At 41.0% G+C, this 60,948-nt stretch overlaps 4 protein-coding genes across 7 annotated transcripts; 3 read left to right on the plus strand and 1 right to left on the minus strand.

The window, feature by feature from the left end:
- Nucleotides 1–24,635: 24,635 nt before the first annotated feature.
- On the minus strand, nt 24,636–26,323 carry avd (avidin). The gene is made up of 4 exons (XM_053645856.1): nt 25,962–26,323; nt 25,662–25,872; nt 24,757–24,877; nt 24,636–24,684 (listed from the first exon to the last, which is right to left on the minus strand). Exons 1-4 carry the CDS (start codon nt 26,061–26,063, stop codon nt 24,636–24,638), a joined length of 483 nt encoding a protein of 160 aa, XP_053501831.1. The 5' UTR covers nt 26,064–26,323.
- Nucleotides 26,324–30,920: 4,597 nt separating this feature from the next.
- trpc7a (transient receptor potential cation channel, subfamily C, member 7a) lies at nt 30,921–38,337 on the plus strand. The gene is made up of 11 exons (XM_053646132.1): nt 30,921–31,838; nt 34,681–34,863; nt 34,942–35,106; nt 35,436–35,652; nt 35,739–35,972; nt 36,060–36,324; nt 36,523–36,718; nt 36,795–37,013; nt 37,191–37,268; nt 37,366–37,441; nt 37,551–38,337. The coding sequence occupies exons 1-11, from the start codon at nt 31,092–31,094 to the stop codon at nt 37,688–37,690; spliced, it is 2,520 nt and encodes an 839-aa protein (XP_053502107.1). The 5' UTR covers nt 30,921–31,091; the 3' UTR covers nt 37,691–38,337.
- Nucleotides 38,338–38,735: 398 nt separating this feature from the next.
- etf1b (eukaryotic translation termination factor 1b) lies at nt 38,736–44,640 on the plus strand. Its single transcript, XM_053644815.1, has 11 exons — nt 38,736–38,957; nt 39,476–39,587; nt 40,147–40,322; nt 40,656–40,795; nt 40,973–41,111; nt 41,210–41,400; nt 41,502–41,631; nt 41,954–42,127; nt 42,322–42,386; nt 42,784–42,931; nt 43,607–44,640. The coding sequence occupies exons 2-11, from the start codon at nt 39,502–39,504 to the stop codon at nt 43,687–43,689; spliced, it is 1,332 nt and encodes a 443-aa protein (XP_053500790.1). The 5' UTR covers nt 38,736–38,957; nt 39,476–39,501; the 3' UTR covers nt 43,690–44,640.
- A 904-nt stretch (nt 44,641–45,544) lies between these two features.
- Nucleotides 45,545–60,143, plus strand: fbxw11b (F-box and WD repeat domain containing 11b). 4 transcript variants are annotated; one of them, XM_053644814.1, is made up of 14 exons: nt 46,060–46,119; nt 48,230–49,897; nt 50,559–50,621; nt 51,413–51,632; nt 52,765–52,951; nt 53,607–53,697; nt 54,799–54,936; nt 55,601–55,719; nt 55,890–56,139; nt 57,391–57,509; nt 57,722–57,832; nt 58,564–58,642; nt 58,831–58,995; nt 59,099–60,143. In XM_053644814.1, exons 3-13 carry the CDS (start codon nt 50,571–50,573, stop codon nt 58,990–58,992), a joined length of 1,527 nt encoding a protein of 508 aa, XP_053500789.1. In that variant the 5' UTR covers nt 46,060–46,119; nt 48,230–49,897; nt 50,559–50,570; the 3' UTR covers nt 58,993–58,995; nt 59,099–60,143. The 4 variants fall into 4 exon arrangements, with proteins under 4 accessions (XP_053500786.1, XP_053500789.1, XP_053500787.1 ...); XM_053644811.1 differs by lacking the exon at nt 48,230–49,897 and having other exon boundaries at nt 45,545–46,119; XM_053644812.1 differs by lacking the exon at nt 46,060–46,119 and having other exon boundaries at nt 46,130–49,897.
- Nucleotides 60,144–60,948: the final 805 nt, after the last annotated feature.

Below are 60,948 nucleotides of genomic sequence, written 5' to 3' on the forward strand. Positions count from 1 at the left end.
ACAGCGCATGAATGTCTGCTAGCAAAAAAATTAATAAATAAATAAATAAATAAATAAATAAAACAGCAGTTCAAAGGCCGAACATCAAGAGAGACTAAACTGACTAAACAGCCTCAGGGTCCAAGTCATTAGAGCCAGACTTTAGTGCTGGAGAGAGAGAGAGAGAGAGAGAGAGAGAGAAGGAGAGATACAGAGAGAGAGAGAGAGAGAGAGATACAGAGAGGTTGAATTTTCTCCTTTCGCTAAAGATTTGTGGAGTGAATTATATTTTCTTAACGCCGTTGCTAGTTTATTGCATCAGGCACAGCTAATTTTTGAAAACAATAACACGAACGGGCATGGGGTTACGGGCCGATGTCATCAGGCTTCAGTTACTGAGGCGTGTCATCAGAATTATTCTTGCATCCTGCAATACCTCAGCCATCCTGCAGGGGCCAGTGTGTCTGAGTTTGGAGATAATAAAAAATAAATAATAAATAAAGCATCTACTATGAAAGAGATGAGAGGAGGGGATAAAAAAAACGTCATTAATTCTCTGTGATGTTTCTCAAGGAGCTGCTGATTCGCAGGGGCACGTGGATTCGATGAGGCCTACTGTTTGAGATATTGGCGTTACAAACAGGATTCGATATTTTACACAAGCAGAGATGTTTGGCGCGCTTAGGCAGAGCCACAAATCGATCGCCACATACGTGTGGAGTGCTCTTGTTTAGAAAAGGAGCTCAGTGGGAAACAGACAGTGTGGAGATTAGGCCTGGAGCTGAAGGAGCATCTGCTGCGTAGGAATATTTGATAGAGAGCACGGATAGAAACACAAATCTCCCATCGATTGATGTTAAAAACGGTTCTTACAGCAATTTAGCAGACGCCCCCTGGACGTGAAATTGCGAGCCGGTGGAGCGTAACTGTTGTGAAGGTGATCGATAGGTGTTGTGTTTGGTTATTGTATTGGAAATCTTGTGGATGTTAATCTATAAGTGGATATTTAGTTGTTGGGAGTGAATATAGTTGTGATGTTGTGAGAAAGCGGGGAAAATAAACGCGCGTACATTTCACAGTGCAATCAAATAGACTGCGATGGGTTGGTACCCCATCCAGGGTGTCCCCTGCCTAGTGTCCCGAGCTCTCTGGGATTGGCCCCCACCCTGTGTAGGATAAGCAGTATGGAAAATGGATGGATGGATGGATGGATTGATCATTGTATAAAAGAGAAGAGAAGAGAGGAGAAGAGAACAGAGGAGAAGAGCCGGGGCAATTTGGCAGCCTGTCAATCAAGTACGATAATAATGTGTGTATCTGAAGTGGGTTCAGTCCGATGTCAGAAGTTTCGATTCTATTTTATACGCATCACTAATAACCCTCCTACTTCAATTACGCCCAGATCCTCCCTTCATTTTTTGCACCCCCCCCCCCTTTCTGATAAGAGAGAAGTGCTGCAGTGCTCCCATCTGGCCTTATATAGTAATGCATATACAAAGAAATATAGCCCCACCACTCATAACACACAAACACACACACACACACACACACACACACACACATATATATATATAAACACACTACATTTGCACACTCATTTCAGTGCAGTACCCGAGTGCATGCCTCATATATATCAGATTGCTTCTGTGAGTCTGTGCTTTTAAACTAGAAGTCAGAGTCCATATCTTACGGCTGTCTCAAACTCAGTACACACACACACACACACACACACACACACATATGCTTTCTAGCATCACTAGCTACAGAGCTCTAGCACAAAGGTACAACCATAAATCACCTGGGAATGAAGTTTTAACTCTGCACAATCTTTTTTTTTTTTGTATATTTTAATTGGCTCCATCGCTTCTGGTTTAGTTTATCATTTTTCTTTACGTTGTAGTCATCCATCACGCTGACGCACTCACTGCACGCATTATTATTTCAGCTTCTTCTTCTTTTTTTTTTTAAATGGCAAAAAAAAAAAAAAAAATGATCAGAAATGAAACAACCAGCTGCATTCATTCTCCCTTCCTGAAAAGTCTGCACATGTGTCTGGTCTTAAGTTTTGTTGAAGCCTGCACATACAGAGGGATCGGAGAAGAATTTGCATTTTCAGCGTCTCATTATTATTATTATTAAAGTAAGAGCACTGTGTTATTCATGAGCATGCCTATAATGTTTGAATATGTCAAAAAAAGAGAGAGAGAATAGAAATCACAGGAGGTTAGGAGTTATTCGTAATAACCTGTTGTGTGCCGTGCTCACGTTCTGGGCTCGCTGCATAATTCAGGCCGAATTGCTGGCGGAATATGACACAGATTTCAGTATCACATAAAAAAACACACACATTTCAGTGCTCTGGATATTTGGTGCAGAAAGTAAAAACCTGAAGGGAACGAAATAAATACTAACACATTTTGAAGGCATTTATTATACTGATCAATAACAAAGGAAGTGAGTTTTTATTCGTTTTGAAAGCAAAAACGTATACAGGGTCCAAAAGGTCAAATGTAAAGCACACAAAGAATCATGAGATCAATAATAAGGTGGATGATGGATGGATGGCTGGATGGAGGGTTGAATAGTCAAACATGGATAGTTAAGTGCATGATGGATGGATGGATCAATGGGTGGATGGATATATGGGTGGATGGATGGATAGAAAAACAAATGGATGGATGGATGGATGGATGGATGGAATTCAGGCATAGAATTACTCAAATTGAGGTAGGAATGGATGGATGGATGGATGGATAGATAAAAGAACAAGCGGATGTATGAATGGATGGATGGATGGATGGATAGAAGAATAAGTTGATGGATGGAGTATGGGTTGATGGATGATAGAACAAAAGATGGATGGGAGGATAGATGGGTGAAGGGATGGATGGAAAAACAAGTGGGTGGGTGGATGGAATTGAGACATAAAATTACTCATATTGAGGTATGGATGGATGGATGGATGGATAAAAGAACAAGCATATGGATGGATGGAAGGATGGATGATGGATACAAGAATAAGTTGATGGGTGGATCATGGATTGATGGATGGATAGAACAAAAGATGGATGGATGGGTGAATGGATGGATAAAAAAACAAGTGTATGGTTGGATGGATGGATGGATGGATGGATGGATGGATGGATAAAAGAACAAGCAGATGGATGGATGGAAGGATGGATGATGCATAGAAGAACAAATGGATGAATGGCTCATGGGTGGATGGATGGATAGAAAAACAAGTGGATTGATGGATGGATGGAATTGAGGCATAGAATTACTCAAATTGAGGTATGGATGGATGGATGGATGGTGGGATGGATGATGGATAGAAGAACAATTGGATGAATGGATCATGGGTTAATGGATGGATAGAAGAACAGGTGGATGGATGAATGGATGGATGGATGGATGGGTGGGTGAAAGGAAGAACAAGTGGGTGGATGGATGGATGGATGGATGGATGGAAAGCCAGGTGAATGTGCAGATGAGTGGATTGATGGAAGAATAGTCAAATAGAGGCCTGGATCATTGGATGGATAGATGGATGAACTGTTATATAGTTAAATAGTCAAATAGATGACTGTATAGTTTGACCAATAGAGGGATGGATAGACAAACAGAGGCATGGATAGATAAGTGGATGGATGGATGAACTGATGACGCTTACTTGTTGGAGGTCAACTCTGCACTTGTCAGACACCCATACTGTGTGTGTTGGCGGTGGGGGGAAGGGGGGGGGTCTGCTGTCAGCTCATTCCCCTGCTGCTGTATTAAACGCTGATGAAAGACAGTAAAAAAATTGTGTTAACATCTGGGATTGTGTGCGTGCGTGGAATAATTGATGGTTTGTCACATTGGTTCTGTGGCAGAAATGATTGTGTAGAAGAGAGGCGTGCAGCAGAGACGGATGGAAAAACACTCCCGCAGCACCACAATGCCACAGCGCTGAGTGTTAACAAAACATGGCACACTGGCAGGACTCGGAGTGATAACCCAGCACGAAACAGTGGCACAACATTCGAACAAAGCCCGGCACCATGGCTGGGCAATATGCTGAAAACTCAGCACGACTCATAAACATGACTTTAGCCTGAACAGAGAAGAATAAAGAGAAGAATAGAGAGAAGAAGAGCGCTTCCATTTGGCTTTATCTCTAATTCAGACTGGAGCACAGCTTACTGAGAGAATATATTAAAATGTGCAGCCAAACTCTGAATGGATGGATGGACAGATATCTAAATGGACTGATAAATAAGCAGATGCTTAAATACATGGACAGAATGTTGAATAGTGAAATGGAGGCATGGATATGTAAGTGGCTGGATGGATTTTTGGATGAATAGTTAAATAGTGAAATAGAAGCATGGATAGTTAAGTGCAATGATGGATGGTTGGATGGATGGTTGGATGGATATGTAAATGGACAGCTAGCCGCATAACATGGATAAATTAACTGATGGTTACATGGATATTTAAGTACCAAAACAGAGGTTTAGATAGGTAAGTAGATAGATGGATGTATGGATTCATAGTGGAAAAGAGGCATGGATAGTTAAGTGGCTGTTGGATGGTTGGATGCATATTTAAATTAAAAGATAGCTGCATAATAGCGCACAGATGGATAAATAGACTGATGGTTAAATACATGGATGAATGGATGGATGGATGGATGGCCAAATTGTTAGATTGGTTAAATAGTCAAATAGAGGCATGGAGAGTTAAGTGGATTGATAAATGGATGGATGGATGGATGGATGGATGGAATGAAGAATGGATGGATATACAGTGGCAAGAAAAAGTATGTGAACCTTTTGAAATTTCATGGTTTTCTGAATAAATTTGTCATAAAATGTGATCTGATCTTCATCTAAGTCAAGGGTATTGACAAATATAATGTGTCTAAAATAAAAACACAAAATAAATTCTGATCTTTCATGTCTTTATTGAGAGCAACCAAAAAAAACCTCATAGTGCTTGAGGAAAAAGTATGTGAATCCTTGAGTTAATGACCTCAAAAAAGCTAATTGGTGTCAGGTTTTAGCAAACCTGGAGTCTCGTTAAGAAAATGAGTTTGGAGGTGTGGACTACAGCTACTTTGACTGATAAAAACCCCTCAAACTTTTGATGTTTGCTCTGCACAAGAAGCACACGCTTATGTGAGCCATGCCTCACCAAAAAGAGCTTTCAGAGGATCTACGATCAAGAATTTTTGATTTACATAAAGCTGGCAAGGGTTACAAAGTGATTTCAAAGACTTTAGAAATTCACCAGTCTACAGCAAACATTCTACAACTGGAGACACGTTGGGACTGGTGCTACTCTACCAAGAAGTGGGCGCCCAGTCAAAGTCACACCAAGAGCACAATGAAGACTCATCAATGAGGTAAAGAAACAACCGTGAATGACAGCCAAAGATTTGAAGGCATCACTGGAACTGGCTAACATCTCTGTTCATGAGTCTACAATATGTAAAACATTGAACAAGCAGGGTATCTATGGCAGGACACCACGAAGGAAGCCACTGCTTACTAAAAAGAACATTACTGCATGCCTGAAGTTTGCAGAAGAGCACATTGACACTCCACAGCGGTATTGGCAAAATGTTTTGTGGACTGATGAAACTAAGATTGAACTATTCAGAAAAACCACACAGCACTACATCTGGTGTAGCAAGAGCACGGCATATCATCATGAAAACATCATCCCAACCGTAAAGTATGGTGGAGGAAACATCATGATCTGGGCCTGCTTTGCTGCATCAGGGCCTGGCCAGCTTGCAATCATTGAGGGGAAGATGAATTCCCAGGTGTATCAGACAATTCTTCAGGATAATGTGAGAATGTCTGTACGTCAGCTGAAACTTTGTAGAAGTTGGGTGATGCAACAAGACAACGACCCAAAACACCGGAGCAAGTCCACAACAGAATGGCTTCAGAAAAACACAATCCGCCTTTTGGAGTGGCCGAGTCAGAGCCCAGACCTCAACCCAATAGAGATGCTATGGAATGACTTGAAGAAAGCCACACACATGAGACGTCCAAAGAATATGACCGAGCTAAAGCAGTTCTGCCAGGAAGAATGGGCTAAAATTCCTCCTGAACGATGTGCAGGTCTGATCCACAGCTACAGGAAACGCCTGGTTGAGGTTATTGCTGCCAAGGTGGGGTCAACCGGTTATTAATTCTAAGGGTTCACGTACTTTTTCCACTGCCATTTTGAATGTTGAATGAGTGTGTTCAATAAAGACATGAGGGATCAGAATTTATTCTGTTATTATTTTAGACACATTATATTTGTCAATACTCCTGACTTAGATGAAGATCAGATCACATTTTATGACAAATTTATGCAGAAAACCATGAAATTCCAAAAGGTTCACATACTTTTTCTTGCCACTGTATGGCCAAATTGTTAGATTGGTTAAATAGTCAAATAGAGAGTCATGGAGAGTTATGTAGATTGATAAATGGATGGATGGATGGATGGCTATTTAAATGGAGAGGTAGTTGCATGATAGTGCATGAATAAATAAACTGGTGGTTAAATACATGGATAGATGGATAGATGAATAGTCAAATAGAGTGGTGGATAGTATGGATGGATGCATTAATTAACTGTTGTACCGGTTTGAAATACTACATGGTAGAAATGCTAGATGTTCTTTACGGTGCACAGATGGATGGATTAATGAGTATGAGGAAGGATGAATGGATGGATAGATAGATAGTCGATTAGATAGACGTGGTCTTGATTCGCCATTATTTCAAAGAAAGGGACCACAAACAGCCATCACATTAACTCTAACTCTCACTTTCTCTCTCTCTCTCTCTCTCTCTCTCTATCGCTCTCTCGCTCTCATTCTTTTTTTTCCTGAATCCCATAACCTCCGTGAGCTCCTTTGTGTTTTAAATTGCCGGTTCGATATTAAACTATTAATTTGCCATAATAATGTACTCCTCAGAAAAGACAGTCTCATCAGGAAACGTGGTGGTTTTGATGAATTACTAATGCATTAATAATATCAAAGCATGAATTATTGATGCACATCTGACCTGCCATGAAAGAGATTTAGTAGCACCAGTGAAATGAGATTAGTACAGGACCTTCTGGCCTGCACGTGTGTGTGTGTGTGTGTGTGTGTGTGTGTGTGTGTGTGTGTGTGTGTGAGACAGACAGGAGAAGAGAGAGACTCCAGGCATGGTGTGAACAGGTGTGCATATATATAAGCATGTGTGTGTGTGTGTGTGTGTGTTTGTGCTCCTATTGAGGATTCAGTGACGCTGAATACATTGATTTTGCACATGAGCACCTTTTCAACGCTGAAGAAATATTGAGCTGAATTGAGCAATGTGCATTACTGATGCTCTTTTGTGAAGGCACGCATCATCATAAACGGAGTACATAAATGATTCGACACACACACATACACATACACACACACAGAGAGAGAGAGAGAGAAACCTAGTACACTTCTCTTGAACCAGAATACACCATCCTGAATATATAAAACGCCTAAAGTAAAAACCCATCCTGAACCACTTGCATATTAATCTTTATAATTAACACATAATTAAACTTCTTTCAACAACCATCTATTTTCACTTCGTTTACCATTTTCCTACATTACCCACAATGCTATTCGACCTCCTGCTTGATAGTGGAACAGTTGGACGTACCCCTGACTTCATCTCTACCTAAAGAGAGTGATGCAGCGGCGCTTTACTGCTTTAATCTGTCCAGCTTTCTCTTGCTCTCTCACCTCCTCATCTTTACACTCTGCTCAAACAGATCAGCTTCTAAAGCTCCGGCTTTCATGCCAACACCGCTATCAGCACCATTGCGCTTGTCGTCTTGTAGATCGCTAACTAGCTGTGTCGTATACAGTACATACCTGCGTTGCATTCGGCGTTTGCACCGAGATCTCCTCTACTTCTCTGCTGGATTTCTCATTAATATGATGTTTGAACTTTGGCGCGGTGTGTTGAAAATGCTGCCTGACGAAAGAGGGTTTGTTTTTCGGCACTGACAGCAAAAGGTCGTTGTTATCACTTGTTCGCAATCGCTGAAATGTGACGTCAGAGCGACACACGACTGGTAACGACTGACGGGAATAACGAAAACGCAGCGGAATCGATGAACACATCATAGATATATCGGTATAAAGGTTTTTTGTGTGTTTCAGAGTGATTTTAACCATGCGTATGCATGAACGAATGATGAACAGAATCAGATGCTGACATAAATGGAGAATTAGGGAAACGTATCAGTTGGAGGCTGACGTTCAGCTCAAGAGCAATGCGGAATCTCGTCACTACTCCTTTAAGAATATTGCTGAAAGCATCAGTTCTACAAAGAATAACATTCACATGGTTCTCCTTCTTCTTTTCATGCTTATAGATACACGTGAATGGCCAACAGTTTGTGTACCCCTATGTACTCCACTCTTCTAGGAAGGCTTTCCACTAGATTTTGGGGTGTCGCTGTGGGGATTTGTGATCATTCTGTAGCTACAAGAGCATTAGTGAGGTTGAGGTCAGGCGCTGATGCTGTGTGAGGAAGCTCCAGTTCCAGTTCATCCCAAAAATGTTCAGTGGGATTGAGGTCAGGGCTCTGTGCAGGACACTTGTGTTCTTCAGCTCCAAATTTAACACCTCAATACACCTCAATGTGTTCATGCTGGAACAGGAAAATTGTAATGCTACAGCATACAAAGACATTCTATAAAGTCGTGTGCTTCGAGCTTTGCGCTAACAGTTTGAGGAAGAACCACATATTGGTGTGATGGGCCGGTGTCCGCATACTTTTGAACATAGTGTATCCTAGAGCGTTAGAGATCACACCAATGTGTCTGCTCTAATGCACCGTGTTAAACTGGAGGATGTAAGCTGGCTTAACTCATACAGTATCTCCACTGCAAATCTGAAGTAAAAAATATAATAATAATAATAATAATAATAATAAAAAATCTTGGTGGATTTGCTACATTTCAGATACTTTTAGAGCAAGCTGGCACCGCCCTGGCCACACCCCTTATTAGTATTTCCACCAGTGTCTTCCACCAGGGGTTTAATGATCGGACAATTCGGATCGATGCGTTACTGTAAATTGATTATTATTTAAAATCATTCATGTTTTCATTCTCACATTTTTAAATTGGTAAATAGTAACTCTGATACTTTTAAAATAGACCCTCTCAAGTCATCATCATTCGTGAATTAATGGTAGGCCTACCCCAGATAGGCTGGTCGTAATTTCTCTGCAATTTATCAACGATTGCAATTTTTTTTTATTATTATTAAAGAACTTCATACTTTTTATCTGTTTATAGATAAAGTTAATGTTGTGAATTGTCCATGAATGAGCTATGAACAGCTATAAACATTTTTTAAGCTGCTCATTATTGGACTTGGCTCACGTGGCACGTCAGTCTTACAATCCAGAATTCAGCAGAGCTTGAGTATCTCAAAATGCAACAGTAACCAATAGCTTCAAATTCTAACACAAGCACTGTAGGACTATAGAGTCAGTCTGTAACAAAATATTAATAATAGACCTAACTAATAATTGATCGCTTTTTTTAAAGAGAATACTTTTTTGAATTTTCTTCACATACAAACTTTTTTAAATTATTGGAAAAAAAAAAAAATTCCATTACGTGACGCTATACCGTTTGCACACACGGTGGAGCTCGTGTCTGTTAGCATCAAACTGAATTATTAGCTGGTGGCAGATTGGAGCGGCGAACGGTGCGACGGTGTCTGACGCTATCAGAGCATGTTAGCGGAGGTTGAACAGAAGGAAATGTGACAGAGTCGTTTCTCTGCGCCGCTCCAGAGCTCATAAATACACTCCTGCACTCTGAGGGAAAGTTGCTCCAAGCATATTTTACTTTATAAATAATTTACCGTTCAGCTATTTCTGTTATCCTATTATTTGGATTTGAAGATTCAAAGCGCAAGTCAATTTGACTGAAATAGAAAAGCCTGACGTTTTGTGACTCGGCTGCATTCAGAGGGAAAACACGCTCGGCGCTCACGTTTATCACGTCACCTGTCAGAGAAACGGGTTCGGAAACACAGCTATATATTTACTGAGGTCACAGAAAGGTCTAAGATCGTTGATGCAGTGGAACCTCCCCTGATAATACTACTGAGGAACAGTGTGACTACAGCGTTTGACATAAATAAATATTTACTCTTTATACCATAGCACCGTCGAATTCTGGATTCTGAATGGTGTTGATTATATATTGATGTGGTTTATATTAAAATACTTATAAACAACTCGTTCACAGGCACTTTGGTGAAAAACGTGTGTAATCGTCAATGCGGTGAGGTTTTCTGTAACGCGATGCTTGTTTAACATTTATGGAAGGAGTCCCCAGTGTCATCAGGACAAAGAAGGTTACACTTTTTTGCAGCTTTTCTCCAACATGACGAGCTAATTAATTTTTTTTTTTTTGTCTTATTAACTTCAAGAGAGAAACTTAGAGAGACAAAAAATGATAGGCTGGATACAAATGTAGGTACTTGGTGTTATTCAGGGCGATCCAAGAGTCATTGCTGTAGTTCATAGCATAGGTCAAAGTGCAACGTCAAAAAAACTAGACGTAAAAAAAGGTTTACAAAAAAAAAGGCAAGCAATGCTGGGAATTTAACAATAATTTAAAAAGAAAGAAAAAACACAGAAACAGGAAACATATATAGACAAACTGATGAAAACACACTGGACAGACACACGAAACAGATGAACGCAATAGGTAAGAGAACGATGACAGGACGGGGTGGAGCCAGGACCGAAATCAAAACAAAGGGACAAATCATAACGAACAAAAGCGCATGGAAAATGATGGACATAAGCAGCATTGAGAGATGGAATTCATGTCACTGGTTTATAGCTGCTATAACATACATCCATCAGTGAGCCTTGAGTGTGCATGTTTACCGGTTGTCCTTCCTTGGACCACTTTTGGTAGGTACACCCAACAAGACCTGGCGTTTTGCACATGCTCTGACCCGGTCGTCTAGCCATCACAATTCAGCTCTTGTCAAAGTCGTTCAGATCCTAACGCTTGCCCATTTTTCCTGCTTCCAACATGTCAACTTCGAGAACTGACTGTTCAATTTCTGCCTAAAAAATATATCCCACCCCTGGACTGGTGTCCTTATAATGAGATTATCAATGTTATTCATGTCACCTGTCAGTGGTTTTAATGTTACGGCTGATTGGTGAATGTTACAAGGAGATAACATGTTTCATGAAACAGTAAATATAACCGTAAATGGATAAAAAGTTCACCACATTCTTTAATGAATGAAAATGGTAAGCGTTGCTAAATCGCCATTGTATAAGAAGACTCAACCAGTTGTTATAGGATAACATGGTGGGAACTCTGCTTCACTCTGTCATTTGATTCGTTTCCTGGAACAGCATGAGACGGAGTGTTATATTCCTTGCATATTAATCCTTATGAATAGATTAAAGACAGCGCAATCAGTTTTACTCCATCAAAAGATTTCCCTTTCAAAGGGTTCCTTCTCGGCCCTGCAGGGAAACGTCCCGTTAACTGTTTGCACACGCTCTAACGAGAACAAATCACTCTAAACGATAATGCAGGGAGACGTGGACAGGAACGTGACTTTATTGCGTCCGAACCAGCGTCTCACGTGAAGCCCGTCAGGCTTCGGCAGATGTTTCTGATGGCACCAGTCAATTACGAGGAGATGTTTCATGCAGAACCACTTGGATGTGAGCAATTACGTCTCAGCCCCTTGTCAAATATGAGCCCCACACACACACGCACACAGATGTTCCTCATGCCTGTTAACTTGAAATGACAGCATCTGGAAAACGTCCCGCTGTCACGCAGGAAGTTGGCGACAGGCATGGAGCCACAATGGCTTCTTTGTCAAAAGAGGCTTTGTGTCAGAGCACTTAGAAACTCATGACATGGTCCAGCAGGAGTCTGGAGTTCAGAGGTTGCCTCGATACAAAGTGGGGTTTTTTTGTTTTTGTTTTTTTTCCCAGAAGTACAAATATGAAGCACTTTTCTACACACCCGGCTATTCATTATGCACAGAGTCTTGCTTCATGGAAACCCAAGCCTGGATTCTGTGAGCTCTTCTGGAAAGAAAACACAGTATTAGTGTTCACCGGAGTGACAGCACCTGGCACCGGAGTTTCCAAAGCATCAAAAACTTGTACGCTGTTTAGCTTGGAGGGTTGACGCGAACCTCCAGAACTCTAGCTAAAAAAAATTATAATAAATAAATAAATACATTTTCTCTTCCAGTGGTCCCTCTCTCTCTGTCTCTCTCCCTCTCTCCCTCTCTCTCTCTCTGTCTCTCTTTCTCCTCTCTCCTCTCCTTCAAACATGCCGCACTGTGACATTTAGCTTCTAATGGAGATTTATGAAGTTATCCGAACGCCTCTGGTGTTTAAAAGTTTGGAATCCCGCAAACGAGATGCTTAGCACCGGCTTTCCATAATGGGCTGTGAAGGCTGGAGCTTGGTGGAGGGAGTCTGAACTCTAATCGCCTTTATGTGTCATCGGTGCTCGTAGACAGCTCCCCATCTGTCAAAGAGAGATACATCAGACACACACACACACACACACACACTGAAAGAGACAGAGATATGAAAACCTTCACAGAAATGTTGCTTAGTCTCACTCTTGCTTGTTTCGATATCAGTGCAGCTCATTTTCAGAAAACAGTGTGTTGTTATGCTCACTGAGCACATTTTATGAGCGATCATGTTTACTCAAGCCTCAGGATACATTATACATGAGATGCCCTCAAATCTACATAACAGCACCAAATAGACCGCGTTTTCACTTTCTGTACCACGGCTATTTACCATCATTAGTGCTGCTCTGCATGTAAACCTGTACAACTCAGCTCATTTGTTATACGTTTACGCATTATTCTGATTCTCATTTACAAAGCCATGCGGTTCTCACGGTTAGTTAAGTGCGCAGCGGTCCTCCTGCACTACTTATGCAGTCCTTATGTCACAGTAAATGCTCAGAAGTGCACAGCCGATAGCGTGCACTAACCCTAACCCTAACCCTAACTCTAACCCTAACCTGAAAGAAAAGCATGTTCAATGTGATGTACCTGGAATGTTGTGTTATGTTATGTCATGTCATGTTATGTTATATCATGTTTTGATATTTTAATATATTGCTTATGAATTCATCTATTTGAAATTCAGGTCTTGGGGTGGAAAAAAAGAAGAAGGCTGAAAAATTCAAGCTGTCAGATATTTTCAGGTTAAAATAACTCAGGTAGCAAAATTTTCAGGTAGAAATCAGACGGTAAAATAAAACAAAATCAGGTTTTAAAAAATTCATGTTGTGAAAAAAAAATATCAAACCTTGGAGTTTCTGAGATCTGGAGAAAAATCTGAGATTCGCCGAAAGAGCAAACAGACCAGGAACTGACTGAACTCAATCCTGGACCTAAACAGATTGAAAAGAAAAGTGTGTAACCAAAGATATAATGCTCTTTTCTATAAGGAGATGTTTATTTAACAATTACGGAAGGAGTCTCCAGTGTCAGTCCTTTGGAACAGAATTTTCGTTTTCCGACATCTTCAGGACAGCGGAGTTTACCCTTTGTGTTTTATCAGTCAGTCCATACAGGCAAAGCAAAAATTCTTGATTTGGCTGCGGCTTTATTTATTTATTTATTTAATTAATTAATTTGCGATGAAACCTTCAGAGTTTTTTTGTGCTTTTTTGAATTGGTGACATCGAAATTGCACAATTTTGCACGACCTATCACAGCGTTGTTTGTTGGTAAATGAGAACTTTTAGTTGTACTCGTGTTCGACGCACGTGGATCAAAGAGTGCTTTGGCTGAATGCGCGTTGTGATGATGTCACATGACGCGTCTCGGGCCAAATCTGCGGTAAATCTGCGGTAATTTTGAAAAATTGCAAGCTCTAGAGAATATTGCGGCGTTTCCTTGATTCTGCGTTCATTTCCACTAGGGACTGATCAGTAACATGACAAGATGCCTTTTTTTTTTTTTTTGGCTTATTAACTTAGAATAAATTGAGGCTGGTGAAGGAAAGACTACCATAACATAATAATAATGCTACTATAACATAAGAGAACAAGAACTAACTTGTTTCCAAAACATTCAATTTAACTATAAACAGAAATTAAGGAATAAAACACATTATAAAAAATGTCATATTTTATATAATAAGCACTCAAACATTTACCCTAATTTAGAAATCCAGAATATATGATTATGCAAATTGGAAATAGCCTCCATTCTTAAAAACTCTGCCCCATTTTCCTTGGTAAGCCAGTGTTTCATGGCTTGTATTTGTATATTTGTATATTAGTTCACTGCCACTTTTTCGGACAAGTCTCCACAATCCAATGAATTCTGAGGAAGAAATTTGGGCAAATGTTTTTTAAAGTTTCAAAATGACTTTAATGACCACTTAGTATTCCTTAGTGGTCTAAGTGTTGGATAAGTGCTTTTATCTCTCCTGTGTTTAGGTTTAGAGAGCATCCCGTTGTGGATAAAGACATTATCCGAGGAAAACGATATCCATGTGTGATTCACGGTCCAGCATCTGGATGGCATGAAGCCGAGCTAGCCACCACTGTGATGTGACAGACGCTTCAAGCCAGGATGCTCGGCTGAGCACCAGAATGGCGAGCGACAGAGAAACACCTTGACGGCATCTCATGCCTCACGCAGTGGCGAGAAGGTGAGGAGGTGAGGAGGTGAGGAGGAGGCACAGATCCAGCAGGCCAGCATGAAAGAGCTGGACAGGAAATCTGGGGAAGATCCAGGCTCAGGCAGACAGCCAGATGAAGCAGCTGTGGATCGCCATTGCAAGTATCGTCACCTGGTTCATCTGCCATGCATTTCCTGCGTTTCGTCCAAAAATATATCATTAATTAATGTAATGTTTGAACAAAACATGTTCACGGTGTTAATGGATTCCTCACACAGAGCTTGCTTTTCAGAGGTTTTACTTTATTTATTTCTTTATCTGTTAATAGCTATAGAATTTACATGGTAAAAATTTTCCACAAGACTTCTACAATCCTTTGAAAGTACACCTACGTATCATTTGTGTGCATGTGTGGCTTTATGCGAATGTTCTTTCTTTCCTCCCTGTCTCTCGGTGTTCTGACTGTGTTCTAATTAAATAGGTGAGGTCGCATTATTGTTTCACTTAATTTCATGCCAATGTCATTTCAGCTGCCGAGGTGAGACTCAATGCCAGCCAGATCCGAGCCAATGAAACGCAGCCGGTGAATACGGGTAAAAGAGAAAAGCAAAGCAATAAAGCCGTGTTCCAATAGAAGATGTTTATTGACCATTTTTAAAGCCCAGGAGATTGCGCTCCAAGGCCTGGAGGCTCGTCTCAAAGCGTGCGAGACAGAGAGAGAGAGAAAGAGAGAATAGTGTGGATGAGCTGAAAAGACAGAATGAAGGGGGTCATAATAGAGAGATGTGTTTTTATGGGTTTTGTTTTAATTCAGTCATACTTTAGATATTTCTCAGTATTTTTCAAAGCACAAAGCGTGGACCCTGAGGTGCTGCTAATAGCTGAAATTTCACAGTGACACAAAAACCAGAATACGCCGATCAGCCATAATAATCAAACAACTGACAGGTGACGTGAATACCATTGATTATCTCGTTACAGTGGCACCTGTCAAAGGGTGGGATATGTTTATCAGGCAGCAAGTGATCAGTCAGCTCTCAAAGTTGATGTGTTGGAAGCAGAAAAAATAGGATCTGAGCGACTTTGATGACGGCCAAATTGTGATGGCTGGACGACTGGGTCAGACCAGCACCAAAACGGCAGGTCTTGCAGGGTGTTGCTGGTATGCAGTGGTTAGTACCTACCAAAAGTGGTCCAAGGAAGGACAACCGGCGAACCGGCATGGAACCAGGACGCACTATGGGAAGCAGGCGAGCCGGTGGAGGCAGCGTGATGCTCTGGGCAATGTTCTGCTGGGAAACCTTGGATTCTGGCATTCATGTGGATGTTACGTTCACATACAACCTACCTAAACATTGTTGCAGACCAAGTACACCCCTTCATGGCAACAGTATTCCCTAACAGCAATGACGCTCTTTCAGCAGGATAATGCACAATGCCACACTGCAGAAATTGTTCAGGAATGGATTGATGCAAATGACAGTGAGTTCAAGGTGATGAATTGGCCTCCAAATTCTGACCAACATCTGATCGAGCATCTGTGTGATGTTCTGGACATGCAAGTCCGATACATGGAGGCCCCACCTCAGAATTTACAGGACTTAAAGGTTCTGCTCCTAACGTATTGGTGCCAGATACCACAGCACACCTTCAGAGGTCTTGTGGAGTCCATGCCTTGACGGGTCAGAGCTCAAGATAGCAGAAGGGGGACCTATACAATATTAGGAAAGTGATTTTAATGTTATGTCTGATCAGTGTATATGACAGTAAAAACAAGTCTCGCATGGGATCCCAGTCCTGATGCACAGCTCTAATCTCAGCCAAATGTGACCTTACAGCTGGACGACTATTGGCCCAGCACTGGATAAGCGTTGGATTGGGTTGGTTGCAATTGGTTGCAAAGTCATGCCTATAAATGGAGATTTAGCTGAAATTTGGGAGAAAGACCACACCTGAGGCTCCACCCACTTCCTAGTTAACCAACCACCAACCACATGTCCTCCAGATTATTCAGTCTGTGCCAAATACGGCCCAAACACAACCAACGTGTGTACACCATTTCAGTTTGGGTCCAGATGATGTGACCCAGCTGTTACGTCTCGTCCAGGCTGATTTTCCGGAAACCAGATTCAGAGGAGTTATTCCATCTATGTTATTCCATGAAAGGTGATAAACGTGGACCATCACTCACTAATCCAAAACACGGTTACAACACTAACATACACGACATTTTAAAAAAAGAAATGTATTTAGCACATTTTTTTTATCGATCACATGTTCCTACAGTCTCTCTAATATAACACGCGAGCACATGACACTCTGGCAGACGAAGCGAGATCTGCTTTGGACGAGCTGGAAAAGTGAGAAATTTTTTTTTTTAATATGTGTGAAACAAAGGCCTATTCTACGAGTAAGAAAGCAGCAGTGATAAAGCATCCACCAGCTTTCTGTTAGCGTTTTTAATAAATCACAATAAATCCGCCTGCAAAGTGGAGGCTTTTTGTGCCAGCAATGGAGCAAAAGTGCAAGCAGCAGGAGCCGAAGGCAGCGGCTGTGGAGAAAGAAACGGTTTTTAAAAGAATCTTAGTTTTTCTGCAGCACAGATGAAAGGAACTCGTCACAGGAGCACTCTCGGGTCCGTGGTGTTCCGGTTCTGGAAACGACAAAAGCCATTCTTGCTTCTTATCTGGGCCGCCACGAGGGTGTCTGCAATCAGCCTCTAAATTTGTACCGTCATGAAAGCTGGATGACTAAAGAAATAGATCTCAGGAAATGTTTGGTACAAACTGTGCATGTGTGTGTGTGTGTGTGTGTGTGTGTGTGTGTGAGGGGTTTTTGTAAGGAGTAGAGCAGGTACCTCAGCTGACGGCACTAAAAGCCTCTGTGGAGGAGCTGAAGCAGAAGAGTGGCGGAGAAAGCACAATAAAAGCCTCTGGCTTCAATTATGTCTCATGGCAACAACGATGGCAGACTGTAACCTGTATTGCTTCCTTATTTCTTATTTCTTTCTCTTTTTTTGTTGTTGTTGCTCCGGCCTTTATTCCTCTTCCTTCACCTTTATTGCTGGAGAGATATTACACACCAGAGCTCCAACCATGCGCTCCTCCACTGCCCTCTAGAGGAACTATGAATATTTTAAATGACATGAAACTTGGGCTGGATCTTGATCAAAGCACCATTCGGGTGAGCCCTGTGAACTAAAGTGCAGCAAATTTCAAGGATAATAAGTATTTCGTGGGGGGTTTTTTTTGGATTAGTTTTTTTTTTTTCAAGTCGATGGCCTCGAGACCTAGACTCAGAGATTAAGTGCAGTGTAGAGGCTGTTGGAGCAGCAGGGGTTTGAGCGTGATGGAGTTGAATGTGCTGAAAGAGTCTACAGGTAACTTCAACCTCGAGTGTGTTAGAAATCTGTCAGACTTATCTTAAATCAACATGATATCAACAAAAAAAGTGAAGGTGTGAGCAGAAGCTCTGATTCTACAATATATTTGTCTATAATCGTAGCCTTAGTGCTTTTTTGAGTAGATTATTTTCTAATAGCAAGTTTTATTCCTCTTATAATACCTCAATTTATCAATTATTACCACTTTTATTTATTAAAGAACAACGTTCATTTATAGTTACACTTTATGTAAGTGAAACGAATCAGTTCCTGCTCCGGCTTACGTTATTGCAGCTAGAAATGGCCGTTCCCTCACCAGCCTTTCTTTTGCTCTCTCTCTCTTGAAGCTAATACGGCAACAAACAAAAAAAACACCACAGCTTGAGTGTGTTAACAAGAAACCATGAAAAGCGTAAACTCCTCGGTCCTGAAGATCTTTAAGAAAAGTTAAAGTTACAGATTTATGTCTGACTGTTCCAAAACTGGAAGCACACTGGCGACTCCTTCCATACGTGTGAAATAAACTCAACCGTATTGTCAACGATGTCAACGAGCAGTTACTATAGCAACGATGACGATACCAGAACGAGGGCATCGATATAGACCTGTGATTTGCAGCTGCGCTACTGTCAGAGCTGCTATTCTAGAAAATGAATCGACACCTTCTGACCAATCAGAAGGTGCTCTTTGCCTTGAATCGTCTGAACTGGTGTCTGGAGATGAGAAGTTTAAGGCAAAACATTGTTTTAAATGGTGGTACTCTTTTTTTCCTACTGATTTTGCATCATCTTTTGTCTGGTTTCAGGATGTTTCTGGAGATTGTTTGTAATGAAACTTGAGGCACATTTTTTTCCCCATTACAAAACCATGGGGGATGCAAACTTTGCACAGAACCTAGAGTGAAATTCAGAGAAAATTGTTTTTCTGCATTGTTCTGATAAACTACTTAAGGCTCACAGCGACACTCCTAATGAGTCTGTTTCAAAAAAAGAAAAAGAAAAAAAAGTTCTAGCAGTTTGTCTAACGGGAGAATTGATCTGTTACTGCAGTGTTATATAACATAACATCTATTTGAAAATGTAAAGCGTTATACTGTTATACTATCATGTATTGTATTAGAATTAATCATCTAACTATCTACTGTTGCCAATTTAAGCTAGGTGGTTCAGTCAGTGGTGCTCCATTACTACTGATGGACCAGGATGGGGGGTGGGGGGGACGCAATACTTCATGTACAGCAAAAAATAGGATACAAAGTGTAACTGTACACCTAGAAAGTGAAGTATTTGGAAGGTGGATGTGATAAGCAGGCAGCTCAGTGTATATATCATTTCAGCCAGAGACCCTTAAGGAGAAGTCGAACTCTACTGAGTTGATGGCCAGTGCAAGTGGAGTGGAGGAGCTCCAAAAAAAAAAAAAAAACAGAGAGAGAGAGAGAGAACACAGGTAAAACATCTCTCCTCTTTCCTGTCAGGCCGGCTAATGGTGCCTCAGCTGTTATGTCAGCTTTCCAGATATCACAGCCTGAAAGCGGTGTGTGCTCGTCTGACTAGCTCAAGCCCTGGAGCTGAAAGCCGTTGACGAGAAGTCGAAGTGGAGCGGCCGACTCGCTGGAGCGCAGCAGGACACGGCGGAAAAGATGAAGGCCAAGGTTGAGGAATTTAAGAGGTAAAATGCCTTTAAACCCTTCGGTTAAACCCTCCAGGGTTTTTTTTTTTAAGCCAACAGAATCCCTTCTGCATTTTTATTACACGGCGCAGCGATAGGCCTGCGCTTGATGAAACCTGCACTAGACTCAAGTAATCGTTTTTCCTCATTTTCTCCCATAATTTGGTCTTTCCAATTTCCACCCACCATCCATCTCTAGCTTATCGTACGACAGCTACCAACTGGAAAGGGTGAAGGCTAAAATGTGCTTCCTAAACAGCAATCTGAACTCTTCCACAAACATGAGCTCACACACACACACATGATTGGCAAGTGTGCCTGTGATTGACAGGAGAGAGAGAGAGAGAGAGAGAGAGAGGGCATGGCCAATTTTGAATTGAGATGCAGAAAGGATCTGCTCAAGATCCAAAACATACAAGCTCATCTGTGAAACATGGTGGAGGTAGCGTCATGGCTTGGGCTTGCATGGCTGCTTCTGGAATGTCTTTGGTGTAGAGCACAAATAAATTAACTGGTCTTGTCGTTCCAATAGTTTTGGAGGGTACTGTATGTCAATAATCTACACAAACTAACCCATAATACTGAAGTGGAGCGGAATAACAATATGTCCTGTAAAACTAATGAGAGAATTTTTTTTTTATGTAAATGTTATGATTGCATTATTATTCACCCGACATAACCCCCCTCACCCCCACCCCCCACCTCCACTGGTGCCGATAGTCACCATTAGAATTCACATAATCAGCTGAATGGAGTCTGCGTGCAATTAAACTGTCATTTGATCCCAGTATAAATACACTTGCTCCTGGAAGAAACCAGAGAATCAAATATGGTCAATAAGGGTCAAAGTTCTCAAAAAGTATCAATCAGGGTTGGTTTTATATATATATATATATATATATATATATATATATATATATATATATATATATATATATATATAATATGTAAAATTATAAATTTTCTCTTTTTTGCCACAGGCTGATTGTCTCCATGCCACACTGCATTCGTGCAGTAATTCATGCAAAAGGATTAAAGCCCTGACCAAGTATTGAGTGCATAAATTAACATACTTTTGTCGACATTTCTGTATCATAAATTCTTTATTCTAATATATTGAGGTACTGAATTTTTGATTTCCATGAGCTGTAAACCGTAGTCATCAAGATTAAAACAAGGCTTGATATATTTCACTTTATGTGTAATGAATCTAGAATATATGAAAGTTCTACTTTTTGAATTAAATCACAGGAAAAAAATTACTTTTCCATGATATTCTAATTTTTGAGATACACCTCTGTGTGTGTATACATTATATATATATATATCCCAATCTTCGAGCAAAATTTAATCCATTGTTAAATAAGTTGATTATAGAGCAGCTGTGACTCAGACAAGACGAGACTATGCTACCACCACCATGCTTCACTCTGTTGATGGTGTTCAGCACGTTCTCCTCACACCTCCAGGGTCGGGGGTTCAATTCCCACCGTGGCTCTGTGTGTGTGGAGTTTGCATGTTCTCCCCATTCAATTCAATTCAATTCAATTTTATTTGTATAGCGCTTTTTACAATAGACATTGTCTCAAAGCAGCTTTACAGAAATATCAACATGGTATACAGATATTAAAGGTGCGAATTTATCCCAACTGAGCAAGCCACTGAGTGGCGACGGTGGCAAGGAAAAACTCCCTAAGATGTTTTAAGAGGAAGAAACCTTGAGAGGAACCCGACTCAGAAGGGAACCCATCCTCATCTGGGTAACAACAGATAGTGTGAAAAAGTTCATTATGGATTTATATGAAGTCTGTATGGCCTTAGGAGCAGCCGTAGTCCCAGCAGTCTGGAATTAGAGAAGATTTGAGCTCCATCCAGAGGCAGAAAGGATCTGGATCTCTAGTATCTCCATAAATTCGTGTGGGGCTCGGCGAAAGGAGAGAGGGAGAAAAAAGATAATTATGACTGCGAAGTAGTAGAACAGAATCTAGTCAGGGTAGGCTTGAGTAAACAAATACGTTTTAAGCCTAGACTTAAACACTGAGACTGTGTCTGAGTCCCGAACACTAATAGGAAGACTGTCCCATAACTGTGGGGCTCTATAAGAGAAAGCTCTCCCCCCTGCTGTAGCCTTCACTATTCGAGGTACCGTCAAATAGCCTGCATCTTTTGATCTAAGTAGGCGTGGCGGATTATATAAAACCAAAAGGTCGCTTAGATATTGTGGCGCGAGACCATTTAGTGCTTTATAGGTTAATAAAAGTATTTTATAGTTAATGCGAGATTTTACTGGGAGCCAATGCAGTATTGATAATATCGGTGTGATATGGTCGTACCTTCTAGTTCTAGTTAGGACTCTAGCAGCTGCATTCTGGACTAACTGGAGCTTATTTATATTCCTACTGGAACATCCAGACAGTAAGGCATTACAGTAATCTAATCTAGAGGTGACGAATGCATGAACTAGTATTTCCGCATCATGTAGTGACAATATGTTTCTTATTTTAGAAATATTTCTGAGATGAAAGAAGGACTATCCTAGTAATATTATCTACATGAGCATCAAATGATAGGCTGGAGTCAATAATCACTCCAAGATCTTTAACTGCTGCACATGATGAAACAGAAAGACCATCCAGAGTAACCATGTGATCAGAAAGATTACTTCTAGCTACACGTGGGCCTAATAAAAGTATTTCTGTTTTATCAGAATTAAGTAGAAGGAAGTTAGTTAACATCCAATGTCTAATGTCCTTTACACAATCCTCAGCTTTACTAAGCTTCTGTCTGTCCTCTGGCTTCGCTGAAACATACAACTGTGTATCATCAGCATAACAGTGGAAGCTAATTCCATGTTTACGAATAATTTGACCTAGGGGTAGCATATATAAAGTAAAGAGCACTCCCCATGCTGCGGGGGTTTCCTCCGGGTACTCCGGTTTCCTCCCCCAGTCCAAAGACATGCATGGTAGGCTGACTGGCATGTCCAAAGTGTCCATAGTGTATGAATGCGTGTGTGAATGTGTATGTGATTGTGATGGACTGGCACCCTGTCCAGGGTGTACCCCGCCTTGTGCCTGATGCTCCCTGGGATAGGCTCCAGGTTTCCCCGTGACCCTGAAAAAGGATAAGTGGTATAGAAGATGGATGGATGGATAAATTTTCCTTCCACTCCTATATTACAGGTTATTTTGTATAGATTTATGCCATACTGTATAATCCCAATTAAGTCCCTTTCAGTTCAGGATCGTATAAAAATGTGTTAAAGTGTGAGAGGGTGAATACTTACAGTATGCAAGACATGGTACATATTCATCCTTTACAGAAAAGTCACATGAAATTCATTCATTCATGGGTATTTTCATTTTCAGTTTTATTTTTATTACTTTTTACTTTCAGTTTTTTCCACACATTTCATTTATATACACATGGTTGCATTTTTTTTTTTTTTTTTTTACAGATTTGATTTTCACATGATTAATTCTTTTGTACATGATCACATTCACAATGTCACATGTACTTAATAAAAAAAAAAAGAAAAAGAAAAGTAGCACATAACGAGGTATTTCTGCTAGCCTCGACAAAAGGATTTTTCTAGAATAACCCCATTACATGGACGAGCCGTATAATCTACATGCCCACTCAGGCGGTTATTTCTGTTAAAGGTCCTTGAGGGTGAATAGCAGCCCGTGCTGCTTTCTTCTGAGCCACTCAGTGCACTAACACAGAACTGACACTGATGAGAGGGAAAAAAACGTTCACGCCGCATTATCATGCATATAATAACAGGGTTGGACTGTTTTCTCCTGCTATCCCCATTGTCAGGCACTGACTTATTTCTGTAAAGAGAGGTCAGAGACATTCTCCACTAAGTTACCTAAGAGTGCTTTGAATGACAGTTTGACATCTTTCTGAATAGCCAAACTTTCATGAGGTGATCTACATATTTATTTTATTTAATTAGGGGCATGATCACAGATTTCATTCAAACTAGAGTACAATTATACTGTAAAGCTTCTGGAAATCCTAAACAGCAGCATTGCTACTTTTCCAGTTGCTGAGTAGTGTTACTGTAATAAAACATCACATTCAGAAATTCACTGGGATGCATTGTTAACCTGAAAATAGGTGAAGCTGATTTCAGAATGGCTAAGCAAGGCAATTTAATAAACCCTGATTATGGGGAGGTCCAGGCGGAGTCATATGGATATTTAATTTCAAAACACTAATGAGGAGCTGTTCTGCACGAACGTTTAACATTTCTTCAGCTGATATCTTTATTATTCTGTATTACAGAATGACTAACAGAAAATAAATCAAATTTAATGCAACTGAAAGTTTATTTGTTTTCCTTGGGGTCTTATTAGGTGTAGTTCTCCAACTCGACACAAGAGGTCGCCATTTCGCTTTTTGACCAGAAATGTGACAAAGAATAAAGGAATTTATTTAATAGTAATTTCAAGCTTATTGTTCAGAAGTCTTTATAAAGACGGGTTAATCACGATCTGTTTAACACTGCAAAAGTTGTTTTAGTCAGGAGATATGAGGTTAAAGTATAGGTAAAGACGAACTAAGCATATTGCCATAAGAGGTTTAAGAAGATTAAAAACCCCCTCAGTGCATGCTGTTACAGGAAACAATCAACCTTAGGTTAGGAACAGTACAGCAGCCAGTCCGAGGTTAGACACGTGAAAGTGCTTTCCTTTCCAAAGATAAGGAGCTCTGAAATTATATAGATGTGCAGGTGTTCAAGTGGAAAATGTTAAGAAAAAACAATCATTGCATTGCGAGAGAATGTTTATTGAACTGGGATGAGGTCAAAATGAACCAAAAAGGTCACATCATCCATCAACAGGATGCTTCAATTGATGAAGCCAAGGAGTGCTGAGAATCTGAAGGGCCATTATGGACTTTCCACACCTCGTGCGAAAGTGAACTGGTCCGCGCCCAACCTGAAGTCAAACAAAAACAGATGAGCAAACATCTCTTCATCACGGGCCATGAAATTTACACTTCGAGCTCACCTGGTGCTGTCCCAGTTGTCCGTGGAGCTCTCGGCAGCAGAGCGCAGCATCCATAGCGTTTTCAGGACCCGAACACCCCCTGGTAAAATGAAACACTGACCCACCCAGGTAGTGCAGGATCCTGAAGAAACATTCAAAACAAAGCCACAGGCTCAATCCGACAGATTGAACACAGAAGCCTGCTTCCTGCTGATCTGCCATACAAAATTCCAGCCAGATAGCCAGCCTATGCTTAGCACGAGCATCTTATCAAGACACAACCTTGGAATAACACGCAACTAGTTCAAACATTACAGTTACGGCTTAAGACACGAGAACCAGAGCTCCTGTATCTCCTTCCGATTTAATGAGCAATGTTGGACCATTCATTGTGCAAAAAGCATTATTCACAGCTCATATCTAGTAATCTGGGATGCAATTTTGTAACCCATGATCCCACGGGTTAGAAAATCAGACATGACATGGACGAGTATGTGGAGCTAAGCCACTTTAAGCTAAAGCGGAGATGCCTCACCATGCAAGCCTTAGCTACAGCTGATTGTAGGTCATAAAAATGCGGGGGGTGTTCTCTGGGCCCAGAAAACTGTGCCCTGTAGTGTTGAGAGCCCAAGCGAAAAAAGTTACACCTTCGATATGATACCAAACAAATCGATCACTCTTTCTGACATGGATTGCCATTTTCTGATTGGAATATTATGTCAAATGGCTTGGAACAGCAATTCTGCATCACGTGCGCTCTCCCACGCCACAGGTCCCTCAGCCTGGTCCTGGAGAACCCGTTACCCTGCACATTTCACCGTTTGTTTTCCTGCTCGAACACAAACTTCTACTCCGTTAGTTAGGTGATGAGCGAATCGGGTGTGTTCGAGCAAGTGAGACACTGAACAGCTTCCTGTCCGCGTTACCTTTCGCCCACAGCGCAGAGAACGCGATGGTGGGCTGCGGGCCGTCACTAATCACCCCGACCACTTTAGCCTCGCGGTTCGGACCCGCCGCGCCGCGCGTGCTCTCCAGTACCGTCCTGTACACGCCTCTCACTTCCGGTCCAACGGTGCTGAGCTGCAGCTGGGATCCGAGCTCGCTGTGCCACTCTCCGGTTACATTACAGCCCAACACCTGCAACACGATAAAAAGAAAATGTGCGTGACTTCACTTCATTACATTATATAATATTACTTGAACAATTACTTTTTTGCCCCCATTACCTCCTTTACTTTTCTTTCCGAATCTGAAATTAAAGCTTGTCCGATAATCATCTGGCACATCCCTAACGCAAGGACACACAAACACGCAACAAACGACTCCATAGTGACGCAAAACGCATGCCCAACGTGCAGATTGAGTGCTTGCGCAACCTATTTAACTCTTAACCACGCCGCACTAATTTCCCGCTAATTAATTACCTCGAAGCCCCGCCCATCTACAGTGCAGTTACTTAAATCCTAAATAGAAGTAAGATTAAGAAAGCCGTATTTTATCCAGTGGAGAGGAATTAATTGTTTAAAAAAAAAACTAGCTACCAAAACATAGCTACTGTTTGTTTGTTTGTTTGTTTGTTTTTGTTTTTGTTTTTACATAGGGTCAAGTTTATTCATTTCTTTTTTCAGTTTTCACCATAAACAAACATTTAGCCAAACTACTCGTAATCCATGAGCATTGTAATCTGTGATGCTCATATAGTTTAGGTTTAGAAAATCCTAAATCTGGCCAATTCAAGAAGACCAAGATGTCAAAATAAATGGAAATTTGTTCAATATAATTGCTATCTTTTTCTATTCATCTTCAGTGAACGCTTTATCCTGGTCAGGGTGGCGCTGGATCTGGAGTTTATAGAAACACTGGGCGTGAAGTGGGAACACTCCGTGGATGAGATTCCAGTCCTTCATGTATACATGTTCACATGTATTGTTTTGGGTTTATATATATATATATATATATATATATATATATATATATATATATATATATATATATATATATATATATATATAGTGGGAGGAAACCAAAGAACCCAGACTCTTAAAAATAAAGATTCCAAATAGAAACAAAAAGGGTTTTCCAGCCTGATGCTGTAGGAGAAACCTTTTAAGTTGCACAAAAGAACCTTTTACTCTCAAGTTCTTTAGAGAACCATCTATGTACTGGTGCTTTAAAGAACCCACAAATGGTTCTTCACAGCAGTGGAACAAGGAACCATGTTGTCATAAGTTTTCTAAAAAAAAAAAAAAAAAAAAAAAAAAACCCCTTACTTAGTGCTTTAAGGAACCAAAGTAAGGCTCTTAATTGTGATGCAAGGAGAACCTTTTCCAGTCCCACAAAGAAATGTACAGGGTTTCGCTTTAACCTGTTAAGGGATAATACCTTGAAGAACCAACGCACTGCTCTCAAGAACCCTCTTTAATCTCCAAAGAACCATAAAGAATCCTATTCAATGAAAAAATTTGCAGACCCTAAGCTGCTGTAAAGAACCATTGAAGAATCTTGAGGAACACAGAGAGAACATGCGAAACTCCAAATAGGATCAAACCCTCGTACCCTGGAGACGTGAGGAGATGTGAGGAGGCAACGTTGCGTGCTGCGTCACCATACCTTACAGCAGAAAAGCTACATTTCTATGAAATCTGATTCCACAGCTCACATTTGAGAATGAAATGTTAGCTCAGGACAGCCTAAATAAACCCCATGTAGATATCATTCACCTTTACCCTCATCTCTTTCACACTCAGATTGTTGTTGTTTTTAAAAAAAAAGTGGTTTAAAAGTGTTAAATCACAAATTAGTTGAGATAACGTGAGAAATAATAATTAGCACATAAGGTTGCTGTTGTCTTCATCATCTTTAGATTGTAGTGTGACACCATTTTTATGAAGATTTACATTTCAATTTCCTAAGGAAATAATAATATAATGGAAATGCCTTTCAATAAAAAAAAAATTAAAAAAAAGGATTTCCCCTTACAGAATTCTATTAACTTTTATCACTATACAAACACACACAGGAAAAGCAATATTCAGCATTTACTATATCGCTAGATGAGGTTTGTTGTCTGTCTTTATGTGTGTGTGGGGGGGGGGGGGGGTTGTGCAGCCAACATTAAGTGAGTCATTGATGGGATTATTGTGGATTACTGTTCTGAGCGACAGGCTGGCTTTGTATAACATGTACACACTCACTCCTCTATGTCCAGGCCAGAAGACGTTCGTTCTAGAGTACAGACGACGAATAAAATATGATCCAACACCTACATTAACATGTGGCCTATTAAAACACCTGAATTAAACACATCTGAATTGAAATAAACCTGAACTGAAACTAATCTGATTGAAATTTCTATCAAGGGGTGACTCGACCTTGAACAGAATTAAACAGGAAACTGATTCTTCTACATGATATCACAAGTTCAAGTTAGCTAGTCTACATGTTATATTCTGAATTACGATGTTCATGGTTTGGGATTTCTTTTTAATAACCAAACCCTGACTGATATATTTCCAGAACGTTCTCCTCGGCTTGTGTTGCCAGCTCCTTGGTCTTTCCTGATGATCGTTTCTACTAACAATATTAAGATTTTCCTCAATTATGGATTAATTTGTGTGAATTCATGACATTTACTCCCAATAAACTCCAAAATGTAACACTATACAATGTGGAACAGTTCAAGTGGGGGGTGAATACTTATGCAAGTCACTGTATTGAGACAAACCAAGAATTAAGAATAGTCTCTATCAGCAGGAGGGATTTTCTTTCTGTCTCGGTAAGGTTTTTTGTTCTCGATTTCATGGTTTAAATCACATATTTAAATTGAATTCTACACGGAGGATGTGGTGCATCTGTAAGAAACAGGCATGGATTTGTGTTTGAAGTGTGTGAAAGTACACTGGCAGGTGAGTTCCTGCTACTGATGTGACAGTCGTGTTTCTTTCATCATGCAGCACCTGAAACATCTTTAAAGGCTGAGGAGCTGATGGAGGCTGACAGAGTAACGCAATTAGCGCCGCTCGTCTGATCTGTGTACCTTGTAAGAACATGCGACACGATTAACAACGTTTTCATCAAAGACGTCTGAGAAGAATTTCTCTTTGGGCTCGTTGGATCGTTCTGCCTACTGGGCATGGGAGTTCGATTAAATAAATCAACAAACATATAATCCAGTAATCACAGGTACTGCCCTTGATGTAATGGATGTTCGACTGGATGTTTAAAGAGGTGGTGAATCAGTGATTTTGTGAACAGCTGCATGGAGATTTAAAGGATCTGAAGCAAATTGTGATGGGATTAATAGACTCAGGTGGATGAGAGAAGCTAGTCGAGGTGAAGTGTGTGACCTGACCTGACTGGAAGGCTATGATGCCTCAAATATGCATGCTTTACAGTACAAGCATGGTGAGCAGAAAAGCATCTCAGAACACGCAGCAAGTCAAACCTTGAGGAGGATGAGCTACAATAGCAGAAGACCACATCAGGTTCCATTCCTTCCAGCCAGGAAGAACAGGGATCTGAGGTTACAGTAAGCACTGAAACTGGACAGATAAAGATTGTAGAAGGACCAGGCGATGTTTTTTTCACTCCTGTTTTTTCCCAGGAGATGTCAGGGGTTTTTTGGGGTTTTTTTTTTTTTTTGTCAAAGTCACTAAGATCACACATCCCCCCACCCCCAGCCCATTCCTATGTTTGATCTGTACATTAACTGAAGCTCTTGCATGATGTTATACATTGCACGGCTGACACATGATCTCATCTTAGGAAATCTTATGCTAAAGCAGGGGAGAAGGTGTTCCTATTAAAGTGGCCGTGTATGATATTACATTATATAAAAATCATAGACAGGCTGTGGAAATCTTGAAAGGAATAAAATAATAATGAATAGCTTTGTATACGCGGGGTTTTAAAACTTGAAGTCCCACTGAAGAAAACGTCCCATGTGGGTTGCCAGATTGTGTGGTTCCGTCCTAAAGTTTGAGAAGAAAGGCGGTGTTTAGATGTGATTAAGATATAATTGAGTTTAAATTGAGTCTGGTTTGTAGCTTATATAACAGAAATGTCCCCGAGAGGCAGCCAGTTCACACTGACAAGCACCTGATCGACCTGCGTGCTTTACTGATGGGTCTCCCGCACTAAATCCATTCTCCTCCTCCTTCTACTTCCCCTCCTCCTCCCGCGCGCGCTCTTTAGAAGCAGAAACGATGTCGCGTGGAAGCTCGGAGCTACAAAATGCTGGCGGCAGACCGGAGCTGCTTCTCCTCCACGCGCTTCCGTTAAACGCACAGGTGGATTTCGAGTACAGCGCCTGCGGTGATCACTTGCCGGGCCATCCGGTTCACCAACACGCGCACTTTCCGGACGCACATCACGCGTGAGTTGTTGTTATTATTGTTGTTGGTGTTGTTAGTAGTAGTAGTAGTAGTAGTCATATTATTGTTATTCATATGTTTACTTATTCAGAGTTAATTAAACTACAAGGAACGGACAGTCTGTCTGAGGGGCAGGGCCACCTAGAGGGCACCAAGGTGATTCCACCTGTTTAATCTTGACTTTCAATAGGCTTTCCAATCAGATTCAGGCTTCTGCTTGCTTGGAATAAAAACCGGCCCTTTACAGATAATATTAGACACCTCTGATGTATGGGGCAGTGCATTACTTATTCTCCACTGGAATGGGCGGCCAAGAGGGCACTTTCTCACGTTTTCACGCACAAAGCTGCACCCTAGAGCATCACGTGTTCATCACGCGTTTCTTCATATGAAAGCTAGCCATTAAGATACTTCATCAAATGTTATCGGCTCTAGAGGGCACTTTAGCATGTTTTATGTACCGTTAAGGCACCCTAGGGGGCACTGTCATGGTGTTCTTTTGACCATGGGGGCACCCCCTTCCACCCCTCCCAAGTCTGCCCTCTATAATCTGCCAGTGGATTCATGTATATTTATTCAAGATAACTGTATTTAAATATTTAATTAATACACTTGTCTATATATTGTAATTGTCTGTTGAGACACATATATTATATTATATTATATTATATTATATTATATTATAGAACATATCCTAAAGGGCTTTTCAGACAACAAGTCATACAGGTTTAATCTGATGTTAAGTGGAAATCTCGATATTTAGATTAAATGACATTATACAGCTTGGAAAACTCTGCCATGATGATTGCGAAACTGGGATTTCACGGGTCATGATCCTTCCATGGCAACCTCTAATGGTGAGAACAAGGGGGCAGGAGGTCATGTGTGGTCATCTCAGTGTTTCCTCCTGTGTGAAAAGCCCTTAATGTTGCATGTCCGGCATCAGGAGTTCTCTTCTCGTTCTGGATATGTAGGTTTGAAGCCATGCAGCGCAGACACACGACGCTGAGGGAGAAAGGTCGCAGGGGGCCGGCATACATGTTCAGCGAGCGCGACACAAGTCTCACGGCCGAGGAGGAGCGCTTCCTGGACGCCGCGGAGTACGGAAACATCCCAGTTGTACGGAAGATGCTTGAAGACTCTGAGACGCTCAACGTGAATTGCGTGGACTACATGGGCCAGAATGCTCTGCAGCTCGCCGTGGCCAACGAGCACCTGGAAGTGACCGAGCTGCTCCTGAAGAAGGAAGGTCTAGCACGGGTGGGTGATGCCCTACTCCTGGCCATCAGTAAAGGCTACGTGCGCATCGTGGAGGCCATTTTAGCACATCCGGCTTTCGAAGGCGGCCTCCGCTTTGCCCCGACTATCTTGGAACGGGAACAGAAAAATGAAGACGACGACTTCTACGCGTACGACGAGGACGGAACACGGTTCTCACGTGACGTGACACCCGTGATCCTGGCTGCACAGTGTCAGGAATATGAGATCATACACACCCTGCTGGTCAAAGGTGCACGCATCGAAAAGCCTCACAATCACTTCTGCAAGTGCGCCGAGTGCGCCGAGAAACAGAAGCAAGACTCCTTCAGCCACTCGCGCTCACGTATGAACGCCTACAAAGGCCTGGCGAGTGCCGCCTACCTCTGCCTGTCCAGTGAAGATCCGGTGCTGACAGCCTTGGAGCTCAGCAACGAGCTTGCGCAACTCGCCAACGTCGAAACCGAGTTTAAGGTGAGAGGACTGTTCTTCACGGTAGGTGTACCTTAAATGAGTTTATACAACAAGTTCTGAATTCTGATTGGTCAAAATCTTCAGAATCTCCTGGTTGAGAAGGTTTTGTTAATTTTCTATGACAGCAGATCATCAGATTATAGTCATTTTTGTTTGTATGTAATACGTAAATGTGTGTAATTGTTAATATGGTGAAGTTTACTGTAAGGAGAAGTTTATTTAACATTTATGGAAGGAGTCTCAGGGGGCAGGGTGGCTTGGTGGTTGGAACGTTTTCCTCGCACCTCCAGGGTTGGGGGTTCGAATCCTACCTCCGCCCTGTGTGTATGAAGGTTACATGTTCTCCCCGTCCTTCTGGGGTTTCCTCCACATACTCCGGTTTCCTCCCCCAGTCCAAAAGACATCTAGGCTGATTTCATTTCCAAAATGTCCATAGTGTGATCGTGCCCTGCGATGAGCTGGCCTCTGTCCTGGGTGTCCCCCAGAGTTCCCCGTGACCCTGTAGGATGAGTGTTACAGAAAATAGATGGATGGAAAGAGTCTCCAGTGATCGTGCTTTGAAACAGTCAGTTGTTAAATTTTCTGACATCTTCAAGACACTTTGTAATTAACAAGCTGTGATTTTTTTCGTCTTATTAACGTCAAGAGAGAGTAGAAAAAGAGAGGCCGGTGAGGGAAGCTTGTAGCTGCTATGACGCAAGTCAGAACAGGAACAAACTTGTTTTGTGAACATTAATTGTAGCTACAAACAGATTAAAATTATGGCATGGAAAATAATCAGTTTAGGAGTAGGAACAGTAACTTCCACTTATTCTGCTTACACCAACCTGCCGTTATTCCTTGTTTTATTCCCTACTTACTTCTACCAGGTTAAAGGTACAGGTACAACAGGTACAGAAACATACCCTTCCACCCCAGTGATCAACGGTGCCACTTTTTTTCCTGACATTGTGGAAGAACTCTTTAGCGCTCATACAGCTCTGTGACACTTTAAGCCTGACACTTTGGCATATGTGCTGGTTTAATCACGTTATTAAATAATGCAGCAGTAATTCCGGCCTCCTAGAGAGGGCTTAATGGAATTTCAAAGGAACCCCAGCATTTTAATCTGTTTTCCACACAGATACCTTTTTGGTATAAAGGTTAAAGGTTTGTTGTCAGTCCAGCTTCACTTCAATTTCTCCTGAAGATTAAGTCTGGTCATGTAACCATCGTAATCCCGAGTCGATGCCGTGATAATTGCTTGTTTATTAAAACAAATGATTTGTTGCTTGCAGACTCTTTCTTTTTTCAGTTTTCGAACATGTCGGTTGACGATTGAACGAGTAGAGATCATCGGTTGTAAGAAACGCTCTGCGCTGATTCTCATGGTCTGATTGTCGGCTTCTCTTATTGATTGAGTGAGCTGTTAATTGAAGTGTTTTCTACTGACAGCAGCATGTAATCACGCAGTTGCTATTCCCTAATCACTGGGCTCCAAACTCATTCTTTCACATGGATCAATAACATTGTATAACATTATTATTTATTTATTTTTTTTTAAAAAAAATACCTTTTTGTGTAATAGCATATAATAGGATCAGACTAAAAGAATGAGAAAAGAGGATACAGAGATTGGACAAAATAATCACAAATATAGACGAGAGGATCCAAAACACAAAGATTCGACAGGTATAATGGTACAAGCTAATGCCAGATACAGAGATACGTAGAGCGAGAAGGAGAATTAAAGTAGGACAGGATACAAGACCAGGTAGCAAGGATGGTATGAAAGGATGGCCTTCACACCTAAACATCTATTGTACATAAAACCTATTTAAACCCTTCCTAACAACCGACATATGTCTGCATTACCGTTCATTTGGTCTTGTTTCAAGAGGCGTGGAATTTTTGCTTTTGCTACTTTTGATGTCAGGTTGCCGTTCTATAGTAATTCATCGTTTAAAAAAGGAATAAAACTCGCTGTGTCATAATGTTAGAGAAAAATAATGAAAGATTTTATTTCTCGACATACACAGCAATTTGCCATAGATTACAATTTATTATTTATTATAGAGCAATATGTCATACTTGTCAATTTATAGTTACAGTTGTGGAACATCTACAAAATAAGTTATGACTTTTATATTTATAATAGCTTTAACTTTTTTTTTTTTTTTACCAGAGGCCAAAAAATTGAATTTCCTTCTGTTTAGGGGTGCCTGTGTTCAACTTTGACTTTATTTGTGATGTCACACTCCACAGTCGCGGTTAATGGCTTATAGGAAAGAAGCAGCTTTAAGAATGTGCAGTTTTTCATTTAGAATTGGCAGTTTCTTAAATAGGTTTTTATAAATGTTATAATTTTATTGTGAAAGTTATATATGGTGTTTAACTATCAAAAAAGCTTTAGTTGTGCACTCTGCTTGCCCAGCAGCGGGCTCACACCCCTCCCCTTTCCCATCACCCCTCTCACCAGCAGCTAATCACAGAGACACGATACTCTACACACAGAAACCCAACAGTGTTCATTTGTTTATACTGATTGAAGATGTCGGAAAAACTTAAAATTAAAAACAGCTTTACCTCTGACTGTTACAAAGCGCGGACACTGGAGACTCCTTCCATAAATGTTAAACAAACATCATTATGAGTGAGCTGTTTCTCTAGAAAACGATAACGATTGTATTAGTACAATCGCACTACCGTCAAAAGCTGCTGTTTTAGAAAATCAAGAACAAAAACAAAAACAAATCATAGACGATTGATTCTACAGACATCAGGATAGGTACAGGATACAGTGATTGGACGATAAGAATTGTATAAAATCATGAGAACATTCTCTGCTTGTGTTTCGCTGTAGAACGACTACAGAAAACTGTCCATGCAGTGTAAAGACTTTGTGGTCGGGGTGCTGGATCTGTGTCGAAACACAGAGGAGGTCGCGGCCATTCTGAACGGAAGCGTGGACCATAACCTGGCCAGTGACCACAGCAGACCCTGCCTGAGCCGGATAAAGCTGGCCATCAAGTTTGAAGTCAAAAAGGTATAGTACGGCCAATCAAAATTTACTTTGCGCTGATTCTATTAAATTCCATATGCAGTTAATCTTATTTCTGCACAGTTTGTGGCTCATCCGAACTGTCAGCAGCAGCTCCTGACACTGTGGTATGAAAATCTGTCTGGTTTGAGGCAACAGTCTATTGGAGTGAAGTGTTTAACGGTTTTCGGGGTGATGGTGGCTCTGCCGTTCTTGGCCATCGCATACTGGATTATGCCGTACAGCAAGGTATGTTCCAAGCACATAATAAGAAATCATTTTATACCACAGCTCTGTTGGATTCTGGCTAATTTTATATAACATAGATATGTGTGTGGCTGATCCACAACATTAAATGCAATTATAAACAGATAAAAAGTATTATGTGTCATTCGTTAATAAATATAAAATTGTAATAGTTGGCAAATTGCAGCGGTATAAGAGGATAAAAAGATTTCACGGTGCAGTGTTAGAGGAAGATGATCAACTTCAAGGTGCTAACACGAACATTCTTGGTTATTTTCCTATAACAGCATGTCCCATGCTCTTTTTTTTTTTTTTTTTACTTTTGTGGAAAGCTGGGTCAGGTTCTACGCAGTCCATTCATGAAATTCGTCGCCCATGCAGTGTCCTTCACCATTTTCTTGTGCTTGCTGGTGCTCAATGCTTCCGATCGCTTTGATGGAGTCAAAAATCTGCCCAACGAAACGATCACTGATCATCCGCGGCAGATCTTCAGGGTCAAAACCACCCGGTTCTCCTGGACGGAGATGCTCATTATGAAATGGGTGCTTGGTTAGTATCTCATGAAGATATAGAGATCTGGTAGAGAATGCATTTACATGTTTGGAACCTAATCATGTCTGGCTCTGGTTGTTTAGGAATGATCTGGTCAGAGTGTAAAGAGATTTGGGAGGACGGGTTGCGTGAATATATCACGCAACTTTGGAACATTTTAGACTTCGGCATGCTGTCCATCTTTGTGGCGTCGTTCACGGCGAGGCTCATGGCATTCCTGCAAGCCTCTCGAGCACAGCTGTATGTCGACCTGTATGTGACGAACCCGGTCCTGAGCAATGCCTCGCTTCCTGCAGAGGTGGCCTACTTCACTTACGGTAAACTAACCCTACACTGTGCTGTTACAGATGTAAAATTGATGCTCCCCAGCTGATTTGGCATAAAGATTTTATGCATCTTTTCAGCGAGGAACCGCTGGCTTCCCTCTGACCCCCAGCTCATCTCTGAAGGTCTCTACTCCATTGCTGTGGTCTTAAGTTTCTCACGCATTGCCTACATCCTGCCGGCCAACGAGAGCTTCGGACCTTTACAGATCTCTCTGGGCCGCACCGTGAAGGACATTTTTAAGTTCATGGTCATCTTCATCATGGTCTTCCTTGCCTTCATGATCGGCATGTTCAATTTGTACTCCTACTACCTGGGCGCAAAGTATAACCCAGCGTTCACTACGTAAGTCTTGAGAACTTTGGGCAAAACCATATTTGTTTGATTGATGATTGATAGCTATGGGCCATATTCAGCTTTATGTCAATATTTAAACCTGGAAAGTTTATTATTATAAGATTATGCAAATCAGATGTGTTCTGCACTTAATTCAACTCTGAATACAGCCCTATGTGTGTGTGTGTGTGAATGTGTGTCACACAGGGTAGAAGAAAGTTTCAAGACACTGTTCTGGTCCATCTTCGGTTTGAGTGAGGTGATCTCTGTGGTGTTGAAGTACGATCATAAGTTCATTGAGAACATCGGCTACGTCCTGTACGGCGTCTACAATGTCACAATGGTGATTGTGCTGCTCAACATGCTGATCGCCATGATGAACCACTCCTACCAGGAGATCGAGGTGACCTCTAAGTCTACTGTTATCTCTGAAAGATCTGCAGTACTGTGTTGTAATCTCGCAATTTTTCTGTGAACAGGAGGACGCAGACGTCGAGTGGAAGTTTGCCCGTGCTAAGCTCTGGCTCTCCTACTTTGATGAAGGCAGGACTCTTCCTCCTCCTTTCAATCTGGTGCCCAGTCCTAAGTCCTTCTATTACATGGGCCTACGCACAAGATCTTGCCTCGTCAGGCTATGCAAGGCCAAAGGTCGTCGTGGAAGCCAGCAAGACATGGAAACTCCAAATTCTCTATCTAAGGTTGGAATCCGTTTGGCTCCTCCCCCAAGCCCTGAGATAGTTTTAAATTGAAAAATGTGACTTTTGCAGTGTGTTTACACTCTTCGCCCGATACACCAACTCGAAATTAGCTTCCAAGAAGACTGAACCTTTTTTTTTTTTAAATCACATTTTTGAGATGCTTGTTCTCTGTGTCAGCTCCACAGGTATCGACCGTGCCATGCTCAAGATGAATACGCAATGAGAACTTCTATCAAACATCCAACCATATACCAGGTATTAACTTATTTCATACAACAGAAAACCAATACATTTATGTACTCTCCTCATTGGCATTAAATCAGCTCTTGTTCTTAATTCATCAAATCAACAGAAGATCATGAAGCGCCTCATTAAACGATATGTCCTGAAGGCCCAAACTGACAGTGAAAACGATGAGGTCAATGAGGGTAAGCCCAACATCCCAAACACAGTTGACAAATATATCAGCATGGTTTTAAGATGTTATGAAGTTTTTCTAAGTGCTTGGTTTTGCTTGCTGTATGTGGGACCCACCAGGTGAGCTGAAGGAGATAAAGCAGGACATCTCCAGTCTACGCTATGAGCTTCTGGAGGAAAAATCTCAGGCCACGGCAGAACTCGCCGATCTCATCCAGCAGCTGGGTGATAGACTCAGTAATTCGACCAAGAAATCCTGAAGTATCTTCAACTACTGAGCCCTGAAGAACCTTCAAACAAAATGCCCTGAAGAACCTTCAACCAAAGGAACCCTGAAGAATTTCCAACCAAGAAATCTTGTGGAACATTCAACCAAGAAAATGTATATATATTTGCTGGATATATTTATAAAAACCTTGGAATTTATGGAAGTAAATAAATGAGGGAGAATTTGGAAGATTACAAATGTTAGCACTCGTGTTAGTGTGTGCTCTTAAGTCTGATAGTATGCTGTTTCTATTGATATATAACATGTTGAATCTACAGTGGTGTCTATGGAATGGACTAAAGGTACTAAATGGAAAGGGCCTAATTGATAATGGGCTATTATTCTCCTATATCAGTGAGGTTATGTCTCACTGAGGGATCTGCATAATTTGTGTTATTGCTGATTATCTTTTATTGAATAGTTAAAATAAAACAGGTCTTTATAGTATTCAAATATTCAACAGTATACTGGAAGATGACAATATTCTTGCATTCATTGAACCGATGTGTTATAACATTAAACTAAATTATTATTATTATTATTATTATTATTATTATTATTATTATTATTAACCAAACTACCTGTATAAGTAGTGTACATCTTAATATACTTTTAATAAAGAAATGTAATTCATTTTACCAGCATATTTCAGACATTAATAATTCATTTTTATTATTATTCATATATCCAGGTAAGTGTCATTTCACTCCAAGCTTTTTATAAGTGTATATATATATATATATATATATATATATATATATATATATATATATATATATATATATATATACACCCATTTTGATTGCAGCACAGATTATTAATCTGATATAATCCGTGTATTCAAATATTATACACATTGGTGTCATTATATGTTTATAATTGTTTATTGCCGTCATCACAGCTTTTCAGTCAGGAACTTTCCACACACTGAACTCAAGCCAGTTAGTTCAGCGATATCTGAGATATTTTGCTAATCTCGCGATGCGCAATACTTAAGAAATGACAAGCAGTGACGCCGCTTCATTCGAACTGTAATCTGTGTTGATAGTCAACCGAATAAACCAATGAACGATCAGAATACGCTGCCTAACAGTGACGTTACTAGGAAGTCATATATACATATATAGAAAATATAAAGTCATAAGCCCCTCCCATTTCCACCCACTACCTCCCCGCTGCACGTGAGCCTCTAGTGAACCTCCACGCGCAGCGAGAACAAACCGGCTGCTAACAGCTCGAACGTCAAAGAAACTCGGCCTGTAAGTGTTATTACACAGGTTTTTCCTCTAACTAGACGTATTACGTATTAAAATTATTTGTAATAAATATATGTGAGGCGCGTCCTAATGCTACTATTACTCTTAGGAAATGAAAGAAGAACATTTTGCAAGCTGCGCTAGCCGTTACGCTAAGCTACACTGTACCGATAGGCTTAACAGCCTTGCTTAGATATGTTGTTATAACGTTTTACCGCGTGTTATTAAGTCGTTGTTACACGTTTAGTATTGTTTGACGTTATTCTTTAACCGCTCCATATATTATTGTCTGACTTCTAACTTTATTATAACTGCGTTTTGACTGTTTTTCCACACCGCTGCTTGGGAAAAGACACGCCCCCCCACACCCCACAACGTCGTGATTGGTGAATAGGCAGTCGTCACGTAACACGTGACTGTAGAACACTGGCCAATCTGAGCACAACAACATGGCGCGGGTGGTGCCTGAGATGCGGTGGAATTAAAATAAACAGGAATAACGCTTTCTTTTTCCACGCTAGATCTTGAAAGAACACGGGAGTGAAAGATGGCGGATGACCCGAGCGCTGCGGACAGGAACGTGGAAATCTGGAAGATTAAGAAGTTGATTAAAAGTCTTGAAGCAGCCAGAGGGTAAGCAGAGTGACGGCTTTATTACTGACATTACAGATCGAGATGTTGTGAATAAATGACAGCTTAGACGGCCGCATGCTGACAGCTAGCGTGCTAACAGCTGTTGAACAGAGAGTGGCAGTATGGCAAAGATCCACAACACCCTCACTTTATTTTTCCTAAAGCAGCGTTTGGACTAAAGCTGGCTATTGTAGAAGGTGTGTTCAATAAAACAAGCAAGCCACCCGGCAGGACAGCAGCGCCGACGAAATGATTCACTATTGCTCATGTCTGAGCGTACACAACAGTAAACACCTCGTAGCTTCTCAACCTTTAAACACGATTCACAACCAATGGCACGATTATCCTTGATGTGTTTATACGGTAGCGAAATAATAAAACTCTCCGTGACGTGCTGCTTTAGGGAAATAATCAACGACAGTGTGGTGTGATGAAGCGGAGCTATTGTTACGCTTCCAGAGTGGATTCTTTTCCAATAGCAGCATGTGATGAAGTGTTGTTGTTTCCCCTCTCCTATACCATCTTAAGTATGTGTGTGTGTGTGTGTGTGGTTTTGTAGGAATGGCACCAGTATGATTTCCCTCATCATCCCCCCAAAAGACCAGATCTCCCGGGTGGCTAAGATGCTGGCGGACGAGTTCGGCACGGCGTCCAACATTAAGAGCAGAGTGAACCGACTGTCTGTGCTGGGAGCCATCACATCAGTACAGCAGAGACTCAAACTTTACAACAAGGGTGTGTGTGTGTGTGTATATGTGTGTATACAACATTAATTTTCACTTAGATCCGATGATTTCCAATGGCATTAGCAAAGCAATGTGGGCGGGGCAAGCATCGTGGCAAGGCTGTGTGAGGTCTAGCTCCATGCGAATGAGATGTGGAACAATTTAAGCAAGAGTGAGAAATGGTGGTGTTTTTTCTTTTCTTTCTTTCTTTCTTCCTTTTCTTACCCTAATACAGATGTACCCAAACATGTGTGAATGTGTGTTACGTGGCTTTTTACACCTGCGCTGTGTTTATTTCGGTCTTTCTCTTCTTTTTTTTTTTTTGCCCTTGTTCCGGTTACAGTGCCCCCCAATGGCCTGGTGGTGTACTGCGGAACCATCATGACTGAGGAGGGCAAAGAGAAGAAAGTCAACATCGACTTTGAGCCGTTCAAGCCGATAAACACGTCCCTGTATTTATGCGACAACAAGTTTCACACGGAGGTGAGAGAGATACAGAGAGAGAGAGAGAGCTAGACAGTTGCAATAAGAGGGATTTATATTTAGACAGAGACAAAGAGAGAGACTGAGCGATGCAGACAAGCAAAAATATCTAGATAGATAGATAAAGGGAGACAAAGAAAGCTTTAATGGCTGTGTGACTGTCTCACTTCACCTCAGGCTCTTACCGCACTGCTCTCGGACGACAGTAAGTTCGGTTTTATCGTGATCGACGGCAGTGGCGCTCTCTTCGGAACTCTGCAAGGCAATACCAGGGAAGTTCTGCACAAATTCACGGTAGACCTGCCGAAAAAGCACGGTAAGATCGGGTGTAACAGGGTGTGGAGCTCCGTGTCTGTTTAAGGTCTAAGCTTTAAGTCTTGTCTGCTCACGTTCCTATCCCTCTCCATCCCCCAGGAAGAGGAGGTCAGTCTGCCCTGCGATTCGCCCGGCTGAGGATGGAGAAAAGGCACAACTATGTGAGAAAGGTGGCGGAGACGGCTGTGCAGCTGTTCGTCTCCAACGACAAGGTCAACGTGGCCGGGATGGTCCTCGCCGGGTCGGCCGACTTTAAAACCGAGCTCAGCCAGTCGGACATGTTCGACCCGGTGCGTTCCTTCAGACCGTTCACGTTCTTGCCGCCATCTTGAAATCGGCCATGTATGGAGTTTTACATTGTAAAATAATTTTTTTATTTATCTCTGTTCAGAGGTTACAAGCCAAAGTGCTGAAACTGGTGGACATTTCTTACGGCGGAGAGAACGGGTTCAACCAGGCGATCGAACTGTCGGCCGAGGTTCTCTCCAACGTTAAGTTCATTCAGGAGAAGAAGCTGATCGGTAAGAAATCTAACGGCGTGTGCACTTCATGGTATTCTGTCCAAAAAAAAAAGACTAGAAAAGGACAGAAACACACTTCTGACATCATCATTCATCCTGACACACTGCTACACCACTTCTTTGACATTTCTTTTTTTGTGCGTTAGCTCGTTGTATATATACCGTAACGCTTGTGTCGGCGTTAAATCGTCCGATGTCGACGTTTCCTCGGGAACCACGATCCAATCGGTTCTAACAGTTCTCGAGCTCTCAAGCCGGACATTATTCTAGACTGAAGTCGGACCTTGAAATGCGCGTACTGATGCGTGCCCATTTTTTTTAGGACACTACTTTGACGAGATCAGTCAGGACACGGGGAAGTACTGTTTCGGAGTCGATGACACACTTAAAGCTCTGGAGATGGGAGCCATGGAGATTCTGATCGTCTACGAGAACCTGGACACCATGCGCTACGTACTGCGCTGCCACGGAGCAGAGGGAGGCGGGCCCGAAAACGGTACACACATGCACACACACACGTCTTCTCTCTGTTCTAGTGCTTTTGAAATGTATCACTTGATTGGACGCTTTACGCATAACAATGCATGTAATGCAACAAACACAATACCTTTATGTGTAAACAATAATTATTACTTAATCCTGTACATAAAATACGTGTTAATCCCATGTATTATTATTTTTCCTCATTAGATGAGAAGACTCTGTATTTGACACCAGTGCAGGAGAAGGATAAGTCTCACTTCACAGACAAAGAGGTGTCTTTCTTTTTATCCTTTTACCTTAATATACATTAGATAAACATTAGCTGATTACTGTAAAATAAATTTATTTATTTATTTATTTTACAAATTTATATAAATATATTCACTCACTACTGCCATAAATGCCTGCCCCGACCCCCCCACCCCCTGCTTCTTTCTCTATGTAATGGCCTCTGATTTGCGTCTCCAGTAAAGAATTCGCAGCCTTTATTAAGATCTGAGCTAGAATGAGCTATAATCTCCAAATCATTTTGTGTATAAACCTGTAGGCTCAGGATTTTAGCACAGAAGCCTACGTGATCGGCCCGGTGTCCTTATTTCTCTCCGTTTCAATGCTGGTATTGTTAATGCTCGTGTGTGTGCGCTGACCGAGTGTGTTTTCGCATCTCAGACAGGGCAGGAGCACGAGCTCTTAGAGAGCATGCCGCTGCTCGAGTGGTTCGCCAACAACTACAAGAAATTCGGGGCTACGCTGGAGATCGTGACGGACAAAAGTCAAGAGGGCTCGCAGTTCGTCAAGGGCTTCGGCGGGATCGGCGGTGAGAGCTAATCCCCAGAGAAACTTCCTCAGTGTGAAATTTAACGGATGAAAACGAAGAAGGAATAGTCCGCAGTGCCGGACAAGTCACTACTTCTTGTTCTCACTTATACTAGAGCAGCTGTCTCTTTTTTCTTCTTTTTTTTATTAAAGTTAATAACAACCTTTTAAAAAAAACTATTTATTATACGTTAGACTTTGTTAAATAATAAATACACCCCAGTAATATAATCTGTTTACATGGCCCGCTTAAGACATAACAATTGTAGTACTTTTAATTTTAAGTTATATAGCATTGTCCATATTTAAAAAAAAAAAAAAGGGGGGGGGAATATAAAGTAATTTTTAAAAAATATTAAAGAATTTATATGAAGTGAGAAAGTAAACAGTATGGATGCAATTTTATTTTCAATAACAATTTCCGTTACAAGTGAAAGCGAAGATAGAGATTCCCAGTATCTGTATCATCCATAACTAGTAAAGAATTTTTAAAAAAGAATCGTCTATTTATTAAATGAAAAGTCATGTAACGTGATTGCTGCTGTTCAGGGTTAAGGGTGATTGGGGATTTTTATCTAGTGAGATTTGAATTTAAAAAGACACACTTCAATTAAACACGGATGTTGATGTGATTTTTTCTTTTTTTTGTTTGTTTTATCTCTTGTTCCTCGTGTAGGAATTTTGCGATACAGGGTGGATTTCCAGGGCATGGACTATCAAGTAGAAGACGAGGAGTTGTACAACTTGGATGACTACTAGGTAGTCGTGACTGACGACAGCAGAAGTTTCCCCCTTGACGAATCCACGGACAAACAGGAGGAAGGAAAAGACGGTGAATCTGAGACCTTAAACGCGGCGACCGAGCGCGTTTCGCTCCTTGGCACGTCATTGACACGTCGCGCAACAACAGTACGGACACGTGAGGAAGTCGTCCAGTCGAGCGCCGTTTCTCAAGCCTCCTTTTTTCTTTTTTTTTTTTCTTTTTACTGACTCCTGCTGCTGCTGCTTTATGAGTCCGTGGCATTTTTAATAACGTACACGAAAAGCCGAGGGGATTAACCGCGCGCCGCCGCCTCGAGCTCGTCGTCCTGATTTCCGTTTCTGCTGCGTGCGATCAATCTCTGAGCCAGTTAAATCTCTGTGACGGACCGTCGCGTAGCCGGATCGCCCGTCTCCGTGCCACTGAAGACGGACATGTGTCTCGCTTTAGCCTTTAGGAAACATCCCAAACTGTTTGAGTGCCTGAAAAATTTTTAATGACTGCGCAGTTCACCCGGATCTGAACTCGGGGGCTGTTTTAATCTGTGATTTGGATTGATGAGCTGTGAGTTTATATTCTCTTAACCGCAAGCTGGATTAGTGACTTTAGAACACCAGATCGCACTGGAAGCACTCAAATTTGTGGATTTTTCATCTACCACTTCCTGCCTTTCTACATCCAGTCTATTGACGGGCAGATTTGGTTTTAGAAAAATAGGAAGTGCGACATGAAACTGATGTAGGACCTTAGCACACTCTTTATTCTGATACACGAGACAGCAGGCAAAACCCATTTATAGAGTCTAATGAGAAAACACACACACAAAGGATGCTTTCTATTTTAACACGTTATATCCTGTATTTTCTCATCTCCGTGCCTAATCCATCAATATTTTGTATAAATCATTTGTTACACAAGGTCACAGATATTAAACGTTGTCATCGTTTGCACATTGTTTTCTTCTGTTTCTCGTCTGTTCATTTTGTTCATCATTTTGCTCAGTTTACTTCTAAGAACGTTTAATTTTTTTTATTTTTTATGTTTTAGCGTTTTTAAAAAGTCCCCTTCTAAGTGTTGCACAAGTAATGAAAGTTGAAGATAAAATGGAAGTATAGATAATGTGTTTAAAGTTTAAAAGGGGAAGTATCCGCCCAAAACGAATCTACTCAAGTGAAAGTTAAAAACTCAAAAGTTGCTGCTTTTAAACGTACTCAAGCATTTTTTTTTTTTTTTTTTTAAGTATGAAAGTATTATTTAAATTAAATTATGTACTTCAATTGATTAAGTAGGCAACAGCAGATGGTAACTTGGCTTGATTCTTGATCGTTTTTTTTCTACATTGATTCATTCGATTGGATGCTTTAAAAGGAAAAATTCCAACATTTATGATTTTGTACCAAGTATTTTTAAGGTTTAAATAATTTTTTTTTTTTTTTTTAATTTTGCTCTGGTAAAGAATAAATATCCCCAAACATAATACTTAAGTATATTAACAAAATACAGTTATTTAAATATTCCAGCTTTTGTTGTTTTGATTAGGAAATTAACTTCCTATAAGTAATGTTGTTTTGTGACTGATGAACTTTAATGAATAAGTAACCTAATAATAATAATAATAACATAAATAACAATAATTAATTTAAATCATATTTTAGTTAGTTATTTGATATAGCTATTTTTTTAAACTAGGATGATTTTCCTCCAAATATAATTTGTAAATAACAACAATAATGTACATAATAAATGTTAAATTAAATCTTATTTATTATAGCTGCTGAGAAGTTCATTAGCTATGCAGAATTTTTTCCTAAATTTATTTCATATATATATATATATATATATATGTATGTGTGTGTGTGTGTGTGTGTGTGTGTGTTAAATAATCATTTTTATTGTAGTTATTTGATAGGTTTTTTGTTTGTTTTGGACTCCTGAGGAATCACTCATCCTTGTACTTCCTTCAGCACTATATATATAAAAATTTTTAAATTTTTTTTATTAACAAGTTGAGAGGCTTTTAACTCCGAGGTGGAAGAATTTACCCTGAAACTGGCCGCGCCCACTCACTCACTCACACCAAAGTGTTCCGCGTTGTTTCACGTCCTGAAGAACAACCAATCAGAGGGCACATACCCAAATCAACCCGCCTTTTTAGTGAGTCGAGGGCTAATACAGTGCTTGGATTTTAATATATTTAAATTTTATTCATCTCCCCTCCCTCCTCCACCTCAGTCCTCCCCCCTCCCTTCCGGTTTCTCCTCTCAGGCTATGACGTATTGGCTGTGCGCGCCCCCGACACAGGGCTGGGTTTCCAATTTTTTTTCTCTCTCTCGCTCTCTCTTCTTTTTTTTGATGTTTTATTTTTTTGCGGCGCGCGGGGGCACAACAATATGGAGCCGGACATGGAGGACAAAACGTTAGAGCTCATGGTAAGTTTAACAAAAAAACCCCCAAAAAACACCAGATAGATACATTTATATTCGTAATGACAGAAGCAATAATAGAGCTTGTTTTAAGAAAGGGAAGTGCGGTTAAGGGTGTATGAAAAGATGGACAGGGAGAAATAGGACAAATGGCCGGCTAACCGCGTTAGCACCAACTCTAGGGCACTTTTAACATTGTAATATGACATAAATATACATTTTGGAACAAATTGACCGTTAAAATTAAACATATAACGGTTTATCTACGTGTTAGTGAACTGAAATGTAAGGCTGGTACAATACAATGTTTTAAACGGGTTACGTTTAAGGAGTATTAGTGTGTGTGTGTTTATAAATAAATAAATATATATAGTCAATACTCTTTTCAAATAAATAATACTCATTATGCGCTGTTAGAGAACGTGTTGTTTGGATACGTTGACTGAACTAATATAGGTTTGTTTTACGTATTTATTTATTTATCAATCTAGATCAGTTTAGCTAGGCAAGGCCCTGCGCTTTCATAGCCTGGTTTTAGGAATATATTTTATAACTTTATTTTTTCCATTACAGCACTTGAAAATGTGTATAAAACAATCACTTATCTTGTTACGTTTATCAAAATGGAGTAAGAAATGGATGTAAAATATACAGATATTACATTTATAGCCCAAGCAGTACGGTACGGGGGAGGAGAGAGGAAAAAAAACTGCAGCGACGTTTGTCGTGAGTGAAAGATGAAGGCTGAATCACAAATACATCAATATTTCAAATCTAGTGCACTAGATAGGGTGTAGTAGACCGCCGCGATTAATTCTGTTCGGAGCGCGCGATTAAAGGGAATACGGGGCCATTTGGGATTCAGCCCTTGCATTCACCATTGACTCAGCTAACTAAGCTAGCTACGTTTCACTGCGCCATTATTAGTTATATCCTCTCTTCGGATTTTTTTCAGACACGCCGATCAGATGTGTGTTTTATAAACACGTTTTATGTTCGCAGTAATGTTGTGAAGCACAACTCGCAGCCCTAGTCATAAATTAATCCGTCATTTGTTGCTTGTCTCCACGGTTGATGTTGCTAGCTAGATGCTAGCCTGGCTTGCTAACTGCGTAGACGGAAGTTAGCATAGCATAGTGTAGCAACGGGAAGCAAAGCTAGCACGTCGATGTTAACGTAATCGCATCCGCCACTGATGTATCATTCTTTTAAAAATCGTTTAATTAATTGATTAATTCAAAATTAAATGTGTTTGTACACCGTCTGTTTGGGTCGAAACGTTGTAGTTTACAGCAAACCGGTCGCGTTGCTAGTTGTGTTAGCTAGCTCTTTTTTTGTCTCGATATCCTGATATGATGACTAAAATGTAATGATGTATTAAAATAAACGGTTTATTCAGTTTTAAGTTGTGAAATACTTTTATGTCATATGATTTGGCTTTATCAGATAAATCTATCAGAATGTTGATGTCTGTTTGAAATATAATCATTTTATCATCAGAATTGTGATATAAATGGGTTTTTTTTGGGGGGGGGGCGTCTACAAGGATTCATTTGAGTCTTTATTAAAGATTATTGATGGACTTAAAAGATTATATGTGGATGTAAAGTTCATGTAGGTTGGCCCCCGGAAACCCTTCACATGATTAAAATTTTGACCTTTTTTAAATGACTTTATGACTTTATTTTTACTAGAAACACTTTCCTCAAACTGATAAAAAAAAAAAAAAAAAAATTCTCCTTTGGTTGTTTTCTTAATGAGAAATAAAGTTTTAAAGTCTGGGAAAGAAATTCAAATCGCATTCCGAGCTCATTTCGTTTAAATTCCACCGTAAGGCTTCATTTAGTTTAAAACCCTGACCTACTGATGAGGAGGAAAAAAAAAACATTACTGCGAAACTGTAACGAGTTTATGAGGTCACAATGGGAAATGAAACAGATCTCAGCTTGATTGATTTGTCCTGTGTCGTTTATCTGACGTAAACGTCACTAAACCCCGACCCTCGCCGTCGTCTCTTCGTCGCCTCATTCGCTCACTTCTGTTCTGTTGGATATATTTCTCGCTTTTTTTCGGTTGTTTAAACATTTGAAACCTTTGTCCTCTGTCCCCTGTACAGGTTTTTTATGATGATCTGATGGCACAGGAGCGGACATTTTGACAGCCACTATCCAATTACAAGCTGAATTGTTTACACTCGTGCCCGTTTTTTTCTCCGGCACGTAACTATCCAACGTCTTGATTAAATCGTCAGTCTCTTAGGTGCTCGGGTTTTAGATGCCGTTCTGCGGAATGACCGCATGTACCGCTGCGTTTTCATAAAAAAAAAAAAAAATAATAATAATACGTTTCCGTGTGGAGAAACGTTCATGTTTTCTTCGAGTCAGAATATCAACGTGTAACACCGGCCCGTATGAAACAGGCTTTTCATCATTTACGGCTGTTTATCGAGTGGTTTTTCTCCACACGTTTATCGTCTAGGTCAAACGGGAGTTATTACACGCGTGCTTTCGGACCTGCGTTTGTAACGAATCACCGATCGATCTGTTTTCGAACCTCTCGCTTGCGGCTTCACGTGTTAATCAACATGTATAAAACATCCGTCTGTTTGTTCACACAGTACCGTGTCTTGAGGGTCGTATCTGTACATCTCTGTCCACGTCTTTCTAATATCCGGCACGCGCTCGACGCTTTCGTGCCACGTCGTCCGTGCTGCAATGCCGGCGTGTTACAACGTGGAGCATCTCTGCCGTCAGTGGGGTTTTGCTTCCTGTTGCCATGGCTACAGCAGTATGCTCCGGAGTGGCCGTCGTTAGGTTCGTCTCGACAGGCAGAACCGAAGATGTTTGTGTGTAGGTGTACGCTTTCTGAATCGCAGTGTGAAGGATGAAGCGTGCGTGGACATCAGATTGGATTAGTGATGTGTTGATTTTTGTCTTTAGTGTTAAAAAAATAAAAAAGAGCAATCTGAGACGTTGAATGTACTATTAGATTGTCAAGTAGCTGACAAGCTGAGGATTTAATGAGCTCGACTGTGTTTCTGTAGTAATATCTGTGATGTCATTTTAATAAGAAATCCAGCGCAGAGGTAGTATAGGCGATGGTCCGACTCTAGACTCGAAGTCCCAGAATGCACCGTGGCTGCGTGACACATACGAGTTACGGCAGAGGCTCGGCTGGTTAAGGGAAGACGAGCGATGGCAGCACGAATGGTGAAGCTACGGAAGCTGATCTGTTTGAGCGGACTGCTAAAGGATTAAAGTGCCGCTGCAGCATCTCAGTGTTTAGCGGGGGGGTCGAATGATACAGTAATCAGAGCAGATGAATGTTGATTGTGAAATATATATATAGACGCATACACACAGAAAGAATAACAAAAGGAAGGTCTGCCACCAGGATCATCGCTTTTACTCATTGTTATGGCTTGGAAAAAAAAGAGGAAGGTTGTCACTGCATGACTGAATGGAAAGTTGAAATGGCTAGTGCGCTGTCTAATACACGCAGAAGGGAAAATACGGCTCATGTTTTGGTGAGCATTGTGCTTTTTCAGCTGCTGTCTCCAACGAAAAACAGAAAACCAAAAACAAAAAAAAACACTGGAATCAAGTTCTGACTGTGCTGTGGCCCGCCATGTGGCACGGAGACGGACAACCTTTTTGCTTTCTCCGTCCTGTGTGTGTAGCTGTAGGCTCCGCCCACTACTTCCACCTTCCACACCTAAAAGTGGCATGAGGGCAAAACGAGCTCGCCGTGTCATTGTGAGTAGCGATAACAAACGTAGCACGAGGTAAGGAATAAAAACACTCGGGGTCGTGCGTTGTTTGTTAAAGAACTTTTTTTTTTTTTTTATTCGATTCTAGTTAACGTTTAATGTTCATGAGCCAAGTTAGTTCCTGTTCTCAATGACGTTATAGCAGCTCTAATCTAAACACCGTTTCCTCACCAGCCTCTCGTTGTTTTGTGTGTGTGTTTTTTTTTTTCCTCTCTTCAAGTTAATAAGACAATTTAAAAAAAAAATGTTAGAGAAACCGCAAAACTCCCCTGAAGTCGCTTCTTTAACTTTGACTCATACAAATCTGACACCGGAGACTCCTTCAATAAACATCTCCTTACAGGTGTTTTTAAATCTGTTTATGTGGCGCGTACCTCCCTTTCGAGCGAAGGAACGAGGCGCTACCTTAGAAACGATTACGTGTTGGCGTAAATATAAACGAGCGCATCGATCTAAACCCGCGCTACAGTCGGAGCTGCTGTTAGAGAAAAACAAATCAACGCCTTCTGACCAATCCGAATCCAGAATTCAACAGCGCTGTGGCGTTCTACAGCAAGGCAGGGGATGACTCATTTACTTTGAGATTTTTAAGTCAAATAAAATGTTATGATGTTTTTTGTTTTGTTTTTTATGTATACATATATATATATATATATGTATGTGTATTTTCCTCCAGAACACCTCAGTTATGGACTCCCATACTGGAGAGATTTCCCCAAAGACCACCACAGTATTTAAGGTGAGGCTGAGCTCTTATCTGTCTAACTGTAAAGATGAATAAGCTGGAGTTATGGAAGTATAAATTGCGTGACATGATGTACCCTGACGTTACTGTATCTAGGCCTGTCGCGATTACTACTTTTGTCGGATGACCTTTTGTCCTACAAATAATTGAAATAATAATGTTACAATGAGTACATTACTGTAATATAGTGGATTCTTTACGCTTTAGTTATTCGTTGTCTTTGCAGAAAGAGCGTATTCGCGTACGTGACTCACCGTTCTACCTACTTGAGTTCATGCTCGTGTACCTCCGCGTCATTTTTGTCTAGCCAGTCGTAATGTTGTATGTAAATGTCTGATTAATCTCGTATGTGTATAGGATATGTTTGGGTGAGTTAATGAACCCGCTAGTAAAGCGCTTCAGTATACCGCTGGTCATTCACGCTACCGCTCTCGCAGCTTGCTTTCTAGATTCTTTACAAAACATATGACGCACACGTATTCGATCATTTATGTATGTTATAGCAGCGATAAAGAGACGTTATGTAGCTAACTAACTAGCTCACTGTGTGTTATTGCATTTATTTTAGAAATCCTTTTTTAGGCTAGGCAGTTACACGTGACCAGGCATCACGTTAGCGCGCTTTACATGCCCTGTGGGATAGATAATGAATATAGGAGTCATGCAGGTCGGAGAACTTGGAATATCAGAGTAATGAGAAAAAAATAGAACTACTCGGTGTAACCAGGAGTCATATCGAACCAGGGTTCAAAATCTCTGTGAAATGAACCGCGCCCTGTTTTCAGATCACTAACGGACCCCTACCGGGCTCGAGGAAGCGGCCGTCGGAGGGCAACTACGAGAAGGAGAAGGACGTGTGCATCCAGCTGTTTGACCACTGGTCCGAGGCCGACCAGGTGGAGTTTGTGGAGCATCTGATATCACGCATGTGTCATTATCAGCACGGCCACATCAACTCCTACCTCAAACCTATGCTCCAGAGGGACTTCATCACGGCGCTGCCTGGTATACAACACGCACACATGCACACACGGGCATTTGATGCACTCTGTATATGGATTTTATTCTAGTAAGATTTTGACCACATGTGTACAACTGTGAAGGGGGAAAAAAAGAAAAGAATTTTTAGGAGATTTTAGGTTTTGACTGTATCGAGTGTGGCTTTCACTTCTCTTCGTTCTGTTACTACCGTCGGCCATTGAACTGTGTAAAGGTGTGCACACGCGCGCACACACACACATACTTAGCAGAACTTCTAAAAGCTAAAACTTGTTCGTACTTTTCCAGTGATTAAAATCCTGCCCTCAGATTACACAGCCTGTGTGATATGACCAGATAATCATATCACAGTGCGCTTTGGTGAGGTATTTTGGATATCGTTATTATTATTATTAGTAGAAGTAATATTATCACCTTGTTTTATAGGAATTTTGACATGAACGGAAGCAGCAGAGTTAACATAAAAGTGTTAAATGTATACTTTTTTTTTTTTTTTTTTAATAGAGTGTATATAAAAGCAAAAATAAATGCATTTTTTTTAGACATCGAACTGCCGTTGTTTACACACTCACCTTCATATCTCGAATACATCTAGAGAATTCCAAGCAACGTTGACTAAATGTTCAGCAGTTTCGTACATGGCTCCGTGTCTCTTAAAATGTCCCGCCGTCGGCGTGATTGCTGTCAAGAGCCATGCCGATAATGTAACCCTGTACATTCCTGTACAAGTCTCCAGAAGATCTAGAAGACTCCTACTCAAAAATAGACTTTCAGTAGGTTTGACGGAGGCACGAGCGGTTTCTAAAATTCACACGCTAGCTGTAATAGGAAAAGTCAGTTAGTACTCGGTAACAACTAGGCGTTTGAGACACAATGATACCTGAGGGCGCAGTGTCACATGGTGCTGTACTGATCCTGCTATTTACTGTGGTGTTGCACCGGTTAATTTCTGAAGCGACGCTCCAGATGATCACGGGATACGTGCGGCAGCCATCTTGTGTACGTGTACAAGTAGGTAAAAGCAAGTGTAACTAAGCTTTTATAGGTGTAAAGGTGCTCTAAGTGAACATGTGGCTGAAGTTAAACCAACCCTGGTTTTCATACCTGTGTTTCTTCTCTGTGTGTGTGTGTGATGCAGCTCAGGGTCTGGACCACATAGCGGAGAACATCCTGTCGTTCCTGGATGCGCGCTCGCTGTGTTCGGCCGAGCTGGTGTGTAAGGAGTGGCAGCGCGTCATTTCGGAGGGAATGCTGTGGAAGAAGCTGATCGAGCGCATGGTGCGAACCGACCCGCTCTGGAAAGGCCTCTCCGAGAGACACCAGTGGTGAGGAGTCACGGTGACGCACGTTCTACTTCGCTCCACACATCTCCAAACGTCACGTACGATAAGATTCACTCGGGTTAAAGCAGCCTTCAGTGTAGCGTGCAAACAAAACGAGACGCTCACCTGTGCATCATGTGCCTTGCATTCAGTCAATTTATGGCTGTTTTTTAATTAATTTTAGTGCAGATGTAGTGAAATGAAAATGCAAAGCACCTCCAAATTACTGCAATTTAACCACAACCAAAAAAAAGCTGATTTCTGTTGCTGTCGAGGCTGTTTGCGATACAGGGGTATCAAGATATCAATAATACGTGTATATATATATTAAGTGCATTTAAAAAAAAACTTCCGTAGAATATGGATTGTTTTTAAATGCATGAAATGATTACATATAGTAACTGTATCATTAATTCATTTTAAGCTTGGCTTAAAAAGATGCCTTTTAAAAGATTTTCCTGAGAACAGATGAGCTCTACTTTCCGATCTGCAGCTTTTAGTCAGGTGTTTTTTATTTCCACGTAAACGCGTCTGATGTGGTTTTCACTTTCAGCCACAGTTTCGCCTGAGAAGTCGGCACGTCGACATAGTTGTTTGTGACTGTTTCTCGACTCGGAGGACGCTTTACCGATAAAGTGACCGTGTTTCTCTCTTACAGGGAGAAGTACTTATTCAAGAACCGCACTACAGAAGTTCCGCCAAACTCCTACTACCGATCTCTATACCCCAAAATCATTCAGGACATCGAGGTGAGCGCAGGACCAGGACCGCCATGTTAGTCAGCTTGAGTAGTGCGGTGTCTGATGAATTTCTTGTTAATTAATTACTTAATTAATTAAATAGCATGCTTAAGTATTCGTTCGTTCCTTCATTCATTCATTCATCCATAACTTCAAATGCTGTTTGTTTAAATTATTTATTTTGGTGATTTTTGTTTATTCGTTTCCTTCATTCATTCATTTAAGTGCTAGATATTTATTACAGTTTTGCTTATTTATTTCATTGAACTTATTTATTTTGTCGATTTCCGTTTGCTTCTTCATTCGTGCGCTCATTTAGACGTTATTTATCCATTTGATTTTATTTGTGGATTTTGTTTATTTATTAATATTCATGCATTAATTAAAAAAAAAAACAGTAAATGTGTGTTGTAAATCAACAGATGAAGTTAAATGAAATAAATTAAAAAATTGTAATAAACAGAACATTTAAATGAATGACTAAACAATAAACGGATAAATATATTTGAATGAAATAAAAAAAAGCTGTAATAAACAGAACATTTAAAAGTATGAATTAATTAATAATTAAGCTAAAATCACTGAACAAAGAAAATTAAATTCATAAAGAAAGTCATCAATAAATATATAACAATAATTTTTATTCATTTATTTAATTCAGGTTTTTTAAAAAATTTTATTTACCTTTATATTTATTAATCTTTTATTTGTTTGCCATAGTTTTTCTTATTCAACCTGACCGCCTTTTTTCACCAGGCAAATATTATTACAAGCACATCTCTTGAGTGTTTAAATGACTAATTTGTTTATTTGTTCGGTGAGTATTTGAGCCTAGTTGAGTCCATTAGAAAACCTAGTGGGCGGGTAACAACGGAAATAAATAACCACGTTCTGTGTGCGCGTTAATCCGTTTTCCATTTTTCTTTCTCACGACGTGTGCATGTGCAGAAGTATAAATAAGCCTTAAAAATAAAATGTCAGATTCAGTTACGTTTACTAAAACAAATGAAGAAAATCTGAGATATTTCTCCCAAACAGTTGCTGTTATAAAATGATTAAAAATAATTACAGCGACCTTTTACTAATTAATGAATAATTTCCTGTGTCCAGACCATCGAGGCGAACTGGCGCTGTGGACGACACAACCTTCAGAGGATCCAGTGCCGGTCTGAGAACAGTAAAGGAGTCTACTGCCTCCAGTACGACGACGACAAGATCATCAGCGGCCTCCGAGACAACTCCATCAAGGCACGTAACACAATAATACACTAATAGTAATGATGATAATAATAGTCCCATCCGGAATTAGGGTTACCACTGAGAACCAGTCTCCGCTACTTTGTTTACTGCCGATGCTGTGTGCAGCCATGTTGATTTGGCTTCACTTGCTGAACTCAGATATAAGGAGTCTGTCCTGTGTTCCCAAGTCGAAATTCCTAGTTGAGGGGGTGTTTGTTTGTTTATTTGTTTTTTCCTAGACACGGCATTGATATGCCCTAATAACTAGTAACGGCAACCATTATCATGAAAAAGTAGCGAGCTTCAAATCCAACCAGCAAATGAAAAAAAAACGTATCTAGGTAATAAAGCTGGCTAGTTTGTTGAATTCGGGATTATTTGCATTCATTAGCTGGTCAATGCTATTTAATGAATTGGTCTAGCATTGTGTTCATTTTTATGTTCAGCTACAAAACAGTGACTGTAAAAAGGGGTCTAAGCTGATTTGATAATGTCTGAGTTGTTTTCATTAGTCAAGTAGTGTTGGATAGATGTTGGGTGTGTTGATATCCGTGTATATGTCAAGTGCGGGTATGTACAGCCGTAGATTGATTTTAACCAAGGAAAAATGTTGATTTGGATGAATTGTTGAGTTAAAATGTGTGTGTGTGTGTGTGTGTGTGTGTGTGTTCAGATTTGGGATAAGCAGTCTTTGGAGTGTTTGAAGATTCTGACAGGACACACAGGGTCAGTGCTGTGTCTGCAGTACGACGAGCGAGTCATCGTTACCGGCTCCTCAGACTCCACTGTCAGGTTTGTTTCGTTTTATCTCTCTCTCCCATGGTAACCCATCCTTTTGTTTCTTCTACTCCTCTGTCTGTTTCACTTCTGTCCACTTTTTTCACCTTCATGCCTAGCTGTGGCGTAGTTCGAGCTACACGAGCAGTGCTGACTTTGCCTCTCCCCGACTCTCTTGCCCACAGGGTGTGGGACGTGAACTCGGGCGAGGTGCTGAACACGCTGATCCACCACAACGAGGCCGTGCTGCACTTGCGCTTCTGCAACGGCCTGATGGTGACCTGCTCCAAAGACCGCTCCATCGCTGTGTGGGACATGGCCTCGCCCACCGATATCAGCCTGCGCCGCGTGCTCGTCGGTCACAGGGCTGCCGTCAACGTGGTCGACTTTGATGACAAGTACATCGTCTCTGCCTCTGGAGACCGCACCATCAAGGTGAGCGCAGTGAGCACTTCTTTAATCTAAATCTATGGGGTGGAAGGAACTTGATCAGCATTTAAGCTGTTAATAAGAAGTCCATGTGTGTTTTTGTATTAGAGGAGAAATTCATCATCAACGGTGCCATCTGCCAAATATAAAAAATAAAAAAAAAAAGCCATGATTTGGGAAAATAACGTGCCAAAAGAAAAAAAAGTTCCAGTAAAAGATGCTGAAATGCACAGAAGCCACACCTCCTTCCCTTGGACTGGTAGAGAGACCATGCCGCCTTTACAGGAACTGACTAGCATAGAAGCCACACCTTCACTGGCACTGATACAGAGGCCACGCCTCCTTTACAAGAAATGACAGAGAAGCCCTTGATAAAGTTTTAAAGTGCCCCAGAAATGACAAATTGCTCTTTCACATTTTTTTTTCCTTCCTGCCCTTTTAGTACGAGACTATTTCTACCAAAAAAAAAATTCTCTTCTCCTTCACTAATCTGCTGCATGGGCGGGGTGTATACCGAATGCTGTTGTGTAAATAAGTGGATCATTCCTACACGCCACCACGCTGACTTCCTGTTTCAAAAGGAAATACTTCAACATACAGAATCGAATCGTGCCTCCCAAGTCATTTCATGAGGACTTCAAATATTAAACCCTAGTTATAGAGATGCAAGTGTGTTTATTAGATGCACTGTGTCTCATCACTGTTAAGTCTAGTACACCATTTTGAAACTGTTCATGTCTTTAAAACAAATCCATATTTTTATTTTTAAGACTGTTTTTTGCGTTTGTTTGTAAAAGAACCGAAGAGCAAGGCTTCCCTGTTGATGGATAACAGGCAGCAGCCTTTTTCCATTATGCTTCACGTCCAGCAGAGGGCACGGTAGAGCAGCTGAATTTATGATCCTGAGTCCGCTGAGACTCTCTAGAGTTGAGTTCTGCCAGACTGCGGCGTATCGGTTCACCTCGGCTGGAATCGCGCTCCGTCTCCCTGCCCGTGTCTCCCAGACTCTGGATTTTTCAGCCAGTCGGGATTCCAGGAACGCACGGCCCTGGGAAAGCCGCCAAATCGTCCTGCATAGGGGGGAGGGGGGAGGAAGAAAAACATAGTGATTCCATCCTCTGAAAACATTCCGCAAATAATAAGGCAGGGCTGTGTGTGTGTGTGTGTGTTACATGATCCAGCATTTTAAGAATTAATAATGAGGCTCAATGAGACGAGGTGATCAGTGGGTTAAAGTTGAACTTGCTGCCTCTGTAGGTGTGGAGCACGAGTACCTGCGAGTTTGTACGCACTCTGAATGGCCACAAGCGAGGAATCGCCTGCCTACAATACAGAGACCGGCTCGTGGTTAGTGGCTCTTCGGACAACACCATCAGGTGTGTGTGTGTGTGTGTAAATAAATAAATAAATGACTTATGTTTAATGTTCAGTGTTTAATCTGGCTGTCCATCTCTCCCTGTCAATTTGTGTGTAATGAAATCATGTTCGGTAGAAATGCACCGGCTGTGCTTGCTCAGGAGTGAATTTAATATTCATCCTTCTCTCTGTTTATTTATTTATTTATTTATTTATTTATTTATGTCTTCAGGCTATGGGATATCGAGTGTGGCGCCTGTTTGCGGGTTTTGGAAGGGCACGAGGAGCTAGTGCGCTGCATTCGCTTCGACAACAAGCGGATCGTCAGCGGCGCCTATGACGGGTAAGAACCGCCCAGAGAACGATGCGTCCTGATTATTATGACGACTAGGCGTTCAGTGTGACTTTTTATTTTATATATTTTATTTATTTATTTTTTTCAAGAAAGAGAGGAGATCCGTTCTGAACACACATTTTAACCCATATTCATTTGGCTCTTTAATAGCTAAACGCTCCCTCGAAATACATCGACGAAAATATTTATTACGAGTCCTGTTCTCGAAGATGGCTGCCTCCATACTATAACGTTCCAGCCTTGGGCTCCACTAAGTTTTGGTTTGTTTATACGGTGCAGTGACTCTCCCTGTGTTCAGGGTGCACGTCTGCGTGACATCACTGAACAACTGGACATGATTTACACTTTAAATTTGTTCACCGTCGACTTGCTCAGGACGCATCTGCTTGTGGTGAAGCTCAGGTAAATTGCTAGCACGTTTCAAGAGACAGGTTCTGCAAAAGCAAGGCATGAGCAACAGCTGTCAAGTTAATTTAGACGGATTAGATTTAAATGGAATAAACGAACGGTGATGAGAAGGCAATACGCGTGCCTGGTGCTTGTTAGGGTCGAAGCTGCAGCGACGAGAAGGAGCGAACGTCAGACGTGATGGCTTGTCCGATAAGTTTTCTAATCGTTTGCACGGAAAGTAAATGAAATGTCGCTGAATATTTTTTTCCAATATTGTCAGAAATGCCCGTGTACGTGGTGCTGAGATTTGTGTGTGTGATTTTGTGCAGAAAAATTAAAGTATGGGACCTGCAGGCTGCATTGGATCCACGGGCTCCAGCCAGCACTCTGTGTCTGCGAACACTGGTGGTGAGTCACCTCAGGACACACACTAATGCACTCATACACACTCATACTCTCATGCTGCTTTATTTATTTTTATTTTTATCTCATCCGTGACCTATATGTCCTCATCAAAGTGCAGAGCAGAGACAGCTACTTGAACTAAGATGGATAAGTGTGTGTGTGTGTGTGTGTGTGTGTGTGTGTGTTTGAAGGAGCACTCGGGCCGTGTGTTCCGGCTGCAGTTTGACGAGTTCCAGATCATCAGCAGTTCCCATGACGACACCATCCTCATCTGGGATTTCTTGAACGTGTCTGCTAACGGACAAATGGAAGGGCGGTCGCCATCACGCACGTATACATACATATCCAGATAGCAGGTAATGAAACACACACGTTGTGCCCTCAGCTGTCTGATACTAATAGAGATGAATAGACTCCTGTTCTACTGCATTATACTTAAGTGTGTGTGTGTTTGAACAGGGCGGCCCAGGAAGCGTGCGGAGTGTGTGAGTGTGTGCGCGCGGGGACTGTCCTGATGACCGAGTCTCTGTGGTTAAGTGTGCCAGGATCAGAGGTCGAGGAACGCCACCCCCCTGTCCTCCTCCCCTCACCCCACCGTCCTCTCTCTCTTTTACTCTGCTTCTCCTCTCCTTTTTTTTTATTTTTTATTTTTTTTAGATAAATTCTGAGCCCTTCTTGAACACACACACGTGCAAACGCACACCGAGCAACCCTCTCTGCTGAGTAGGAGGAAGAGAAGATGGAGAGAGGGGGACACCACTGAGAACGAGTTCACAGCTCCGCCTTTACAGCAGGCCTAGCCCCGCCTCCGGGCCCAAGGACTATTTATCTCTTGATATTTTTTTTTTCTCTCTTTTTTTTTTTTTTTATTGTTTATTTTTTTGGTTGGGGGGAAAAAAAGAAAACAGTGGAAGTGAATCTTCCGTGAGGACTGTGTTTGCATGAATGAATGATGGGACTGTAAAAGATGGTCATGCCTCGTTTCTGTCTTTATTGTTTTGCTTTGTTTTGTTTTTTATTGTTGTTTTCCTTTCTTTCTTTTTTTGGAAATTGGGAGATCAGCTTTGTTATGCTTCTTTTGTGGTGACGTACTAATACCTGTAGTTTTCTTCTTTTCAGACCTCCCCCCCCGAGTCTGTCGCTCTGTTCCCTTCCACGTCCTTCGCTAGCTCTAGTTTTATCTCTTATCTCTTCTTCCGTCTTGGTCCCTTTCGCTGTCTGCTCGTCTAGGTTCCGAATGACCCCCTAACTGAACGCAGTTTAGTTGTAAACAGAAATGTCTCGTCTCAAATGGTGTTGTATATTGAAAAGATTTTTTAAAGGAAAAAAAAAACATTATTATTATTATTAATAAGAATAAAGTACTTGACTGTGAAGGAGTGTTAACAAACTGGCAATGTTTGCATTTTTAATTTTTTGGTGTGTGCGTGCATGTGTGAGAGCGATACTTTACCAAAACTATACTCTATACCTAAGTATTGTATTAAAGTAAATTTAAATGAAAGCAGTTTGCAATGTTCTGCACACTCTTATGCACCCTGAATTGCAATCCTCAACTCTTCCACCAGGGGTTAGAAACGATTTTTCATAACAGTGGTGTTATGTTCTTCACCCGGCGTTCGAAGTGATCCTCTTTCGTTGGAAACCGGTTAGAACGAAATAAAAGAATGGTTATTAACGTTCGTTACGATATGAGCCTACTCTATTTTTTTTTTCACGTTTCTGATTACATACAAAGAAAATTTTTTTTTTTTTTTTAGCTTTAAAGCTTTAATATCTTGTAACGTTTCTAATCCCTGTCTTCCACATCCTTCATCCACCAGCCTGACCAGACCCTCACCTGAAAATCAGTCTGTTCAGGATTCCACAGTTTTTTTCTGATTGTTGCGGCCATAAATATTTGATTTTGCTGCGTGTTTTTTTCAAAATTTGCAATAGCTTTTTATGCTTTTTCTCCTTCCCCCCCACCCCAACCTCGAAAACTACTTGAATTGGCTGTTTGTGATGTTTGTTGGTAAATGAGACCTTTTTAGCTGTACTCATGTTCGACGCACGTGAATCGAGGAGAGCTTCGGCTGAATCTGCTGTGTGATGACGTCGCAAGCTCCTTGGAATATTGCAGAGTTTGCTTGATTTTGTGTTCATTTCTGCCATCGCAAAATCCTGGAGGTATTGGAAAAAGATTATGCATCTCAAGTTGCCTTTTATGAAAATGGACCAGCGCTTTGGTTTGCTATGGGTAGGGGTGGAGCTAATTTCAGGGCCAGAAAAGCTTCGGAAAGGAGTCCGATCCCTTGTCTGGCGCTAAT

This window comes from Ictalurus furcatus, chromosome 16 (genome assembly GCF_023375685.1).
Source record: "Ictalurus furcatus strain D&B chromosome 16, Billie_1.0, whole genome shotgun sequence".
NCBI classification, from domain to species: Eukaryota; Metazoa; Chordata; class Actinopteri; order Siluriformes; family Ictaluridae; genus Ictalurus; species Ictalurus furcatus.

Excerpts from the sequence above, each read along its gene's own strand:
- avd (XM_053645856.1), bottom strand. The coding sequence starts at position 26,063 with ATGGAGTCGTTTGTTGCGTGTTTGTGTGTCCTTGCGTTAGGGATGTGC. Across the intron at positions 25,873-25,961 it reads CGGAAAGAAAAGTAAAGGAG|GTGTTGGGCTGTAATGTAAC; the intron begins GTAATGGGGGCA and ends ATCGTGTTGCAG. Across the intron at positions 24,878-25,661 it reads CTCTGCGCTGTGGGCGAAAG|GATCCTGCACTACCTGGGTG; the intron begins GTAACGCGGACA and ends ATGTTTCTTCAG.
- trpc7a (XM_053646132.1), top strand. The coding sequence starts at position 31,092 with ATGCAGCGCAGACACACGACGCTGAGGGAGAAAGGTCGCAGGGGGCCG. Across the intron at positions 35,107-35,435 it reads GGATTATGCCGTACAGCAAG|CTGGGTCAGGTTCTACGCAG; the intron begins GTATGTTCCAAG and ends TTTTGTGGAAAG. Across the intron at positions 36,325-36,522 it reads TATAACCCAGCGTTCACTAC|GGTAGAAGAAAGTTTCAAGA; the intron begins GTAAGTCTTGAG and ends TGTGTCACACAG.
- etf1b (XM_053644815.1), top strand. The coding sequence starts at position 39,502 with ATGGCGGATGACCCGAGCGCTGCGGACAGGAACGTGGAAATCTGGAAG. Across the intron at positions 42,128-42,321 it reads GGGAGGCGGGCCCGAAAACG|ATGAGAAGACTCTGTATTTG; the intron begins GTACACACATGC and ends TTTCCTCATTAG. Across the intron at positions 42,387-42,783 it reads CTCACTTCACAGACAAAGAG|ACAGGGCAGGAGCACGAGCT; the intron begins GTGTCTTTCTTT and ends TTCGCATCTCAG.
- fbxw11b (XM_053644811.1), top strand. The coding sequence starts at position 46,081 with ATGGAGCCGGACATGGAGGACAAAACGTTAGAGCTCATG. Across the intron at positions 46,120-50,558 it reads ACAAAACGTTAGAGCTCATG|AACACCTCAGTTATGGACTC; the intron begins GTAAGTTTAACA and ends ATTTTCCTCCAG. Across the intron at positions 57,510-57,721 it reads TCTTCGGACAACACCATCAG|GCTATGGGATATCGAGTGTG; the intron begins GTGTGTGTGTGT and ends TTATGTCTTCAG.